We start from the raw sequence: 72,089 nt of genomic DNA on the forward strand, positions 1-72,089 counted from the left end.
GGTCAAACGATGAGCAAGACAGGAGGATGTATGCAAGAGCCAGAAACCAAGCAAAGATAGAGTGTAGGAGGGCTGAAAAGGAGTTCCAGGGCTGGTACACGCGAGTCAGTCAAAATGAGCGTTTACGCTAACAAAGTCGAAATTATGAAAACGCATTAGGGAGTATCAGACTGGAGAAGCTTGAAGATTGGGTAGTTACGCAGATTCTGACCAGGATAAAACTGGGGCGTTGAACAGCTTCTTTTCTCCTGTTCACAGAGAGGATCACCTTCTTCCTGCGTTTGAGGACAGACGGTTCGACACAGCACTGACCCCTGTGTGTTCTGAAAGTGTGAAATAAACTGTCCAGGCTAAAGGTCCATAAGAGGCCCGGACCTGACATGGTGCATCCTAGAGTGCTAAGAGAGCTGTGCAACGAGCTTGCAGAGCCCCTGAAGCGCCTGTTTTGTAAATGCCTGGATGAACAAATGGTCCCCAGTGAAAGGAAAGTGGCTTATGTGAGTCCTATCTTCAAGAAGGGCGATAGTCACTCCACGAACAACTATAGACCGGTGAGCCTGACCAGCATAATATGTAAAGTACTTGAGAGTATTATCAAAGATGCCGCGATGGAACATCTACTACGAAACAACCTTGTAAAAGATTGCCAACACGGTTTTATGCCGGGGCGCTCTTGCTTAACACAATTGCTCAAGGTATTGGATATTTGGACCCATATTCTGGAACGGGGTGGTAATATCGACAATGTTCACCTAGATTTTGCCAAGGCTTTCGACAGTGTACCCCACGAAAGGCTGAAAATCAAACTGGAAGGGTACGGAATTCGGGGAAATGTCCTAGCGTGGATAGAAGACTTTCTACATGACCGCAAGCAATGTGTGGTGATTAATGGCACGAAATCGTCATCTGTACCTGTAACAAGTGGGGTACCGCAGGGTAGTGTATTGGGCCCGCTGTTGTTTGTTTGTTTCATAAACGATATGCCTGACGTTGTACACTCCTCCATACAAATGTTTGCCGATGATGGCAAGTTATTTCGGGAAATTAAGAACCAAGCGGACTGTGAAGAGTTGCAGAAGGACCTCTGTGGGCTCCAGGAATGGTCGAAGAAATGGCTGCTGAGATTCAATGTCACGAAGTGTAAGAGGATGCACCTGGGGCGTACCAACGGTAAGGAGGCGTATCATATGTCCCAACGGGATGAAGAAAATGCAGTAATTGAGACTGTATGTGAGAAGGACCTAGGTGTGTATGTTGACAATGAGCTGAAGTTCTCGGCCCATTGCGAGAAGAAGGTAAACCAGGCAAATAAATTATTGGGTTTTATAAGAAGGCCGTTCAGATATCTAGACGGTCCGTCCCTCGTAACGATCTTCAGGAGTGAAGTGCTTCCCCATCTGGAGTACTGTCACCCCGTCTGGTCCCTGAGATATGCTAGGGACTGTCAGTTGGTTGAAAATGTTCAAAGGAGGGCCACCAGACTGGTGCCTGCACTTCGGCACCTCAGCTACCCTGAGAGATTGGAGCGCCTGAACTTGCCTAGCTTATACCACAGACGGGCAAGGGGGGGACCTAGTTGAGGTATATAAACATCTCAGGGGGCACTACTCAGTCGAGTGTCCTTACTTGGAGCTGGCGAACGCTCGCCCCACAAGGGGTCACAGCTCAAGATTGAAGAAGCCGCAAGTCCAGAAAAACCTGAAAGTAAACTTTTTCGGAGTGAGGGTTGTAAACCTGGAACACCCATCGAGAGCCAGTGACGGCACCGAGTGTGAGCTCTTTCAAGAGAAGACTTGACCAATACTGGAGCGGGTTCAGGTACATTCAGGAGCCGGTGCATGCCCAGTATTTGCCAACAGTGCGTGACAGAGACGTGACCGATCGCCCGGGCGGCTAGCGAGCCGATCTTTTGGTGAAGAATATAAATGAAAAGAGACGTGACCGATCGCCCAAGCGGCTAACAAGCCGATCAGTGGCGAAGAGGATAAAAGTAAAAAGTAAAAGTATTACCGTATGTATACTAAAATATTATGCAGTGCAATGTAACAGCATTTTGTTATTATATCAATACTAGCTCGTATTTTGGATTCAGCATTCGAGTACATGCGCTACTTTCCTTGTCATAAGAAGCGACCCATTTCTTCAAACTCTGAAATTTCTTTACTGTGACATGGATAGTGTGTAACAACTTAAAATGAAATAGCTATCTATTAAATATTACAATCTAGTTTTCTATGTAGAACTAAAGTGTACAGAAAACAATAGTTTAGGGGTAACCAAAATATTCTGATACTCCCGTCGCAACTAATGATAGATTTGTAGCTGGGCATTGCTGAAGTTTCTTTAAACAAATGTTAATGTTGCATTGTACCTTAGAGGATGGTTATATATCATACAGTACTTATTGAGAGCTGTTATAAAGTGTTGATAATAAGACTAGGGGTGTTGGTTGTACACTGGTAACCCGCGTATCTCCCACCAATATGACATGGGTTGCATCCCGGACACACGTGAGAAGGGTGTTATCCAGTGTGACACTACCAAGCTTCACAGGTTTGCCAGTTCCCGTTTTCTCTTGTACTAACACTGGATAGACCGCCAGAACGGCTAGTGAGCTGATAGGTGGAGAAAATGATAAGACAAATATTATTAGGGAGAGGAAAACACTTACATAACTTAAGAATAAAATTTCAAGGAAGGTTAAATTACATGTGACGGTGTCAGGGCTGTAGGGCGGTTGATCATGATAAAACACTATTAACCCGACGTCAGTAATTGGTGTCAACAGTACTTGTTACAGGAGTGAGGTCAACGGGACATTAGACTTAATAACACTGTTATAAGACAGATGTGGTCTTGTTTAAAAAGTCAATTCGTAAATGTTTTTCAAGGCTTTTTCAGTTCAAGACCACTAGTAAATAAAAACACCAACTTCAAAATCCATTCATAAAGAACCCGATCCTCTCTGAAATATGTACAATATAACAGATGCCACTAAGAGGGTTCAAGTCTTTACTGGGGTCAATCATGCCAATATTGTTGTTATTTTCCAATGTGTATCTGTATTTTTCTGGCTAAATAATGGATTTCAATATCAATATCACATCACAACATAGTGTTAACATGAACTCAGCACTAGTTATATGTATGTCATGGCACCACACTTTCTTAGTTTCTAATTGTTGATGTCTAGTGTATTTACTAATCCAAGAAGTGGGATTTAAAGATCTTAGCTGTTGATGCGCAGTAATACAAAATAGTACCTTCAGCATCAGCGGAGGTGTAAACATTCCTGGCCACTCGAAGACGGTCACAGTGAGCTAGGAGCGGACAGTGACCAGTCTCTCTGCTGCGGTAGTGCCAGGAACATGGTGAGTGCCTCCCAGCTGAAGTGTCTCTCTTTTTCTTCCAGGAGAGCACGATCCTCTCCTATTCCAGTAATGTTTTTCTCTCGCTCTCATATATATATATATATATATATATATATATATATATATATATATATATATATATATATATATATATATATATATATAGATATTAGATATATATGCAAGCACAAGGGAACAAACGCCCAATACTTGTATACCCAAACACCTCGGTAATTACTCACGTCTTGAAGCAGCGCTGGACTTACACTATTTGTTTCTTTGTCGTTACCTGCACGTTATATGAATTACATTACATAGCTGTGTGTAAATGATATTTTTTAGAATAACTGAACTTGTGTATTTAATAAAAACTTTGTAATATTGTGGTAGGAAGTGTTGGTAGTGAAGCCGTGTAGAAGTGGTTGGTATCATGCCTACGTCCTGATAGCGACTACTGTAATACGTCCTGACAGGTTCTTGGCGGTCTTGACATACCCTGACAGGTCTTGACAGGCCCAGGCAGGTCCTGACAGGTTTGAAAGTGTTTTTGCGAAACGACTCGCCCCGCTGTTTTTAATATGTCGTACACTTGTACTACTGGCTACAGGCACACACCTCACTGACAGCTTACACGTTGCTGCAATAGTGTAACTCACCTCTGACTACATGCTCAATTTAAGTACTGTACTAAGAGCACATTGTGTACAAAAAGTTGAATGAGTTTACAAGCATCCTCTATGTTTGTATGTATGTATGTAATCGTTCAGTTAACTCCGAAGACGCAATAGAATGGTATCTGAAATAGGGATAACTTTTTATATAACTGAAATATTGATGTGAAAATTATTACATATATGACTATATTTCATTTAACAAATCCTTCGCTATTTTAACATTTATTACGCTTTACGTAAATTATATTAGAGTAGTTGTGTTATATTATATTAGTTTATGTTAGTTATATCAGGTTAATTATGTTATGGTAAGTTAAGTAACAGTGGGTCATGCTAGGTCTTGTTAGGTTAGGTTATAGTACAGTACGTTATCTTATGTTAGTTATTATTATTATTATTATTATTATTATACCATTGTTGAATCGAAGCTTCCTCCTAACTAGACCAAGAGGCCATTACTCCCGGTGTGGGCGGTGTTGATGACTGCCGCCCTCGCTCGTCCACACCTCCCATCCGCCCACGCCACCCAAAACACCCACGCCTCCTCATTCCAAAAGGTGGGCGTGGGTTTAGAACTCTCTGAAGACCACCTGTGGGCCTCCTTCCACACCACCTCCGAGATGACCGTGTGTATAGCTGAGGTTATTGTTTATAGGTCCTCAGAGTGGCCGAGTGGTGAGCTGTAGTGCCGGGCTTTAGTGTCAGTGCAGTGAGTTCTAGAGTGAGATTGTCAGTTCTGGAGTGCAATTGTGAGCGCTAGAGTGAATTTGTGAGCCCTTGAGTGAATATTTGAACTCTAGGGTGGATATTTAGGTTCTGGAGTTAATCTGTGAGTGCTGGAGCGAATCTATCAGTTCTGGAGTCTAAAACTGAATCCCTGTGTGTGACGACGATAACAACAATGTGAGTCTTGTTCAGGAGTTACCTTCAAGATGTGTCTCTTCCTCCCACAGTATAACATAACACCCACAGTCTTCCTCCCACAGTGTGCCATCATCGCCATCAGGGCCAGCATCCACACCTTCAGTAGTCGGCAGGTAGAGACAGGTGAGGGTGTGATGTGTCACCTGGCCAGACCGTCCTCCGACCCACAGCTGTTGCTTCAGGTGGCCTCCGGAGGTGACCTAGCTGTTTGGAGTACACACGTGAGTACAGTACCACGTTCCTGATAAATGGTGTAATTGTGTACCGTGGACAGGTAACGGGTGCCAGCAGGTAGGTCACCAAGGACCTCAGGGACGTTGGTCATAGATCCAGTTCGTGTGAAAGCCTTCGATGCCCTTTTCGTGGACTGCTAACCACCAAGTGCTGCCCAGCATCAATGTTCTCCTGTCTCCTCACGCTTATTAGTCTACCTGACGCCTCTTTATTTAGGTAGTGAACAGTTCCGTTTTCCTTAAATTCGGTCACAATACTGGGAATTGAGTTTGATGTTGGCGCTCTCTTGGCGTTAAAGTGACGATAGTAGCGACGTTGAGTCTGAACCACAGATTTTGTTTCAATATATAATTCTACGACTTTCATTTTTTGTGCCGTAGTCAAAACCAAATTGTGTGTGTGTGTGTGTGTGTGTGTGTGTGTGTGTGTGTGTGTGTGTGTGTGTGTGTGTTTGTTTGTAATAATAATAATAATAATAATAATAAACGGTTTATTAATAGACTTGCAGCCGGTGGCTGAAAATATACAGACTTACATTTGGTTTAGACATAATGATATAATATGCATTGAATACATTTACAGGGCTGTACAGTACATAAATCAGGAGTTGTTTATTATTTTAACAATAGATGGGATGGTGCTGTTCTTATATCTATCGGTGCGGGCTCTTATGGGCTGAATTTTGTTGTAGTGGCGGACTGCGCGAGTTGGGTGGGTGGCTGCAGGTGGCAGGAGGTGGCGATGGCGAGGGTGGTGCAGTAGTCCACGGCCAAACCTTTCATGTGCTTGGTGGTGGAGGTCACTGAGGAATGGCATTTCCAGGGTGGAGAGAGCGTTGTTGTAGTCGGAGTATTCTGCGCCGAACATGATTCTGCAGGCCCTTTTCTGTACCTTCTCTAGCTGACGTCGTTGGGTGGAGTTGAGGGAAGACGACCAGGCTGGTGACGCATACGTTAGTTTGGGGAGAATAAAGGAGTTGTAGATGGTCCTCAGCTCTGGCGTGGGTGTCCCAAGTGACCTAAGTTCTTCGTAGCATGTAGAGACTGTACGAGGCTGCCTTGACTGTGTTATTTACATGGGCCTTCCAGTCAAGTTTGTTGTCTATAGTTACACCCAGGAGTTTGGCAGACTGCACCAGCTGGAGAGGATGGGCACCCACTGTGACTGCTGGGGCTTGTGTGTGTGTGTGTGTGTGTGTGTGTGTGTGTGTGTGTGTGTGTGTGTCTGTGTGTTCTACAATTCATAAATAAAGCACCAAATAATAGAGTACTATCATAAACATAATCCATAAAGAACCTCGTGAACAAAACACCTGACGTAGCTCACGTTCTCAACCCGTCGCCACCACCCACATTACCTGTCATTAGTGAGGCCCAGCACAGGTGTAACGAGGCCAGACACTGAAGCTATTAAACCTCATCAATATCGAGTGTTATTTAAGGAACTAAAGTGTCATTTCACAGAGGATTAGAGAGTTTCGTCAGTGGAAGGCGACGTGGGGGGGTGCTGGAGGAGATGGGTTGCGACAGACGTATGTTTAACCACAGCGGGTTGCGACACTCACACGGTATACAATGGTGGATCGTCGAGGCCTGTGAGAGGGTGATATATTGAGGATGAAGAACGGCTCCTCATACCTCGCTACCATGAGAGTGTTTCTGTGTGGCCTGTAGAGGAACACACGACCCGGGAGACGTGTGAGTCATTCTCCTGACACACGGGGGTAGCGTCACTCATCTACGTGAATTACCTTTATCATTACTCACATTCTCGTATCAGCAGCTTGTACTCAGACCTTCGTATAATACCGACAATGGCTTATAGATATGAGTTCAATACTTGTCAAAAATATTAATTTAACCCCATTATTAACCTGTCAAGCGTCTGGCGTCTTGTTCATGTGACTAAACATTTATATCATAATTCTTTAATAATAACACAAGTACATATATTGATTTCCTGCCGTGAGTAAAAGATGGCGTCCTTCTCACCTGGCTGCTGCCTTCATTACCTCTCATTAATCTCTGTTTCACACCAAGGTTCACTCTAAGAGATTTACTGAGTTAATATAAAGCAGTGAGCAATACGTTCTGCTCTTAACTCTTATAAATGAGAGAAAAGGTGGGGGGGGGGGAGATGGGAGGGGAACAAGACAGAGATAAAGAAAGAGAGAACGACGTGAGGTATTTTCAACAAGATAATTATGCTCAGTGAATACCAACAGACAGGGGTGATGTGTGGCAGTTCCTATTCCATTCACTGTCGCACTTTCCTATTAAATTTTGATCTCACCATTTTTCAATTTTCATTCGATGTTTTTTTTTTCAATTTTCTTTTCCTATACAATTTTCTATTTTCTTTCAATGATACACTTACCATTTACTTTTTATTGTATTGTTCCTTTTCTTTCATTATCTTACTTCTTATTTTCTGTTACTTTTGCATTTTCAATTTTCTTTCAGTCTGTACTTTCCATTTTGTTTTCAGTATGGTATTTTTCATTATCCTTTAATATATACCAAACAGTTTAATTTAGTATTACATCTGTTATTTTATTTTAGTATGGGTTATTCATTTTCTCTCAGAATTGAAGTCCCCATTTTCTTTTAGTGTTGCAATTCCCATTTTCTCTCTAGTGTAGTTCCCATTTTCTTTCAGTATACAGTTCTCATTTCCCTTAATTATTGCAGTTCCCACCTTCTTTCAGTATTGCGGTTCCCATTTTCTTTCAGTTTGCAGTTCCCATTTTCTTTAATTATTGCAGTTCCCATTTTATTTCTCTGTTCTACTTTACATTTTCTTTCAGGACATTGATACATCTGGTTTCATATTTCCGTCTCCTGTTGAGGTGACCACTACTGCCACTACACCAGCTACAACAATCGCCAACCAACCAACTACCATATCTACAGCAACTACTGCTTCACTACTGACCTCCACTACCACTCAGACAACACCCACCACAACCACCACCATTCAATCAACTAATACTATTCAACCCACAACTACTGAACCAACAACTACCACCACCACTGGACCAACAACTACCGCCATTGAACTAACAACCACCGCCACAACCACTGCTCAACCAATAACCGCAACCATTGAACCAACAACCACCACTACTAAACTAACAACAACCACTACTACTCAACCAGCAACCACAACCATTGAATCCACAACCATTGAACCCACAACCATTGAACCCACAACCACCACCATTCAACCCATAACCACTACAACCAATGAACCTACAACCACAACAACCACTGAACCGACAGCCACTACAATCATAACAACAACCACAACAACTGAACCTACAACCACCGAGGCTTCAGCTCTTGGGTATATGCGTAAGTTCTATCATAATTTTACTTATTTCAATATTAAATGTTAAAATTTTCAGGATTTAGGATTTTTAGGACTTGAGATTTTTAGAACTTTTTTATTTTAAGGTCTATTTTGAGATTTAAAGATTAAGACTTTGAATTAGGTATTGGCATAACTCAGAATTTTTAGAGTAAGCTTTTTTGGTTTAAGAACTTTCTGAATTAAATACCTCTGAATTCTGAGTTTTAAGGATTAAATGCCTGTGAATTAAGGCTTTTTAAAATTAGATCTTCCTCCGCTTTTTTCTTCTAGATACCTCTCTCTATCTCCTTCTCTCTCTCTCTTTTCCTTCCTTTATCTGTATCTTTTTTCCTCTCTTTTTCCCTCTATCTGCTTTAATTCTTCCTCTCTTCCTCCTTCTCTCTGTTTTATTCTTCTCTATATCTTCTTCTCTATTACTTTTCCTCTCGTTATCTGTCTCTTGTTTTCTCTTTCCCTCTATCTCTTTTTATCTCCTTTCTTCCTTCCTATTTCTTTTCTCTCCCTTCATTCCTCTATCTACCTCTTCCTCCCTTATGTCCTCCCACTATTGTTTTCTTGTCTTCTCCCCTGTGTCTTCCCTCTACCTGTCTCGTGTCTCCCTCCCCGTGACCAGAGATGAAGCTGTTCCTCACTGCTTCGACTGTATATGACGTGAACGATAACGTAATGGCGACAGAGTGTAGTAAACAAGGCGGATACCCAGCCAGCATCAAGTATATGGAGCAGGTTACCAAGATCTATGACATCTTCAGTAAGTGTGTGTGTGTGTGTGTGTGTTCCGTATGCATTTTCACAGTTTCCAAGATAAAGAGCTGAAATTTGGTAGGGAGGTGCGGGTGCCTAAGGGATGGTTGCACTATCTCCTGTCCATCCACTCGGGCTAACCCGGTTAACTCAACTTGTATTTAGTACAATATCATAATATAATGTTTAATGCTGCTATTTTCATTTATGAACTGAAACATAGTATTGCACTGTATTGCCCAGTGTTGTACTTCAGTTTAGTGTATTGTCAATTTGTGTTATTTTTATGTACTGTGTTGTTACTGTTTCTGTTGTATGTTAAGGAAGGAATAAAACAGTATGGCTGGGTTTTAATATTTGGGTAATATAAAGTAAGTTGAATGTTTGGGTATTTGTTTGATATAGTAGAATTTATTATTTAATGGCTAAAGTGTGACGTCGGAGAAAATTACAATCTTTGGCAAAATTGAGCATTGGAGTGTCAGAATATGTCAAACAAAAGAAGGTTCCACAACAGTGAAAATGCATCGACGTAAGGTAGCAAGGGATGAATCAGATCTCCTCTCATAGGTCAAAAAGGAGTCAGGGGAATGTGGGGGGAGGGGGGCGGGCTGAGGATGACCCTGGTAACGACGGTGTTCAGGTGCCACCGACGGGATAACTGTGGTCGAGAGTTTGTTTATGGTGGTCCGGTGTATGCAAGTTGTTGACGTAAGCGCTGAAGTTGACTTTTCACATGGAAATGTTGTGACCATCATCAGTGAATATTTGGGTATGTTTAAAGTGACCTCCCGAAGCCTAACCGCTCAGGATCGACACCAAGGATGACCGCGAGTAAACAGCTCCTTAAACTGTACGAAGCTGATCCAGCCAACTCTCTTTCCCATCTGGTAATGGGGGAGATGAGACCTGGAGTTATCACCGGGACTCCAATTCAAAGGTGGAATCCTTGCAATAGAAGCACATAAATTCTCCGACTCAAAGAAGGCTGATGGCCACATAAAGCAGCAATCATCTGTGACTATCAAGCTGACCTTATGCGAAAATGACGCAATGCCTCCCAGTAGAAACAATAAGAAACACTGAGTGAAGGTGCGGGTCTGCTCCATGACACCGAGCAGGTTCATACATCCCACGTCACACAGGTGTCTATGTACGACTGTGGTCATCCTACAGCCCCTAAGAGCGTCTCCTTTACGATAAATGATGATGGTAAGCTGAAGGAGGCTACCGAGGAGAGATTAAAGCAGTTGGAAGACTTCTATAAGACTGGTATAGTAAATCTGAAGAACAAGTGTTGTAAGGGTTTTGAAGTGAAGGGCGACTATACAATGAAAAATAAAAAGTGGGTTGAGATTCTGCTGTAGTCTACCTTTTATTGTATATCCAGTTTGCAGAACGTTTTCTCCGCCATTCATATTGTAAATGTTTCCATTGTGTTTTAAGGTATGGTAGTGTAATTATTTCCATTGTTTTTTAATATAATGAGTAATTAATGTCATCATATTATAACGCTACAACGAGGTGTTCATGTGGTGGTGGTACAGGTCTGGACAATGACGGGGTATGGGTGTCGCTGAAAAGCACAACGGGCACTAAGGTGTGGCAAGACGGCACTGTCTTCGAGGACACGGAGCTCGCTAAACACTTCACCATCACTGACGTGAGTAGCTGAAGTGTGGAAGATGAGGCAGGGGGAGGATGATAAGTATGGTGATAATGATTATGATGATGGTGATAATAATAGTACAGTATAATAATAATGAATGTTATAATAACGCTGAAGCTAACAATAATAATAATAATGAAGTATAATATAAAAGACAAAGGAAATATAAATATATGTATCTTGTTTCAGGATTTATTTAGTTATTTATTACTTAAACTTATTACTGAGATATATGTTTTCCTCTCATCTGTATAGTTAAGGTCTTTACTGTTATTTATTTTATTGTTTACGAAATTTATGTTGATATATATATATATATATATATATATATATATATATATGCTAATAACCACAAGGAAAGAAGAAAACACGAAGTTCCCAAGCGCTTTCGTGTAATTCACATCTTCAGGGGTGAGTACAGGTTTTCTTCTTTCTTTGTGGTTATCAGCATATACCTGGATCACGCGCACCTACAGTGATGTACTTGCATATGTATATATATATATATATATATATATATATATATATATATATATCACCCATGATGACCATCCTGTATTTAAAACGAAAAATAAAATAATACTAGATAGGTAACATTCGATAAGGTTAGGTTAATTAAGTCTATGAACAGATAACTTGGCATTAAACCTGTGGCTCTTGTTTTCTTTCCTCACCTGTACAAATTATATACTGTTTTTTGTGTATTTTTTTGCGTTAAAGTATAATACGAGTGAGTGTGATTCTGTTAGTATAATCTTATAAAGCAACGCTAACCACACCCCCTCTCTCTCTCTCTCCTCAACACACAGCCACACCAACGCTAACCACACCCTCTCTTTCACCCCCTAACACAGCCACAGTGGGGTGACAATCCTCACTACTGTTACCGCTTCTGTGCCAGCCGGGAGCTCAAGGTCCTTAACTGCAACTCTCACCCCATCGTGAAGAAAATCTTGTGTGCCAGGGACTAATACCTTACAACCTCTTGACGGTGACCTGACCTAGTTTATGATTTCCTCCTGACGGTGACCTGACCTACTGTAGTTTATGATAACCTCCTGACGGTGACCTGACCTATCTTACCACCTCCCGACGGTGACCTGACCTACTGTAGTTTATGATAACCTCCTGACGGTGACCTGACCTATCTAACCACCTCCCGACGGTGACCTGACCTATCTAACCACCTCCCGACGGTGATCTGACCTACTGTAGTTTATGATAACCTCCTGATGGTGACCTGACCTATCTAACCACCTCCTGACGGTGAACCTGACCTACTGTAGTGTATGATAACCTCCTGATGGTGACCTGACTTATCTAACCACCTCCTGATGGTGACCTGACCTATTGTAGTTTATGATAATCTGACTGTGACCTGACCTATCTAACCACCTCCCGACGGTGACCTGACCCATTTAGCTCCACTGAATTAGCCGTTCTTTATGACAAACCACACAATGATAAGCTACTGCTGAAATTCAATTGCTCCCTTAAATAAACTCCTAGTACTGAAGTGTTGAATAGCTCCAGTGGACGATAAGATGAACCCATTGATCACCTCTTGACCCTAACGACTGAAATAGTTCTTATTGATGAAGTGATGACCTGTGTTTGAGTAGTTATTAAGTAATGGAAGTGTTTTAGGAGTCATCAAATATAAACATTGTCTTTGTCTGGAGTTATTAAATAGAAGTAAAAGAAGTGTTTTATGAGTTATTTATGTAAGTAATATCTTTATCTGAAGAGTTATTAATATAATTAGTACTCTATCTGAATATTTATTAATCTGAGTAATAATTATGTACTTAGAGTCATAAAATCTAAGTAATATTTTTAAGTGAAGAGTTATTAAATGTATAGCTATGTCAAAGGAGTTATTTAATATTAGTAATTGGTTGTTTGTAAGGAATTATCAATGTAATTACAAGCGGATCATTATGAGTTATATAATTTGATGAACTAATTCCTCGGATGTCTGGAATGTTTATATAATTAATTACCTCTACCTGATGATTACCTCCACCCAGTGATTAATTACATGGGAGTAATTCGACTTTGTGACTAGTTACATGTGATAATTGCCTCCGCATTATGATTAGCCCCACGTGATAGTCCATCTGATAATTAAGTCTATATAATCCAACGTATTTGATGATTAACTCTCACATATAGTTTACCTGACAGTTAATTAGCACGACTAAAAATCGAGGTGATTATATTTAGATATAGCCTATAACTTTACTTCTCAATTATTATGTGAACTTATTTAGACGCGAATTATTTTGCTCAGCATGATAATTAGGTCCAACTAATAATTACTAGAATTATTTATGTTTATAATTAATGATGAGCTCCATTAAACAATTAGCTCCGTATAATAATTTGTTCCACGTGATAATCAGCTTCACGTAATAATTAGCTCAGCTTAATTATTAGCTCTACAGGTTGATTATAATGTTATCAATAGTCTGGTAATTATCTGTTTTATTGTCAACTTAACATTATAAAAAAATATTTCTGTTTATTTGGATACCATGGAATAAAGTTTCTCTTGATTCCTTTCCAGTTTCTTTAAGGGGGGTCCTGGGGGTCCGGAACCTCCCGTTTCATCAGAAAATTCCAATACACTTTCTTTAATACAGTGTTGTACTCAGGTGTTTTTGTATAGTATAAAGTATTTACTGTTGACCTCAGAATATCTCCTAATATTAGGTGCACATGGCTTAAAATGGCCTCAAAATGCCCATGATATTGGTCAGATTTAAAAAAATATTCTGGGGGGGGGGTTCAAAGCGTGCCCCCTAGGTGAGTGGACTCGCTTTGTTTGCCTTGTTCCCTCTTCCAAAGCTTCTTGCACCCCTCCCCCGTTTATATTCCTGGAGCTGCCCTGTTAAAGTTGACTATTAGGTAAATAAGGTAAATCTTTCCTAACGAGAGCGACTTTGTACCATTTATTATTGTGTTCCCTAATATATAACTTTCTATGGCTGATATCATAGAAAATTAAGACGTTGTATGAGTAACTATTATAATATTACATAAATATCTAGTTGTTGGATTCAAGTATAATATAATGTACATTTTTTTTTTCACAATTCATAAAAAATCATTTATAAGGCAGATTTTTATTACGTTCATTCTTACAAACAATAAAATTCCATCCTGCCCATCACGACAGAAGGCCTCCGGTTATCCTTCATAGGGACAAAACCACAACTCCCGGAGATGGTCACATTACCTACAGTACGTCACACACTCTGCCTTCTGACTCATGTTCCTGGTAACCTACACCTCCGATTCTATAACATTAACTATAAGTAGTCTACCAGCAGTCCTGACTGCAAACACTGGTGTACCTTTCCTCAAAACCCAATTCGGACTACTTTCATATCTCTCTCACCTGTGTAAGTCATGGGGAAGATCGTATTGGTTTGCCTTCTTGAACTCATCTCCACTCGTCCTCTGAGCCGCCTTACTCAGAATTCTTGTACAGTCTTCATTGATCTTAAAGCAGTTCTCGACATCCAGTAGCCCGCTGGGGTAAAGGTCCGAGGCTGTTCACCTGGATTACGAAGTTCCTCTCAGATTGTAACGCCCTTAAGAGATTCCTCTCGGCCACTTCCTTTTGAACAATGTCTTCAGTACCCGCCTTTCATCTGCCCTTCAACAGCTTTTGCATTCCTTTGCAGAAGTAACAATATCCTGAGTGCTCATCATCAACACCGTTAAAGACTGTCAGTGACCCCAGCCAGCTCAAGACTGAGCACAGATCACTCTTCTGGGTAGCATCAACCACTCAGACATCTCAGGAAACTCAAGACTCTTCTCCTAACGCCCATCCGACCACTTCACTCCATCTGTAAAAGGAACTCGGGATCAGTATTCCAATTGCTAGATTCCTCATCCACCTGTACACACATTCCTGGTGGACTAGCTCTCAGGTCACATCTTTTGTCCCTCGATGTCACCCAGGACAAGTCCCCAACCATCCATGAGGATCGTCACCGTACTTCCTGAACTCGACGTTCAACCTCTCGTCCTTAGAGATCTAACCTTGAAGTATCCCGAGGAGTCAAGCCCCAATACTTCTCTCCTTAATGTTTCACTTCACTCAACATTTAACTGAGACTGTTGTCGATGCCTCAGCATACTCTCAAACCATTTCCCTTCATGATATTCGCCCCCAGACTCCCTGACTACCTCGGTTACACAACATAAGGAGAACTTCATTCCCCACCTCCCCTCCCAAACACCTAGTGGAGGGGTTCCCAGCCTGGTTCATCAGAGACAGTTTTATTATCTTCCCGCCCCATTAATCACAGTCCCCATTTAGGACAGTCCCACCTGACATTCATCGTACTTCTTGCTAAGAGTCAGATGAACTTCCTTCTTATCAAGTCACTGACATTATTCATATAAGCACAAACTCACTTCACCTCCCTTACACCAACAGCTCAGTCCTTCCCTGTGGTGCTGCTGGGACGCCCTTCTGCATACAGTACACGATGGCCTCTTGATGCCCAGCTTCCATCATCTGACTTCCTACCTTGTCGTCTCTCCTACAGTTTGAACTAATAGCCATTTACCAAGCCATTACCTCCAACCTCTAACCAGATTCGTCACGGTCTCATTATCTCGGATCTCTCTTCCTGCCTACCCCCGGTGTCCAGAACTCAAACACCTGTTTATTCTATCTTCTCTAAATGAGGACAACTCTAAGCATGTTCACATATTTCTTTAAATTCCTACCAGTGAGGACGTTTCAACCATGGCGCCGTTGATGTTCCGGTAAAAGCGGCCTGTCCTCGGGGTGGCGACGAGGGTGGGCGGACATTTCGTCACCGGTCTATTGAATACCGTGTTATATTTATTAAATTTAGGTAATACTGTCTTTATTTTGGTGGCGATGAAGCCATGGTTAAGTTAGGTTTATACTGAACCGCTGACGAATTGTGCGGTGACGAAATTTCCTAGAACCTGTGACGAAAAGCTTCTCCCGCCTGGCCCGTAAAGACGACCTACAGCAGCACTCTGACTCCATCACTCACTAAGATATCTTCCTCTCTGGTCAGCCGTACCACCATACCTTGAGTCACATGTTCAGTTCTGTGAAAAGCTGAGAGCCTTCACGCATGATGGTGGCCAATACCTTGAACTATGACAACCTTGATATGCGGTTAACGATAAAGTGCCTTTGTCTTCTCTCAAGCGCTCTGTCACTGCTGTCAGTATTCCTCACACTTCCCGATAACTGTACTTCCTTCACCACAACCCACTTGAATATAATATCAGTTACCTTTGGTGGTTTTATGCAATATTTGACTTAACCTTAATGTAATAAACATGTTATCATACGAATACATCACACTTACGAAATATCACATTGATATGATGTAATAACAACATGAACTCATATTGACGCGATATCATACTGATAAGATAAAATACTAATACATAACACTGACTTAGTATCATACTGGTATATCACAGGGAGATAATATCACACTGGCCGTAATAATCTAAACTAACATCATCTCATACTGACGTAATACTACATTAATCGCAATACCGAAATCCCACTGAAGGAGACGATAACTGTATATTGGACTGTAATGAAGGCGACTGTAGGTTAAGGTCGATACAATATACAGTACAGTAGTCTTGCTTTCCTGTGTGTTATCCTCTCCTGCAGTGGGAATTCAGTGACACAGACATGATATCATACTCTACCGAAATGTAGGAAAACACACATATCAACCCCCTTCACAAACACACACACACACACACACACACACACACACACACACACACACACACACACACACACACACACACACGCCTTCTGGCTGCCAAGCTCTTTCAATAAACCGTTAATTATTATTATTATTATTATTATTATTATACCCACCAGCTTACAATCAGTGTTACCAACATTTGCATCATACTTACAGGTGTTGTATAGTGTCTCGTGTAGTGTTTGTATGGTGAATGTCTCATCATAACTCATTATTATAGTGTCTCGTACAGCCAGCCCTAAAAATAGTATTGGTATAATCACATACTTAGAGATACTGAAGCGAAGTAGAACACGAAAGGAGAGTTGTAGTTACGTTGGCACCACTGATGTCTACTTAGGTTACAATTGGCGATGCTGTTCCTTCGTCCTTGCTTCATCACTGTTTATTGATTTATATATTGTAATTGTTTCAGCTTGAAGGAACTCGGTTATACGTCTCTCAGGTTGTTAGTTTGAACATTACGGGGTGCATGAGTAAGGGTGAAGAGAGTGTGTATCCTACGTCTTCCTGCGGGATTTACGTCTGAGTGGATAATGTCATAAGTGAGAACAGTTTGGTATATATTTGACAATTTGTATTTTTTTTTATGTTTTAATAGGCTTAAACAGATAAGGCTTAATAGTCGAAGTAGTCTTTATAATAAGTACTATTAACAATAAAAGTAGGACATATAATAGTAGTAGTAATAATAATAGTAGAATACCCAGAATACCTTTGCTGTTTTTTTTTTTTTACTTTATTCTGTGACTTTTTCAGATCTTTTTCTGTGATTTTCTTTTCTGACTTTTTCTGTGTCTATTTTGGGTCCCCTGTAAGTTATGTCACTTAGCCGAGTGTGGGAGGTGATGGTTGGGTTCAGCACTCGGCATACCTCACCAGGGGAACCAGCTGCTCTTGAGTGTAATAAAGAGAGAAGAACAAGTAACTCAGGTCAGAGACAGCGGTAACACTTCACTCAGGAAGACCTCAGTACTCTGGTGGTAAACTGTAACATTGTACTCTGAACACAACTGTAATGTTATATTACCACTACTGACAGCTGTAAGTCTTGTTTATTATTATCATTATTGTTATTATTATCATTATTATTATTATTATTGTGTTATTTTGATCCTTATTCATTTTGCCCATATCATTATCGTTATTTTATCATTACCATCATTATCGTTAACATGACATAAAGTAAAAGGTCATAATAAAAGACTTCCTAAAGTCATACTTTATACACTGTATATACAAAGTAGGTGAGAAAAATATATAAAATAAATCACTACAGAAATTACATGAGATCACAGAAGCTGTGTTGCACTGTTGTTCACACAGTGAAGAAGTCATGGTCATGTTGCACTGTTTGTTGCATACAATGAAGAAGTCATGGTCATGTTGCACTGTTGTTCACACAGTGAAGTAATCATGGTCATGTTGCACTGTTTGTTGTACACAGTAAAGAAGTCATGGTCATGTTGCACTGTTTGTTGCAAACAGTGAAGAAGTCATGGTCATGTTGCACTGTTTGTTGCACACAGTAAAGAAGTCATAGTCATGTTGCACTGTTTGTTGCACACAGTGAAGAAGTCATGATCATGTTGCACTGTTTGTTGCACACAGTGAAGAAGTAATGATCATGTTGCACACAGTGAAGAAGTCATGGTCATGTTGCACTGTTTGTTGCATATTGAAGAAGTCATGGTCATGTTGCACTGTTGCACACAGTAAAGTCATGGTCATGTTGCATTGTTTGTTGCACACAGTAAAGTTATGGTCATGTTACAATGTTTGTTGCACACAGTGAAGAAATTGAATTCATGTTGCACTGTTTCTGTACACAGTGAAGTCAAGGTCGTATTACAGTTTGTTGCGCATAGTAATTAAGTCAAGGTTGTGTTGCAGTGTTTGTTGTACTCGGTGAAGAAGTCGAGGTCTAGTGTATGTTGACCCGTGCAGGGCTTTACAATACTGAAACTTGCAACGTAGAAAGTTGAAATGCAGGTGAACAATTGAAGGTATAAAATGAGAGAAGCATAAATGGACCAAGGCAAAACTTGAGAAAAAGGGAGAGATACTATCACGACCAGCGTGGTTACATCGTCTACATATACATACCTTAAACATTAGCGTCTCTCTCAACATATCTAAAGCTCTGCCCTAGAGTATTCTCATTTCGTCTCATCGGCAAGTAATAATGAGTTATCTCACAACATTTCTCAACAGCAAGAGAGATATCTCTTAGCCAGTGAAGAAAACTCATACATATACATAATTTACCAAGATAATTGTACTCAAAATGTTGTACAAAACATAAATAAAAGACTCAAAAAAACTTTTCAGAGTTGATACATAAAACAACAACAATAATAATAATTTGACATGACACATTAACCTCCCTAAGATGACATATATATATACGATAGACTTAAGATACCTGAAAGACTTTTAATAATTACAGGTGTGGCAAACAAATGAAGTTGTCTCCAACAAATGGATGAAACGTGGACAGGAATATTTATACATCATATATATACACACGTGTAATAGCGAGTATTACAGTAAGACAAAATATAAATGCATGTTGTAATATATAAATTTATGCCAAGTGACCGTATAAGGCGTGCTGTGTGCTGAGCTGTGATGCTGTTACACCTGTAGCAGCACTGAGAAATATATACTTATATACACACTGTAAATATCGGAGGACAAAATATATGAAATGCATAATGTATAGTATAAAGTTTATATGCCAAGTGACCATATAAAGCGTGCTGTGTGGTAGGCTGTTATAGGGACACAGCACCCGAACAACAGTATTTGACGCTGCTTGAGAAATATTGGATATACTATGAATAATTAGTTTCCATAAATTCACAGCTTGGACACACTCACGCGTGCGCGGGCGAAGTTTCCTGTGGCGATATTCATATTCATATTTTAAACCATTTTCACGGCATTTGAGCACTTATTAAGCATAAAATATGCCACACACGCACAAGAACGCGTTCCACCAGACATCCATGATCTATGTGTTTACAGCAGGTGGTATGGTACTAAGATACTCTGGTAAGGTATTAAGTAGGGGTCGAATCCAGGGTTGAGTGTTGGGGTTGAGTGTCTTCTATGGTGGTGACCTGCACCTGTACCTTGTCCTGCATGTATATCTTACCTGTACTTGGAATGATAGTCTATTTTTTTATCTGATTTTTGTGATGTTCGAATTGGCTCATTCGCACTTGCTAAATTCGAACCTGCTGGATTTAAAGGTTCTAATATGCAAACTACGAATATGTCAGCTCTAAATATGCGAGATTTGAACCCGACGAAACACACGTAGTATGCTCAGTATAAAGAACTTGTTATTATGACCATTACTGAGTGTATGAAAAGTGATAATTAAGGTGTAACAGTAAGAGGAACCTTAAACACACACACACACACACACACACACACACACACACACACACACACTCCAGGTGAACGTAAATGATATGTAAACACAGGAAGGTGTGGTAATGAAGGGTGAGGTTATGGTCATGGAGGGTGAGGTTATGGTCATGGAGGGTGAGGTTATGATGGTGGAGGGGAGGTTATGATGGTGGAGGGGAGGTTATGATGGTGGAGGGGAGGTTATGATGGTGGAGGGGAGGTTATGATGGTGGAGGGGAGGTTATGATGGTGGGGGGGAGGTTATGATGGTGGGGGGAGGAGACAACGCCAGAGATTCAGTAAACAAACCTGCGTTGATGATGTGATGTATGAGAGGAAATGAGAACACAATAATTAAGGATAAGAAAAGAACAAAAAAAATGCGAAATATTGAGATAAATGAGTAATGATGAGGTGATGACGTTTGTTCTTGATATCAATGTGTGATGAAAATTCTCATGTCTTTTATATACGTAATAAAAGTAATATACTGTATATATAAATGGAAATATTTACCCTGTATTGAATAAATAAAAACACAACACCTTTCATACATGTCAGCTACCTGTTTCTCGTCCAGAGTTCGACATATGTAAATGACAAATAAATTTTTTGAAAGTATTTTTCCCCGCCCGCGCTGGCCGCTGCCCACCAACCCTGTAAAAAGGGCAGTCCATCTGGAGTGCACCGCTTATGTAATATTCAAGCGACCTGGTTTTGGAAACCCTGTATTTGCATGATTCATGAATGCGTGCATGACATGACCTCTGGCTGTACGCTGACGGTAAAAGCCCTTTCAATGACCTCTCTCCCAACCGCGATCCATCCATTGAAGATTGGTGGGCAATATTTCTTTGACTGCTTTAAATAACATGAGTGTGCTTGTCACCTTATTCCAGACACCGTGATTATTTGCATGTTTCATGAATGCTTGCTTGATATGACCTTTGTCGCTACACGCTGGCTGTAAAAGCATTCTCAATACCCTCCATTAGGCTCCTGAATAATGCAAGGCCGAGTTTCTCCTACAGTATTGTGTTTTAAATCACATCTGTGGGTTCGGTCCTGTTGTTCTGGGCGGCTGAGTATGACTTTCACTCTCTCCTGTACTTCCGGCCTGACCTTCCCCTATTTAGCACTATACTACGCTATGCTATATTACTGACCGTAGTGAGTGTCTTGTTTTTGAAGTAACAATTTGCAGCACTGTACCACTGTATCAAAGTCACTGCTTCCTTGTATCAATGTACTACTGTGGCACTGTTCCACTGTAACACTTTACCATTGTAACATTGTTCTATTATATAAAATGTTTAATTGTTTAATGAGCTAACTATAACTTCTAACTGTGAAAAACAACAACAATTATCATCAACCATCGAGTCTGTCAACTGTAAAAAATATGTTCAAAACACAAGTGGACAACATGAACAACTTTGTGAAAATAACAACATTGTTTTGGAAACGACGATATGATGAAATGTCAGTGTGTGTGTGTGTGTGTGTGTGTGTGTGTGTGTGTGTGTGTGTGTGTGTAAATGTGGTGAGAAAAACATGATACACTATTAAAGGTCATCACAACCCTTATGTTAATTACCTTTCGACCTAATCTTTAATGTCAATAACCACTGACCTTTGACCTCATGACCTAGACAGTGATTCAACACACAGATGAGTAACTATTGTTTATTATTAAATTTGTTTGTTTATATGATGTGTCTGTCTAAATGTAATATAGCGATGAAGAACGAAGTTGTTTGGCCTCAGAGACTAACAAGGAGAGGCCAAACAATGCCTATAATACTTGCTTAATTAAAACAAATATTCTGTAAGGGCTTTTCTATAATGCCTCTCTCTCTCTCTCTCTCTCTCTCTCTCTCTCTCTCTCTCTCTCTCTCTCTCTCTCTCTCTCTCTCTCTCTCTCTCTCTCTCTCTCTCTCATGTACGGGGTAGATGGAGGGGTACAGAAAAATCAAAGAAATGGGAGGTGGAGGGGTAGGGGAAGAATACAGAGTGACGCAAACCGTAAATTGAAAACTACAGGAAAAAAGTTTCAGACAGCATGTATAAAAAATTCCATACATTAATACAAAAGGAAATGTATATCCAACGTACATACTGTATGTGTACCCAACTTGTGTAGTGTGTATACTTTAAAGGTCGGGATTTCAGTAACTGTGTGTGTGTGTGTGTGTGTGTGTGTGTGTGTGTGTGTGTGTGTGTGTGTGTGTGTGTGTGTGTGTGTGTGTGTGTGTGTGTGTGTGTGTGTGTGTGTGTGTGCTTTTCATGTTACATATTTCTTTTAGTGGGTTTACACTGACCAAATATTTGTCATGTACACTTGCAAATATACAAATATAACCTGATGTACAGCGTTCGTTCGTGTGTGTGTGTGTGTGTGTGTGTGTGTGAGAGAGAGAAAGAGAGAGAGAGAGAGAGAGAGAGAGAGGACACCTACATTAAAAAAACACCACTCGTATATATTTCAAGGTTGTCTTTAAATAATAAATTATTAAGTCTTGGGATAACACGGCATCGTCAGAAAGTCAAGCGATACCTCAAGGTGTAAGAGGGATGTTTTTTATTCCTTTCTCCCTTCCTTCCTTCCTTCCTTCCTTCCTTCCTTCCTTCCTTCCTCTCTCTCTCTCTCTCTCTCTGCTTATGTACCGAGTAGCTATCTATCCATCGATCTATCTATATATCTACTTCTCAATCTTTCTGAATACGGTCGAAAGCACAGAACCTCATAGGATTTTCTTACGACCTGATGGGATTTTCTTACGACCTCATGGGATTTTCTTACGACCTGATGGGATTTTCTTACGACCTCATGGGATTTTCTTAAACCTAATGATTGTGAATGCTATCTCAACTAAGCTACACCCATAGAAATTGACTGATTGCTAATTGCTAAATGAGTGATGACACACTTCACTCTAACCAGTAGCTACCTTACTTCTGACACTTGCTGAGGACGCCAGAGGAGGGGAGAGGGGTGTCGGGGGAGGGTGTCGGGAAGGGGGGGGGATGATCGATAGGTTGACGGAGGATAAACCACAAGTTAAATAAATGTCTGGGTTATTTTTCTATCAACAGTGAAGGGCAGGGGAAAGGTTACACGTAAATGGAGGCTTAATTCTTTTATATGAGGTTTAATTTTATATAACTTATCTTTTTTTTTTGGTGGGGGGGGGGGTTAATTCTGGGTGACTTCATGTGAATTTATTTGTTCTAAGATATAACTTTATGTAACTTTTATGTGACTATGCAGTGTTATGTGACCTTAGTGTTATGTGACTTTATGTGACCTAAGTGTTATGTGACTTTATATAATCTTCGTGTTATGTGACTTTTTATGGACGAAGTCTTATGTGATTTTTATGTGACTTTAGTATTATGTGATTTTATGTGGCCTTAGTGTTAAGTGACTTTGTGTGGACTTAGTTTTATGTGAGTTTAGTGTTATGTGACTTTATGTGACCTCTGTGTTATGTGACTATGTGACATTGGTGTTATGCGACTTTAACTTCATGTGACCATAGTTTTATGTGACTCTGGCCTGGTAGGTAGAGGACAGACGGTAATTAAAGGCTGATGTTGTATTGTTTCACGTACACCGTCCTGCCTCGTCTTGCCTCCAGGGTGTAGCATTTATAACCTTTCACGGGTGTGTGTCAGGTGAGTGAACACAGCACAGTCTGGCGAGTGAACACAGCACAGTCTGGTGGATGAACACAGCACAGTCTGGCGAGTGAACACAGCACAGTCTGGTGGATGAACACAGCACAGTCTGGTGGGTGAACACAGCACAGTCTGGTGAGTGAACACAGCACAGTCTGGCGAGTGAACACAGCACAGTCTGGTGGGTGAACACAGCACAGTCTGGTGGGTGAACACAGCACAGTCTGGTGGGTGAACACAGCACAGTCTGGCGAGTGAACACAGCACAGTCTGGTGGGTGAACAAGTGAACACAGCACAGTCTGGTGGATGAACACAGCACAGTCTGGCGAGTGAACACAGCACAGTCTGGTGGATGAACACAGCACAGTCTGGTGGGTGAACACAGCACAGTCTGGTGGATGAACACAGCACAGTCTGGCGAGTGAACACAGCACAGTCTGGTGGGTGAACACAGCACAGTCTGGTGGGTGAACACAGCACAGTCTGGTGGGTGAACACAGCACAGTCTGGCGAGTGAACACAGCACAGTCTGGCGAGTGAACACAGCACAGTCTGGAGAGAGTGAACACAGCACAGTCTGGTGGGTGAACACAGCACAGTCTGGCAGTGGACTGCACACAGTCTGGAGAGTGAACACAGCACAGTCTGGTGGGTGAACACAGCACAGTCACGGCAGTGAACACAGCACAGTCTGGATAGTGAACACAGCACAGTCCTGGCGAGAGTGAACACAGCACAGTCTGGCGAGTGAACACAGCACAGTCTGGATGATGAACACAGCACAGTCTGGCAGTGAACACAGCACAGTCTGGATAGTGAACCTGCAGCACAGTCTGGCAGTGAGCACAGCACAGTCTGGAGAGTAGACACAGCACAGTCTGGTGGGTGAACACAGCACAGTCTGGCAGTGAAAGACACAGCGCGCAGTCTGGAGAGTAGACACAGCACAGTCTGGTGGGTGAACACAGCACAGTCTGGCCCAGTGAACACAGCACAGTCTGGATGAGTAGTTACAGCACAGTCTGGCGAGTAGACACAGCACAGTCTGGCAGTGAACACAGCACAGTCTGGATAGTGAACACAGCACAGTCTGGAGAGTGAACACAGCACAGTCTGGCCGGTGAACACAGCACAGTCTGGAGAGTGAACACAGCACAGATCACAGCCAGTGGAGCACCCAGCACAGTCTGGATAGTGAACATAGCACAGTCTGGCGAGTGAACACAGCACACAGTCTGGATAGTGAACACAGCACAGTCTGGAGAGTAGACACAGCAGTCACAGCCAGTGAACACAGCACAGTCTGGCCGTGAACAAAGCACAGTCTGGATAGTGAACACAGCACAGTCTAGAGAGTGGACACGGCACAGTCTAGAGAGTGAACACAACACAGTCTGACGAGTGAACATAGCACAGTCTGGAGAATGAATACAGCACAGTCTGGAGAGTGAACACAACACAGTCTGGAGAGTGAACACAGCACAGTCTGGCGAGTGAACACAGCACAGTCTAGAGAGTGAACACAGCACAGTCTGGCGAGTGAACACAGCACAGTCTGGATAGTGAACACAGCACAGTCTCGAAAGTGGAGCCTGGCACAGTCAGGCCGGTGAACCTGGCACAATCTGGTGGGTGAACACAGCACAGTCTGGATAGTGAACATAGCACAGTCTGGCGAGTGAACACAGCACAGTCTGGTGGGTGAACACCAGCACGGTCTGGAGGATTAACAGCACAGTCTGGCGGTAAACCTGGCTTTAATTTGTGGTGGCACGGCAGTATTTCATGCAGTGTTTGGCACAGTCTGGATAGTGAACCTGCTTCGAGTTTAGCGGGTGAACACAGCACAGTCTGGATAGTGAACACAGCACAGTCTGGTGGGTGAACGCAGTACAGCAGCGGGTGAACACAGCACAGGCTGGCGAGTGAACACAGCACAGTCTGGCGAGTAGACACAGCACAGTCTAGTGGGTGAACACAGGTGATCTAGAAGTGAACACAGCACAGTCTGGCGAGTGAACCTGGCACAATCTGGCGACGACACGCACAGTCTGGCAGTGAACACAGAAGCAATTTGGCAGGTGAACACAGCACAGACTGGAGAGTGAACACAGCACAGTCTGGAGAGTGAGCATAGCACAATCTGGAGAGTAAACACAGCACAGTCTGGCGAGTGAACACAGCACACCAGTCTGGGAGTGAACTACAGCATAGTCTGGGGAGTGAACACAGCACAGTTTGGAGAGTGAACATAGCACAATCTGTCGAGTGAACACAGCACAGTCTGGCGAGTGAACACAGAACAGTTTAGCGGGTGAACACAGCACAGACTGGAGAGTGAACGAAGCGCATTCTCGAGAGTGAACACAGCATAGTCTAGAGAGTGAACACAGCACAGTTTGGAGAGTGAACAAAGCACAATCTGGAGAGTGAACACAGCACAGGCTGGCGAGTGAACACAGCATAGTCTAAAGAGTGAACACAGCACAGTGTGGAGAGTGAACACAGCACAGTCTGGAGAGTGAACATAGCACAATCTGTCGAGTGAACACAGCACAGTCTGGAGAGTGAACACAGCACAGTCTGGAGAGTGAACACAGCACAGTCTAGAGAGTGGACACAGCACAGTCTAGAGAGTGAACACAACACAGTTTGACGAGTGAACATAGCACAGTCTGTCGAGTGAACACAGCACAGTCTGGAGAGTTAACACAGCACAGTCTGGAGAATGAACACAGCACAGTCTGGAGAGTGAACACAGCACAGTCTGGCGAGTGAACACAGCACAGTCTGGCGAGTGAACACAGCACAGTCTGGCGAGTGAACACAGCACAGTCTGGAGAGTGAACACAGCACAGTCTGGAGAATAGACACAGCACAGTCTGGAGAGTAGACACAGCACAGTCTGGAGGTAGACACAGCACAGCACAGTCTGGAGAGTGAACACAGCACAGTCTAGAGAGTGGACACAGCACAGTCTAGAGAGTGAACACAACACAGTTTGACGAGTGAACATAGCACAGTCTGTCGAGTGAACACAGCACAGTCTGGAGAGTTAACACAGCACAGTCTGGAGAATGAACACAGCACAGTCTGGAGAGTGAACACAGCACAGTCTGGAGAGTGAACACAGCACAGTCTGGCGAGTGAACACAGCACAGTCTGGCGAGTGAACACAGCACAGTCTGGCGAGTGAACACAGCACAGTCTAGAGAGTGAACACAGCACAGTCCTGCGATAATGTAACTACTAGTGTGGATACTGACGATAACTTTCCAAAAGCTATTATATACAGAAGCATCGACGAGAGATGAAACTCTCTTGACTCCCTGGATATGGGTGGCCCATTGTACATTTGGGATCTTAGCCTAGAGAAAGCCTTAAGTGGGTAAAGCCCTCGATGGGTGATAATACATGTACTGTGCGAGTAGTACTGTGTCTTTACGTCACCATCTTGACCCAACAAGTTTTTTGTGTCTTTTTAGTTCACCAGAAAGTCATATTGCTCGCTTAAGACCACGAGTCCGAAGCTCAGAAGAGGCACAGTCATGTATGCATATATATACATAGTTTCTTACCAGAAAATCAGCTCCAGTACGAACAATCACCTGCGCCTGGCAATGTCAATTACACCGGGCGAACGTCCGCCCGTCTACTGCCTGCAGTAACGCTCTTTTCATGATACGAGCGACAGTGTTTCCTTCCACCTGGCACGCCACTCATAGGGCCAACACACCGTCCACGACAGGCTGGTCGTCCTTCTCTCCGCATTATCCTGAAGCTGCTGGAGGAACAGCATCACGTCTCTGTAAGAAACACGTCGAGTGGAAGTGGTCCTCCAGCCTTGTTTGAGTATGTACGTGACAGCCTTTTGAAACAGTCCTCCTACAAGTAACTCCTTCAGCCCACCTGGCCACTGGACTGTTTATTAGAGTCTAGTCAAGAACCACCAGGTGAAGGAGGGCCAGGTACTTGGTGCTCCCCGTAGCTGCTAAAACTCTCTTGACCTCTTAGTTGCCACTTGGTAATTTGACCCTTGGACGAGCACCAGGAGTAACCAAACGACCCATAAATGTTCTCTTGGCGCGTCAGCTGACCATGGAGTATCCAATTGATCATTGCAGGACTTTAGCATGATTTCGTGGTGGCCGTCTGACCCTTTCATGACCTCCTAGTGGCTATCTCACTCTAGCATGACCTCCTGGTGGCCATATGACCTAGCATAAGCACCAAAAGGAACTAACTAACCCTTGCATGACCTCGTGGTGAACCCTCTAACCCTCTAGGGCCTCAGATATTAGGCAGCTGCTGTTTGACCACACGACCTGGCGAATCCTGTTCCTGAGGGCGGTCATGTTGCCCTGGGTGTGGAAGGTCGGGTCACACGTGTCGGCCATCTGGTCCTGCATACACTCCAGGAATTTCTGAAAGGAAAGCCGTGGTTGGTGAGTCAAGAAAACGTGACGCCATGATACAAGTCTCCTGATTCTACGTAAATGTCACTTGGCGTTTTCCTAATTTCCAAATTTTACCTAACCTAACCTAACCCAACCTTTCTCTAGTCTAACCAATCTCAACCGCGTCTGATTCAACCCTCTGAATGATCCCCGTTAACAATTATCAATCTTCATCCTTGTGTATAGAATTTAACAATGTATAGTAGAGGTTGCTGGATGTGACTATGGGATGTGTGGGCGTGATTGATATATACGTGGGTGTCAATGGGCGTGATAAATATGTACATGAGCATGAATGGGCGTAATTACTATGTCCATGGGCGTTGAAGATGTATACACAAGTACATTGGTGTGATAGATATGTATTTGGACTTGATAGTTAGAGATGTGGGCGTCCGTGTACGTGATATAAATATGAACATGGCCGAGATAATGATATAAACATGTGGATGGGCGTGGCACTCACCTCCCTGAAGTGGCACTTGACGACCGGGTTCAAGGTGGTAGGGTCCTGGGGGGGTAGGTCAGCCTGGCGACAACACTGCTCTAGACGATGGTACTGGCAGGCCTCGTTCCCACTCACTGTTGGGAAGGGAAGAGGTCACTGTTAGTTTACCCAGGTCACTCTTAGTTTACCTAGGTCACTGTTAGTTTACCCAGGTCGCTCTTAGTTTACCCAGGTCACTCTTAGTTTACCTAGGTCACTGTTAGTTTACCCAGGTCACTCTTAGTTCCCAGGTCACTGCTAGTTTACCCAGGTCACTCTTAGTTTACCTAGGTCACTGTTAGTTTACCTAGGTCACTGTTAGTTTACCCAGGTCACTGTTAGTTTACCCAGGTCACTCTTAGTTTACCTAGGTCACTGTTAGTTTACCCAGGTCACTGTTAGTTTACCCAGGTCACTGTTAGTTTACCCAGGTCACTGTTAGTTTACTCAGGTCACTGTTAGTTTACCCAGGTCACTGATAGTTTACCTAGGTCACTGTTAGTTTACCCAGGTCACTGTTAGTTTACCCAGGTCACTGTTATTTTACCCAGGTCACTGTTAGTTTATCTAGGTCACTGTTAGTTTACCCAGGTCACTGTTAGTTTATCCAGGTCACTGATTGGTTACCCAGGTCACTGTTAGTTTACGGTCACCGTGGTTTACCTAGGTGCTGTTAATTTACCGGGTCTGTTAGTTTACCCAGGTCACTGTTATTTTTATCCAGGTCACTGTTAGTTTACCTGGGTCACTGTTAGTTTACCCAGGTGCTCGCGGTTTATCCAGGTCTGTTAGTTTATCAGGGTCACTTGGTTTATCCAGGTTACTGTTGGATTTACCCAGGTCTGTTAATTTACCCAGGTCGCTGTTAGTTTACCTGGGTACTGTTAGTTTACCCAGGTCACTGTTGGATTTATCAAGGTCTTTGTTAGTTTATCAGGTCATGGTTTGTAGGTTACTGTTAGTTTACCCCGGGTCACTGTTAGTTTACCCAGGTCACTGTTAGTTTATCCAGGTCACTGTTAGTTTATCCAGGTCACTTAGTTTACCTAGGTCACTGTTAGTTTACCCAGGTCACTGTTAGTTTACCCAGGTCACTGTTAGTTTACCCAGGTCACTGTTAGTTTACCCAGGTCACTGATAGTTTACCTAGGTCACTGTTAGTTTACCCAGGTCACTGTTAGTTTACCCAGGTTACTGTTAGTTTACCCAGGTCACTGTTAGTTTACCTAGGTTACTGTTAGTTTACCCAGGTCACTGTTAGTTTACCCAGGTTACTGTTAGTTTACCCAGGTCACTGTTAGCTGACTGCAGTGTTGATTTCTAGTAATTAGCTAATGAACACATCTATCTATGTGTCTATCTATAATGTAAATTAAACACACACACACACACACACACACACACACCACACACACACACAGCAGCAGCAGCTCTCATGGGGCCTCTGCAGTTTTTCCCTAAAAGGTTGGAGAAGTTTCCCCGAAAAGAAACACTCAGTGTAAAAGTTAGGGGAATTATGCCGCCCCATCTCCCCTAGGCCTTCCTCTCTCATCTTACCTCTCGCTCTCGCACTCTCTCTCATCCTTCTTTCCTCCTCCTTCTCCCATTTCCTTTCTTCCCTTCTCCCTCGCATTACCCTTATCTTTTCGTTGTCTGTCTGTATGTCTGAGTCTCTGTATTTGTTTTTCATTTTATTTACTTTATGTCAATGTTTTACTCGATAGATAGATAGATGGATAGATAGAGGGGGGAGAAACACGTACTTACTGTTAATCTTACTCTGGATAAAGTTAAACATGTCACGGTACATGCTGTCCACCCTCGCCTTGCACTCTTTCTTGGCAGCACGTGGCATCTTACGGCACTTCTTCAGCTCCTGTTTACACTTCTTCTTCGTCTCGGCGTCCTTCAGTCCACGACATACCTTTTGCCCCTTCTTTTTTTTCTTGTTCTTGTTCTTCTTGGAGGACCTCCTCTTCTTTTGTTGCTTCTTCTTTCCCTGCTTCTTTTTCCCTCTTCCTCCTCTTCCTCCTCTTCTCCCTCTTCCTTCATTCCCCTTCCTCTCCCGTTTGGTCTTGGCGTTTCCTTTCGGTTTCGCAGTCGTCAGGTTCCTAATGCGGGCGAGGGTGAGGTCCCGGAGATGTGGGGAGAGTCCCTCGATCAGCTCCACCTCGTCGTCGCCGTGATGGTGTCTGTGTGAGTGTTGTTGTTGTTTGCTGTGGTGATGGTGGTGGTGTTGGCCGCCTTCACCCACCGTGGACTCCGCTTGCTGGTGTCGGTGGTGGTGTTGTGGAAGGAGGCTTCTGCTGAAAGGGTCGTCGTCTTCGTCGTCATCAGCCAAGGCGACGCTGCGACGGTCACGCTCCTCGTCCCTTCTGTAAGATGGTCGTTGGTCATGAGAAAATAAACCAAGACAATTTATTGATGTATCATGGCAGGGTTTTTAGTGGAGAATTAGGTTAGGTTAGGTGAGGTTAGTTTAGTCAGGTTGGATTTGGTCAGGTTTGATTCGATTAGGTTAGATTAGGATAGAATAGGTTAGGTTAGGTTAGGTTAGGATAGGTTAGGTTAGGTTAGGTTAGGTTAGGTTAGGTTAGGATAGGTTAGGTTAGGTTAGGATAGGTTACAAAGACATTCAGTTCATCTGTGTTATTATTACAATAGCTTACTTAACTTATAGGGAATCACAGCTCACAGCAGTTAAGGGAGACACACAGCAGTTAAGGGAGACACAGCAGTTAAGAGAGACACACAGCAGTTAAGGGAGACACAGCAGTTAAGAGAGACAAACAGCTCACAGCAGTTAAAGGAGACACACTTAACTTGTGGTAGGTTCACATAACTCACATAACTCGAAAAATAATTAACTTTGTAACAAGTTCTGACGAAGTGTAGAAAATAATGCACTCTAATGAACTCCAGCAAAGAAATTTGGCCATTTTTAACATTTCAGATATTATACAAATTTTAAATAGGAACCCGAATAATGCTGTTGTTAATGAGTTCTTGAGCTACTACTGCTTATTCCTTACCTTATGGATATTGTCGCCACTTTTCGGTTCCCGATCTTTCTGGAGTTCCATTCGAAGCCGCTGCGCCTCGAGGACTCTGGGTGGCTAAAGGGTTGTGACGTCACGGCCGACAGTAGCGCCACAACCAGTAACAACGTGAACCTCAAGACACTCATTATTTTTACTGAAACGAGATGGAAGTTTGAAATGAGTTTTGATGCGTTGATGTTGTTTTACGAGATTGAAGTAAATAGTTATTTAAGGCAGTCGTGTTAGTAGTAGTAATAGTAATAATTGTGGTGTAGTAGGGAGAGTAGTGTAGTAGTAGTAGTAGTAATAATTGTAGTAGTAGTAGTAGTAGTAGTAGTAGTAATAATAATTGCAGTAGTAGTAGTAGTAGTAGTAGTATCGGTAATAGTAGTAGATATTTACAAGCAACACAGACATTATTATTTTTCACTAATTACTAAAATATTGTTTATTTTAACGAGTCTCGCCTGAAGAAAACAAGAAGCCTTGAAGACTGTGTTACCTGGTAAACATCAGGGAGGACAAACAGAAAACGAGGCGTGTCAATAGTCGCACTTCCGCATGTGTACATTACTTATATGAATACGTACACACATACACAAGCATACACATGGTAACACACACACACACACACACAGGCACAGTTCCTCAAACACCCACACATTACTCTCTCTCTCTCTCTCTCTCTCTCTCTCTCTCTCTCTCTCTCTCTCTCTCTCTCTCTCTCTCTCTCTCTCTCTCTCTCTCTCTCTCTCTCTCTCTCTCTCTCTCCTTGTCGAGTATAACCATTATGCAGCTATAACTAAATTATGGGAATATTACAATATTTAGTGTTATCTTCGTCTGTGAGCTCTGAGGTGACTCGAGAGGCAAATACGTGAATGTGTGGAGGGCTACAACTAGTGCGGGAGGGACGGCGCTTGTTTGCTCCGGTGTGCAGTCGGTGTATACCCTCTCGTGCGGTACTTCTCCAGGTACACACACACACACACACACACACACACACACACACACACACACACACATACATACATACACACACACACACACACACACACACACACACACACACACACACATACACACACACACTCCACACATACACATACATAAACACACACACACACACACACACACACACACACACACACACACACACACACACACACACACACACACACACACACACACACACACACACACACACACACACACACACACACACACACACACATCTTCACTACTAAATCACTTACTCCCACTTACAACCTCCATCTCGTAACACCCTCAAGAGGTCAAGAACCAGGTTTAAGTGTCTTCAAGCTGGGAGTTCTTTGTTAAACTATTTAATACCAACAGATGCAACCTTATATGAACCTTTTAGTTAAAACTATATAATCTTGTAAACCCGTGAAGGCTTCCATGGGCAAATAAACCTTTAAAATATAGTTAAACCTAAACCCGCAATCTTGTAAAACCTCCCAAGGAATTTAAAGAACAATACACCTTTAAAAACCAGTTAAAATATAAACATACAACGTTGTAAAACCCCACCAAAAGCATTAAACCGTATAGCACATAAAACCTCAACCCTAAACCTTGCAAAACCTCCTCCAGACTTCCACACTTCAAGGCTTTCATTTCTTTGTTTATATTTGCGACGGAAAATCAACATGGCATTTTTCTCTCCTATGAATTCTGGGGTGAGGGTAATAAGCCCTTGTTGGCGAGAGAGAAGACAGTGGTGGGGATGAGAACATATTTTCACGTTCGCTTGGTGGAAAAGAAAGGGAGGAGGCTGGTGAGGGGGAGGGAGGTGAGAGAGTGTGAGTTTTGGAAGGGAAGGAAAGAGTGAGAGGGAGGAGGGAAGAAGGTGAGAGTAAGGGAGAGGAGAAATGGAAGGAGAAGAGTGAGTGGGAGGGAGAGATGAAATGAGAGGTGGAAGGGAAGGAGGAGGGTGAGAGGGAGGGAAGGAAAAATTGAGAGAGGGAAAGAGACAAACAAATAGGAAGAGTGCAGAGATAGAGAGATAGATTAAGTAGTTAAATAGATAAAACTATGAACAGACAGAGAGAGATAGAGAGCAGGAGTGATGATGCAGGCGATGATACACGGTTGGTCGCCAGGCGAAGGAACGTCTGGCCATAAATCATAGGTTGTCCACTTCCAGGGAGGTTTTTGTTGTGGGTGTTGCTGCAGTCTCTCTCTCTCTCTCTCTCTCTCTCTCTCTCCCTCTCTCTCTCTCTCTTATTTTGTGTTTGTTATTAATAGCATCCACGAGTGACTTTACAGTATATGTATGTATATGCAATGTATATACTTCCATGGCGCATCATGTCAACGAAGACCCCAGGTGTGTGCAACCCTAGACTGCGTATGCATGTGATAAACACACCAGACAGACAGACTGACTCTCTCTCTCTCTCTCTCTCTCTAAACACATTCATTCAATCTTTTACTAGACATCTCTTAATGCTCACATGTTCCTCTTCCTTCTGTACATCTTCTCCCTCCTCCTCCCTCTCTCCCTTCTTTCTGCCTCCTCTTCCCCTTTCCTGCCTCCTTTTCAACTACATCCTGCCCCCCCCCAACCTCCCTATTTCATAGCCCCTATTTTGCACTCTCCATCTAACTAGCTTCTTGTTACAGGTGAGTCAGCTCGGGAGGTGGGAAGGAGGCGAGGCTGGGAAGGAGAATGGGAGGTGTGAAAAACAAATGATGCGTAATACACTCCTCTTCATTCTCTTCTTCCTCTCTCTCCTTATTCTCTTCTTATCTTTCCTCCCACTCTCCGTCCTAGTCCTCTCCCTGCCCATCTCCTCTCTCTCTTCCCTCTCATACACACTTTCTTTACTCTCATCATCACTTCTCTTACCCTCTCATTCTCCCCCTCTCTCTCTACCTCTCCTTCTGTCTCTCTCTCTCTTCCTCCATTTCCTCTCTCTTTTTTCTTCTCAGTCTCTCCTCACTCTCTTCTTCTATTCTCACCTTTATCCCTCTCTCTTTCTCTACGCTCTCCTACCTTCTTCCTCATCCTCCCTCCTATCTTCCTCTTCTCCCTAATCTTTCTTCTCCTCTTCCACTTCTTCCGTTGATTCACACTGTCACCCCACCTCCTCCTCCTCCTCCTCACTCTTCAGGGTCAAGTGACACTCAAGGAATAACTCAGACGCTTGAGTACAACATTGTCTGGGCTGCTAAGACGTCTGTTTGATTGTTTCTTGTTTCTCTGGTTTTCTTGAACATGTTTTGTGTGTGTGTGTGTGTGTGTGTGTGTGTGTGTGTGTGTGTGTGTGTGTGTGTGTGTGTGTGTGTGTGTGTGTGTTGTTGTTGTTATTGTTGGTGCTTTGATGCATGTATTCCGCATGATGATTTTTTTTTGAGACATTTTTCTTCGTCTTGTTCTTCTTCTCCTTCTACTCATCTTCGTTTTCTTCTATAATCCTCCTCCTCCTCCTCCTCCTCACTTCTTCTTCTTCTTCTTCCGGTATTTATTAGAAAACTACCTCAGTATTATGGGGATTTTTTTTGTTCTCCAATGGTTTCTAGTAGATAACGCCCTTTAATTAAACAAGTACTGAGGTTAAGTAGGGAGGTGGAGACATCTGTTATCATGTACGTGTCAGTTCTGGCACCGTATAAAAAACCTACGGAGTTATTTATATTTCAAAAAGGAATTTCCTCTCTGTCTGAGTCTTTTTCTTTCTCTGTTTAATCAATTAACCTCAAGGGTCACACTCTCCCTGTCTCCCTGTCTCTCTCTCTCTCTCTCTCTCTCTCTCTCTCTCTCTCTCTCTCTCTCTTTCTCTCTTTCATTTTTTCATTTGGCCTCAGGAAACTTTTTCCCAACTGATATATTTACTTATTACTGACGTCACTTAACACGAAACAAAATGATTGGCTGAAATAATTACTGACCATCAGATGGGGTTTTCCAATTAGCTACCTGGTATCCTCTGTGTAAACAAACATTTCTCGTTGACGTCAGACCATTGTTGACTTCGAGCAACCAATCAAATCACTATTTTTCTAATACTTTATAATAATTTTGCATAAACAAAATAACAACGTAAACAATAGAGATCACATCTAATTAGCCAAAGGTGTTCATGAAGACTAAATAACACTGTATCAGTCTTAAGAGCGGAAGAACTTTTCAGAATGTTCATCTGAGAGGGAGAGTAACACTTGACCCGGTCGTATAGTCGTGGACTTCGTGGTAAAACGACTTCAGCTTACGACAGTGTGTGTGTGTGTGTGTGTATGTGTGTGTGTGTGTGTGTGTGTGTGTGTGTGTGTGTGAGGTCCTTGTTACGACATCCTTCCTGGTACATAACTACTGCTACTGCTACTACTTTTTTTTTAAACGTGGCCTCCAGCCTCCCCCAATAGCCACACCTTCGCCGCCATTTTATTACCTTAATATTAAATATCCTAATACATAAGTAGCTATCCTATCTGTGTTGAATTAGTTGAGCCGCAGATCTATGCTGCATTCAGTGACTGTTGCCTCATAGTCAATATCTGCAGCAGTTGTCGGCATTGGGGCCGAAGCTCTCGTTCCCCTGAGGCAGAGCAAAGCCGACCGAAGGAGAGAGAAGGACAGTCGACATCTCATCCAGGCTGTGACATAACTTCTGGGCTGCTGCTTCTGTTCGGAGATCACCTCCGCTAGTCTGACGTAGAAGCATTTTGCACTTGGTCCCATCCACAGAGGTTGTGAACACTAGAGGAGTGAAGCTGCCTTGATCAAAGTTTTGAATTCTCTCCCCATATGCCCTTATCTTGTCGTTCTCGTTCCTCCTGTGTGCAGCATCGAGAGCTAGGTTACGGTGACATGCGGCCATGGGATCAAAAATCCTGATGTCGAAGAAAGCTCGCTGTCCCCGCGTCCAGATATAATACTAATACAACTCTCATCTCAACCAATATCATCACCATAACAATCACAACCACAACCACAACCAGTGCTAACTATCAACCACTATCATCACTACAGTATATCACCACTACAACTAACAGGTAGTAGGTAGTAGGCAGCTACCAAACAGGGAGGTACTACCGCCTGGGAAGATATTGGAAGCATAATGTGTTGTCTAATGGTAGACCCTGCTGCCATATGGCATCACAAAAATTGTGAACAAGTCCCAGGTTGCTGATCTGACTTTCTGCCTCATCAGCACACAGTTGCAGGGTCTCAATTGTTTCTTCTACTATTGACAACACAACATACATATATTGTTTCTTACTATTGATCGTTTTTTTGTGTTATTTATTTATGGATCTTTATTATTATTTTATTTTTAATGTTATATTTTTATTGATTTTATTATTATTATTATTATTATTATTATTATTATTATTATTATTATTATTATTATTATTATTATTATTATTATTATATTTTCGTATCCCAGGCCTCGATGTGGGTGTGACCTGTGCCAGGATGGACTAATCCCTGTTAAATATTAAAAAACAAAAAAAACAAAAAAATTCCAGAACTACCATCACCTACATCAACACTCACCATTAATAACCACCAATACATCAATCACAACAATTACAATCACCAATACATCAATCACAACAATTACTACAGTTAGCACCACGTCAACCACTACATCAACCACCAGAACCACAACCACCCATTTCAACCATCACAGCAACTACCACCACTACATCAACTACCACAATTACCACCCACTTCAACCACCACATCTACTACCACCACTACATCAACTACCACAATTACTACCCACCTCCACTACTACCACCCCACCAATGTCAGTAAAACACACGTAAGAGAGATAGTCGAGACCACCCCTCCCCTGCCCTGCCCCCTCACCCCGACAACCCTCCCGCCCTGCCCCCTGCTCACCCCGACAATCACCACCCCTCCCCCAAAAACAGTGGAGGAAGGAATCACTTTTCCGCCCTACAACAAGAGGTCTCCACTGTAACTTCCGCCCAAACTTCGGACGGAGCGGAAACTTGAGCATCTAGGGACCTATCTCTCTCTCTCTATCTCTCTCTCTCTCTATCTCTCTCTCAAAGACTTAAACAGGAGGAGAGAGAGAAAGAAACGAAAATAAACCCATAAGCTTAGAGAACAGAGAGAACAAAAGAGAACAGCGTCAGAATGAACCAGAATAACATAACCACCTGGGATGTGTTCAGCAGTACAAGTGTAGGCGGGCGTCTTGGCATTTGGGAAGCCCCGCCCCTCTCTGTGACGTCACGCCAACGTCACCACCACCTCCGCCACTAGTCACGGATGTTGATACTAAACAAACCCCCCATACATGACGTCACGGTATATTATTATCGTCAAAGAATATCATAACGTGGCAGAGTTTACAACATGGCATCACTTATGGCATAAAATAATAATTCACGACGTTATATCATCCCTTGCTTCGTAACAGCTAATTTACGACTTTATATTACGTAACCTGGCAGTATGGACTGTCGTGAACGTTACCCTGTCCTCACTCACCTCACGGAACTCGGTGACGTCAGGCTTACTTATTTAATAGAATATGTATTAGTAAAGAACACTTGATACATATAAGTGTGTGTGTGTGTCTGCATGTACGTGTGGTTATCTATGCTGGAGGGGAAGGGTATTAGGGAAATATAATACCTTTCCCTTCCAGCACTCACACAACAACAACAACCACTCCAGCACTCACACAACCACTCCAGCACTCCACTCCTGGAAGACAACAATAAAACTAGCCAACCGGTCACATAGAGGAGACAACATTAATTTTCTTATAAAATAATTTCCAGCCCACGATTCCATGAAGATAGGCTATTTATGTAATTGACCTTATATGTGGTGGGGGAGAGGGCAGGGGGGGGGGCAGTGGGGGGGTTTGGTCGGAGGGGGCGAAGGAGAGGATCAAGAGGGGGCGCCCACACACACACACACGCAGATCTGACGTCATTTTTTCCTCTCTCTCAAAACCACAAAATTTCTCAACCAAACATAAACTTTCAGGGAATTTAATGAAGCCTCCAGAGAGACTTAGTGCAGCATTTCCTGTAATATAATGATGGAAGGAGTTATCAGTCCTCCTGTGTGACGTATACATGTGTGTGTGTACATGTATTAAGGAAGAGAAGAGTTGGACGGATATTAATGTTACTTTACTGCTACTGCTGCTTTACCTTTGCTGTTAAAATACTATTAAAAATACTATTACTTTCTTGCTACTGTTACTTTACTATTACTTTCTTGCTACTGTTACTGCTACTTTACTATTACTTTCATACTTCTGTTACTGCTAAGCGACTACTTTCTTGCTACGGTTACTGCTACTTTACTTCTACTGCTACTTTATTATTACTTTCATGCCACTGTTACTGCTACTTAGCTACTACTTTCTTGCTACTGTTATTGCTACTTTCTTGCTACTATTACTCTACTGCCACTGCTACTTTACTACTAGTTTACTGTTTCTGCTACTTTACTGTTACTTTAGTAATCTTCTAATGCTACTGCTACGTTGTACTACTGGTACAACTATTTTATTGCTGCTGCTGCTTTTGTTACTGTTACTCTACTTTGGTGTTGTTTTTTGTTACTTTACTGCCACTGTTACTTTACTACTACTGCTGCTCCTTTAATTCTACTCCTACTTCTGTTTTAGTGCGACTGCTACTTTACTAATTCTATAATGCTACTATTTTACAGCTACCATTACTCCTGCTACTCCCGTTACTGCTGGGGGGGAGGGTGGGTATCCTTTGTAAACACCGAGAACATGTTATCCTGACTGATAACATGATAACAGCGACCCTGGTTCAACTCACCCTTTCCCGCCGTCTTGTGTGTGTGTGGTGGCGCAATAATCTTGAACTGGGTCGGTCAGGCTTTGACAGAGGTGAGGCAGAAGGCTATGGCGGGGTGGGGCGTGATTATGACGGGGTGGGGCGTGATTATGACGGGGTGGGGCAGGGGTTGGGAGAGATACTAACGGAGTGGGTGTTTAGGGTGAGGGGGAGTAAAGGTGAGGGAGGAGTAGGGGTGAGGGAGAAGCAGGGGTGAGGGAGGAGCAGGGGTGAGGGAGGAGCAGGGGTGAAGGGGTCAAAGTATTGAATTAATGGGGGGGGGGAGCTGGTCGTTACGTTATGTTGGAATTGTTAGGTTGGGTTAATTTTAGGTTAAGTTGGGTTAATGATAGGTTAATTAAGTTGGGTTAATGTTAGATTAATTAAGCTAGGTTAATGTTAAATCAGGTTATTTTGGGTTAATGTTAGGCTAGATTATATTGGGTTAATATTAGGTTTGGTTACGTTGGGTTAATACTAGGTTAAAATAAGTTAGGTGAATGATACCGAGGTTAGGTTGAATTGATTAAGTTATGTTAGTGTTAAATTGAGTTACTGTTTTGTTAGTTTATGTTGGGTTAATGCTAGTTTAGGGTAGGTTAAGTTGGGTTATTTTCAGTTAGGTTAAGTTGTGTTAATGTTTATACCAAGTTTGGTAAAAGTTAGATTAGGTTGTATTACGTTAGGTTAAATTATGTTAAGTTAGGTTAGGTTAGGTTGCGTTACGTTAGAGTGAATCAGATACGGTTGCGTCCAACGGATTAGATTAATTTATTATATTCCTGCAAACTCCATCCACCATTAATATGTGTACCAAGTAACCCGTGTGCGACAAAAAATGGTATTCGTGTATGTGTGTGGGGGGGGCGTGACGCAACACCTAGATGGGAAGGAGAAGGGGGGGGAGGTGTAGTGGGAGGTAAAGTACTGAGTGGGTGGAGGGGGGAAAATAATAGCGGGAAGGCACTTTTCTCTACGTGTGTGGGGGAGAGAGGGGTGACGTAATACCGAGAGAGAGAGAGAGAGAGAGAGCTAGACAACTTTCCTCCCCCTCGACCAGACTGGATGTTGGTCTCTCCCGTGACTCACACACACACACACACACACGTTTCACAGGTATGTTCTGAGACAATAGTAATACACGTCACCACCCCCAGCTACCTGTTGACGGTGACTGAAGGGGCAAAGTTTACCTGTCATGTCCGGGCGTGTGTGTGTGTGTGTGTGTGTAGACGACAATAACAAAGGAACACCAAACAGACAAAAATCAAACACACAAATAACCAACAACAGGACACGACCACAACTTGGGAACTCTTGAGCAGATGTTGTTAAAACATCCGTCGTCCGGAACCGTGGCCATCCAGCACCACACGGGGCTGATAAGATCCATCGTGCTTTAGTACTGATGAGGTAATTTAACGTCCACATGCTGACGATAAATTCGATATAAAGTAGATGTAAAGTAAAAGAATAGTCTTCTATGTGATTATGTAAATTATTAATGTATATACACATATATACATAAACTTGTATAGTACAAGGTGTATCTTACCAATAATGTCTTCAATAAATAAATAAATGAATATATATATATATATATATATATATATATATATATATATATATATATTATATATATATATATATATATATATATATATATATATATATATATATATATATATATATATATATATATATATGTGTGTGTGTGTGTGTGTGTGTGTGTATTTATTTATTTATTTATTTATTTATTGAAGACATTAATGATAAGATAAATGTTACACATCATACCAATACTCCACATTTACTTTTTCATTTATACAAATCTTCTTACACTTAATAGTGGCTTAACTTACTTATTTCTCTTATTTCTGTACATTAAAAAAAAGGTTTTACTCTCTAGTATTAGCACTCCACAAGGCCAGGATTATGACGAGCCAGCACAAGATAAGGGCAGCTTGGTCTCCTCCACCACTCTTGTAGCCCACTAACACTTACCTTTAACCCACGAGGTTTTAAAACTTGAAAAGTATCGTTAAAAGCCGCCTTGAGTGAGCCGCAGACAACAGATAACTCGCCACTAGTTCATGTTCTTAGTTCCTTCACTACTGATAAGAGTTCGTTTTAAATACTTCTCGGATTCTCTAGCGAGGGTCTGTGATATTTGAGACCGGCTCGGCTGACTACACTCCACTCTTACAAGGTTGGTGCACTACTGAGTTGCATGCGGCTGATGTTCCTATCTTATTAGCTCAGGGGAGCGAGTTGCCAGCGCTAGCCACTAACCAGACCAGCGTGTAGCATGACCGTCATGTATTATATATTTTCATACTTTATTTTTATACTATTGACCGATCTCTAATTCCTCTTACGTTCTATTTTTATTAGTAGTGATAAAGAAGACAACGCGTGTCTCTGTACCAAATTGTATGTGTTTATTCTCTGGATTCGTTCATGAGACAAAAGGTCGTATAATTTTGTGTTCTACAGCTGCCCGAGTTTCTCTAAAGTGGAAAATCACTCACTTGAAATTGAGCGAGTCTTTAGCGTGCCTCAGCCAATGTTTCTCAAAGGCTCGAGTATTATGTTTTCCGCTGAAACTGTTGGTGACGTGCAGCGAGGCAGGAAGGAGGAGGAGGACAAAATGGGGTCAAAATTGCCATGAGACTCCACTCAGAAATGTTATATTATACATACTGTATTTATAAAGGAAGTAATCTAGCGTTTGATTCTCTGAGGCACGTACGTGTGTGTGTGTGTGTGTGTGTGTGTGTGTGTGTGTGTGTAGGGGTGTGTGTGTGTGTGTTGACAGGTGGGGCAGGTCGTCAAATACATGTCAGCTAATAGTGAACACGGCAGCTGAGGAGTGAGTCAAAGGACAGTCAATTGATGGTTTAACTCATCTGTGTCTGGCCTGTCACACACACACACACACACACACACACACACACACACACACACTAGGGCTGTTGTATATCTACTAAACTTAAATAATAATAATAATGATACACAATACACACACAATTAATACACACACACACACACACACACACACGATAATAATAATATATATCCTATGGTGCACACACAATATGGAAGCTCACTATAATACATAATATAGCGCCCCTTGTGCACATATAATATAGCTCATTGGTGCACACACACAGTATTCCTGTGCAATACATAATATAGATCATTGGTGCACACATAATATAGCTCCACAGCACATATAGCTCATTGGTGCACACACAGTATATTCCCCGGTGCACACATAATATAACTCCCTGGTGCACACATAATATAGCTCCATGGTGCACATATAATATAGCTCATTGGTGCACACACAGTATAGCTCCCCGGTGCACACATAATATAGCTCACTGGTGCACACATAATATAGCTCACTGGTGCACACATAATATAGCTCACTGGTGCACATATAATATAGCTCATTGGTGCACACACAATATAGATCAGTTCCATGGTGCACACATAATATAACTCCCTGGTGCACACATAATATAGTTCCATGGTGCACACATAATATAACTCCCTGGTGCACACATAATATAGTTCCATGGTGCACACATAATATAACTCCCTGGTGCACACATAATATAGTTCCATGGTGCACACATAATATAACTCCCTGGTGCACACATAATATAGTTCCATGGTGCACATATAATATAGCTCCCTGGTGCACATATAATATAGCTCCCTGGTGCACATATAATATAGCTCAGTGGTGCACACATAATATAGCTCTCTGGTGCACACGTAATATAGCTCCGAGCTTGGCGATCTTCACGAGTTCCGGTTCTTGAAATTGCTTGGAAATACCAGGAAGATGGGAAATAAAAATGCACACGTGAAGAATTGCTATTTCCCTGAGGCGATGGAAGCTGAGGAGAATTAGGATGGAGGATTAGGGGTAAGGGATGAAATGGAGGATTTAAGGTAAGGATTTGGGTTAAGGGTTGAAGGGAAGGATTAAGAGTAAGGATTAAGGGGAAAGGATTATGGGGAAGGATTAGGGATATGGATTAAGCGGTAAGGATTTAAGGGAAGGATTAAGGAGTAAGGATTTAAGGGACAGATTAGTGAGGTTGAAGGGATATGGGGGAAACAATTACGGATTTGGGAGGAAGTATTAGGGGATAAAATCAAAGAAGGATGGGGGAAGGGATTATGTGGAAGGATTGAGGAAAAGGATTGGGGAGAAGGATATGGTGAATTGCACACACACACACACACACACACACACACACACACACACACACACACACACACCGGATCTCAAAACACTGACTGACCACAAGTTTGATCTTCAGTCTGTAATTCTTCTCTCCCTTCTCTCTCCCTTACTTTCTCCCTCTCCCTCACCTTCCCCCTCTCTCCCTCCCCTTCTTCCTCTCCCTCTCCCTTACCTTCCCCTGCCCTCCTTCCTTCCCTCCCACTCTCCCACACCGCCTCTTCCGCCCTTAATTTACCACCACATCAACTATCATCCAATCATCTTCCTGATTGCCATCTCTCACACACACACCAACCATTGTCTCACCCTCACCCCAGAAACCCTCAAGTCAATCTCCATCAAACTCTTTCACCTGAATATAAAAGATGTTTTTTTTTCTTCTGGCAATATTTTGAGGCACAGAGAAGGTGAGTGAGTTCTTGCTACCTCGCCTGATATTGCAAAACCGATATCCGTCAGTTGCAAGATAGCCGTGGTCCTGCTTTAAGGATATTATCAATTATTCTATAAATTCATTGATATTGCATTACTATTATAAATTTTTTGTGATATATTTATTGATATTACATTTATAGTATCAATCATTGGTGTCGTTACAGAACAGTTAATGACATGACACCAAATTCTCTCATAGTACCTACCTTGATATTATCGGTAAATAGCTAAGATATTCTACACTTACCAGTATCGCAGGAACACTCTGACCGATGTTATATAAGTTTCACCATTGATTTACGATGTTATTCTTGCCTTGTTTTGTGTCCAGCTGAAGGAACTGAGACGCAGGTGGGTCTGTTAATGTTTTGTTTGCGTGTGTGTGTGTGTGTGTGTGTGTGTGTGTGTGTGTGTGTGGTAGGTTCTGTGAATGCGTAAGTGAGTGTGTGTGTGTGTGCGTGTGTATTTTATCTCTCTCTCTCTCTCTCTCTCTCTCTCTCTCTCTCTCTCTCTCTCTCTCTCTCTCTCTCCGCTTAACACACATTGTATTTGTCAGTGGTTTTGTTACCGTGTCTTTGTTCTCGTAGTTCAGGTGAATAGTAGCGTCAAGGTGGATAGAAATTCCCACTTTCTTACCTGTCTCTTCCTACGCCTGGCTTAAATTAGCGTGAAATTGGTGTTATATTGATGTTAAATTTGTGTTATGTTAATGTTAAATTAGTGTTATATTGATGTTAAATTGGTGTTATATTGATGTTAAATTTGTGTTATGTTAATGTTAAATTGGTGTTATGTTAATGTTAAATTGGTGTTATGTTAATGTTAAATTGGTGTCATATTGATGATACATTGGTGTAAGACTGCTGTTGAAATACTCTTATGTTGTTGTTTTGGTGATAAACGGGAGTTATTAACATGTTTCATTGTAGTCAGGTTGATGTTAAATTGTTGAAATATCAAAAGAAGTTTGAGAAAGCAAGAGGAAGGTGGAAGGAGAGAGAGAGAGAGAGAGAGAGAGAGAGAGAGTTACATGTCCTCTCTCTCTCTCTCTCTCTCTTTCTTTTTCTCTTTTTCTCTTTCTCTCTCTCTCTCCCTCTCTCTCTCTCCCTCTCTCTCTCTCTTACATTTCCTAATTTCTCCTTCTTTACCTATCATCTTTTCTTCCTTTGATAAATTTCCAAGCATATTTCACTAACTTTGTTTTACATGATCATTATTATCCAGTTCATTTCAGTGGTTCAAAGTTCTCACCGTACTCCTTTTGAAGCCTATGTGTGTGTGTGTAAATAATAATAATAATAATAAATAATAATTAACGGTTTATTGAAAGAGCTTGGCCAGAAGGCTGAAAATATACAGTTACAAATTTGGGGAATGGGTTTCGAATTACAAATAATATACAAGTAACATAAGTGATACAAATAAGATATATCATAACTAGATGGGGAAAAGCTCAAACTACAGTGCATTTCAACATAGTGACAGTGCAAGAAGTAGTATTTACTGGGAGTGAATACACTGGTTTATTACAAGTTATTGATAATTTTTACAATGGTTGGGACTGGGCTGTTCTTATAGCGATCAGTTCGTGCACGTATGGGCTGGATGCGGTTGTGGTGCCGAACAGCAATTCTCGGGCTAGGGATCTCAGGTGGTAGTAGGAGCCGGTGTCGAGGATGGTGCAGAAGCTTCTTACCAAAGTTGCAGATGAGGTCGTGGTGATGGTCAGTGAGAGTCGAAAGGGTCAGTGTGTTGAGCGCTTCTTGATATGTGGAGTAGGAAGGGGAGAGATTAATCTTGCATGCCCTCTTTTGCACTTTTCTAGGTAAAGTAGGTGTGTGTGTGCAAAGAAGACGTCGATAGTTTATATATGGGGTCTAGAATTCACAGTCATGTCAACATTGAATGAACCCACACACACACACACACACACACACACACACCTCACACACACACACACACACACACACACACACACACACACACACACACACACACACACACACACACACACACACACACACACACACACACACACACACACACACACACCCTGATAACCTTGTACCCCTGGAAAATGAATAATTAAAACCACGTGATAATGAGGTGTGTGAACCCCCGGTAAACTTCACAAGGGTTTTACCAGGTTGAGATACGATGGTGTAATACTGAGGCGTCTAGCATCTCTTCCTCTGTATGTCTGTCTGTCTGTCTGTCTGTATGTATGTATGTATGTCTGTGAATGTATGTATGTATGTATGTATGTATGTATGTTTTATGTATGTATGTTTTTGAATACATCTATTTATCTGTCTATATATATATCTATTTATGATTAATCTTCGTGGAACAAATTTATTGAAAACTATTATATATCCAAGTTAATGAGACACCAAGACCGTGATAACCCTGTGATATAAACCGTGATAATTCCCTGTTAAACCTATGTTAGAAACTGTGACAAACCTGTGTTAATAATAAGAAGAATGTGTTAAAACTCTGTTAGGTTTGTGACACTCAGAAAATACCTTCCTTAGATGATCAATACGTCGATGGCTGTAGTGCCCGGTAGAGAGAGAGAGAGAGAGAGAGAGAGAGAGAGAGAGAGAGAGAGAGAGAGGGTGAAAGTTTGTAGGGTCTACTTCACACACACACACGCATACACGTCGTTCAGCTGATGCACACACACACACACACACACACACACACACACACACACACACACACACAGAAGGACAGTCATGCAGGGAAGAGTGTGCTTCTCCGCCTGCCTGTGTTGCGCCGGGAAAACACAGAGATAACGCCAGCGTGACGGACAGGATGCTGGCATATCACACCCAACACACACACCAATCAGCTGATAAGCGTAAACAAGAAGAAAACACACAAGAAATAGGAAAAATTATTCACATACACTTATACATATATACTGTACACAGGCCTGTATACAAACACATACATCATATACACACCAGCTCTCTTACAGACACATGCACATACACACTCATATCCTGTTTTTGTACACATGGATGCGATCCCGTAGATAAAGATAACATGTTTTGAGTCATGAGAATGTTCTAGGTGTGTGAATATTACGGTAACAGTAGAGAAAGGGAGAGAGAGAGAGAGAGAGAGAGAGAGAGAGAGAGAGAGAGAGAGAGAGAGAGAGAGAGAGAGAGTGTCACCGAATGTCACAATCCATATAGCAACAATAACAACAACAGTCATATACTTCACTGAATCCAACTCTACTTCCCTGAGTCATTTCAACCCCGGCCTTCTCTACCACTAACCCTGCCACCCCCACCACTACCTCTGTCAATACGAATATCACCACTACCACCATTACCATCGCCCATGTCACCACTAACACCACTATCACCCCTGGCGCCATCAATACCACCACCACCACCACTGTCACCACTACCAATATCAGTAACACCGCCGCCACCGCCATCACCACCACCATCATAGCCACCATTCAAAGAATCTTATTTCGACAACATCGCCAGCGCGATCAATCACCAACACCTGACTTCTCTTCCACTCCACGTTACGTCAGACCAAAGCTTATATGCTCTCTGCCCGTGGTGGTGCTCTTTTAACGACACAAGCGTAATTCCCGCCTCTGGAAGAATACCACCACCTAGTTCGACCATTTGGCGGATGAGTTGGTGTGGCGGCCGCCTTGCATGACTACCTACCTGTCCATGGGTGTAATATAATAATAATCTCGGTGGAAAAGGTATGAGTGCAGGTCCTCATTCAAGACGCGAGGCGAGATGGTCGACGGTGAGGGAGATTCTTTGTTAGATTTCAGAAGAAAGTTTTTCTCTATTTCTCGCTCCGTCTTCCTTTCAAGAGGAAAAAAAATTCTTTCAGGACTTACTTCAGATAGGAGTGTAGTGGGGAGAGGAGGATGGGGATGTGGAGAGGTGAGAGGGGGGTGGGGACGTGGTGAGGCAACGGTGGGTGAGAGGGTGGAACGGACGTGGATAGGGATTGAGGAAGTAGGAAAGAGGTAGAGGATGAGTTGAGGCAAGGAGAGAGAGAGAGAGGGAAGGAGTGAAGGCCACCCGAGTCCACGTCGCGGAGATGAGTCGCTTTTCAGCTAAGACTTGCGTTAAGTAGTCACCAAGAGAGAGTTAAAGAGCGTCTCACAGGAGAAACAGTCTCTGGAGATACCACTGATTTTGTGTTATGTCTTGTTCAGCTCCGTACATGTTTGTGAGGGTCCAGGGGCAGAGTGTAAAGACTTTCTAAGTCTTCACAACTGATTTCTTATCTCGTGCGGGTCTCCCACACGACGAAGGAGAGACTTTAGAGAGCTTCATAAGTCTCTACAGCACTATATGTTCCTGTATAAGGGAGAAACTTCACGGTGCTTCACTGCTAGGCTTTCATCTCGTAAGAATATCTCACACTGTAGAACTGTGCTAATATTCTTTCATTGTTTTAATATCTCCCACTTGACGTAGAGATTTCCCGGAGCTAATGTGTAAGATTAACGCGCAGATAAAGCTTGAATCATGACAACGCTTCATCTCTTGAGGATAACTCATACACAACGATGGGACTTTATTAAGCTTCGTAACTCTAATAGTTCAGTCCCTCAAGATCTCTTATATCACTCAGAGACTTTACAGACCCCAGCACATAATCTCTCAGTTATTGAGGGCACTGGTACACGAGGAGACTTCAGGGAATTGTTCTACTCGTCTCTTATCTCTTGGGAGTAATCCTACACGACGATGAAACTTCACGGATTCTTATAACCAGCCTCTCGTCTCTTGAGGGCCATCCTTCACAAACAAAGAGCCTCTCCGTGGAGACCCTCAAAAACAGGAGCTCACCTGATCCACTACCAATATCAGCTGACGATACGTAAACACTCGAACGTCATCTAGATAAAGTTGAAAAGAACATCTCTTTATCAAGTGTTTTACGTGTCTATATCAGTGCAGATAAAGTACGATAATAACCGCATGCCAAGACTTGTTGAGATAAGTCTTATCTATTTCCTGTTCTATTTTTATCTTTGTGTCAGCAACTATTTCGGGGTTGTGTGTGACACTCAGCAGCCGGGGTCGTGAACTACACGTAAGCTATTGATCGGGACGAAAGGAGTTCATTCATATGATCTGGAGTTCTGTAGCTTTATGCGTCATTCATTTTGGGAAAAAAAAGAGTAATTGATTCTTTTATACAATCTACAGTTAAAGAGAGTATAACCAATAACAACAGAGATCAGGAATATAAAGTAAAGAAACTGTGTTGGTCCATTCATGAAGTCTCTTGTAAAGGTCAGTGAATGATTCATCCATAAAACTTGCAGCGGTGGTGAAGCAGTTGTCGTCCATTCATTGTGTTCGTAGAAAAAGGTAAACACAGGTAAGACAGAGCTCCATTCATAGCAGATTCCGAGTAAATGTTAACACATTCATTCATTCATAACATTAGTAGTAAAGGTGAACATAAACCTCGTAGTAAAGGTCAACATAAACCTCGTAGTAAAGGTCAACATAAACCTCGTAGTAAAGGTCAACATAAACCTCGTAGTAAAGGTCAACATAAACTTTGTAGTTAAGGTCAAAATAAGCATAAACAACAACAAAGCCTCAGCGGTCTGTGTTGTGACAAGGGTGAAGAAGAGATGAAGTAGCGACTGTCAAAAAACTTCCTGAGAATCTCTGTGAAGTGAAGGCGGGAATATTACACAAATATTTCCTATAAGAACATAATGTATTAAATATTTTCTTAATTAAGATGTTTAGGTATTATATTCTTACACAGAGTTATATCATTCCTCGGTTTACGAGTGGAACCTTGCGTATATCGAGGAACGTCTGTATCACACATTACGTTTAAAGAAATGTGAGTAATGAGAGAGTGGTGGTGATGATGAAAGTGGGAATAATAATTTTAAGAGTGATTATAACAACAGCAGAAACAGTAATAAAATAATAATAATAATATTGATTATTATAATGATAGTAATTATAATAATGATAATAATACTAATATTGTGATGTGATTAATAATAATAATAATAAATAAAAAGAGACAATAAATAATACGAAGAAACAAAAACAACATAAAGAACAAAAAAAAAACAAGAGCAAGAATTCTTGGGCTACGACAACTATCCCAAACATTCTTGGGTTACAACTATCCCAAACATTCTTGGGTTACGACAACTATCCCTAACATTCTTGGGTTACGACAACTATCCCAAACATTCTTGGGTTACGACAACTATCCCTAACATTCTTGGGTTACGACAACTATCCCTAACATTCTTGGGTTACGACAACTATCCCAAACATTCTTGGGTTACGACAACTATCCCTAACATTCTTGGGCTACGATAACTATCCCAAACATTCTTGAGTTATGACAACTATCCCAAACATTCTTGGGAACACTGCTCAGGTCAGTGAGTCATGTGGAACCCAGTGGTGGTGGTGAGGGACGTTCACCTTCCTCTCTACCACTCACTCGCTCAAGTGTTTGTCCGTGTTCTCTCTCTCTCTCTCTCTCTCTCTCTCTCTCTCTCTCTCTCTCTCTCTCTCTCTCTCTCAACCTACCTCCCTTCGTTTACCCCCCCATCTCTTCCTCTCCTCTCCACCTTGCCTCCTCTTCCTTATCACTCTCCCTCCCTCCCTTGCCCTCCCTCTTTTTACTCACCCTCCCTCCCTGAATCGATTTCTCGGTACAGTACCTCCAAACATCGTTGGGTCCAGCCGTATAACATATGTATTATGCAGTATACTTCCCCCCTCCTGATATATCGAAGGAGTATAACGGTATACCTTGCTTCCTCGACGTTATTCTGGCCCCTCCTCCTTATATAGTGACTGAATATATTGGTATACTTTCCTGGGTTATATTTCATTCCACTCTGATATAACAAATAATAGACCGATATACCTGGTTGGGTTATACTACACCCCTCTCCGATATACCTGGTTGGGTTATACTACACCCCTCTCCGATATACCTGGTTGGGTTATACTACACCCCTCTCCGATATACCTGGTTGGGTTATACTACACCCCTCTCCGATATACCTGGTTGGGTTATACTACACCCCTCTCCGATATACTCTGGTTGGGTTATACTACACCCCTCTCTCGATATACCTTGGTTGCTTATACTTACACCTCTCCGATATACCTTGGTTGGGTTATACTTACAATTTCTCTCCGATATACCTGGTTAAGGAGTACTTACAATTCTCTCTCTCCGATATACCTGGTTGGGTTATACTACACCCCTCTCCGATATACCTGGTTGGGTTATACTACACCCCTCTCCGATATACCTGGTTGGGTTATACTACACCCCTCTCCGATATACCTGGTTGGGTTATACTACACCCCTCTCCGATATACCTGGTTGGGTTATACTACACCCCTCTCCGTTATACCTGACTGGCTGGACAATCACGCGACTACTCAGAGTTCCAGACATACATACACACACTCATATGAGACCCCCACTTCCGGTTGAGATGGTGAGGGGGGTGGGTGGTGGAGGAGGGGTGAAGGGTGGGTGAGGAGGGTGGGTGGAGGAGAGATGTGGGAGGAGGGTGAAGAGGGGGGTGGGTGGGTGGGGAGGAGGGGGTGAAGAGGGGGTGGGTGGGTGGAGGAGGGAGGTGGGAGGGTAAGGGAATGGGAGGGAAAGAATGTGTTTTATTCCTTCACTTGCCCTTGTTTGACGGTCATCATTTTTTCTTTCTGTTTGTGTCTCCTTGTTTTGCCTCTCTCTCTCTCTCTCTCTCTCTCTCTCTCTCTCTCTCTCTCTCTCTCTCTCTCTCTCTCTCTCTCTCTCCTCTCTCTCTTCTCTCTTTTCTTACCACTCCATCATACTTCCTTACATGTACTCAGACTCACACCCACACACTCCCTCACACACCCTACACACCCTCACACACGCTCACACTCCTCACACCTCCCCCCACTCCCTCCCTCCACCTCCCCTCCACCCTCCACTCCCTCCACACCCCTCACACCCACACACCCTCCACTCCCTCACACCCCTCCCACACACCCTTACACACCCTCACCTCCCTCACACCCCCACACACACACCCTCCTCCTCACACACCCCCCACACTCCCTCCACACACCCTCCACACTCCCTCCCCACACCCCCCACCTCCCCCCCCACTCCCCTCCCCACACCCCTCCACCTCCCTCACTCCCTCCCACACCCTCCACTCCCCTCACACACCCTCCCACACCCCTCACACACCCCTCCCCCTCCCTCACACTCCCTCACACACTCTCACACAAAGTGCTTTTGGTATTAACAATAAGGAAAAATCTTCAGGAAATAACATCCGGCTTCTGAATTAACGATGTAGTCATAGTTTGTAAGTGTGTGATGTATTTATAAGTGTGTGATGTATTATTTATAAGTGTGTGATGTAGTATTTATAAGTGTAAGTGTGTGATGTAGTATTTATAAGTGTAAGTGTGTGACGTACATAGACTGTAACAAAGACTTTATCACAAATAACGTGTTACAAAGGTGGTGTTACAAAGAGTGGTATGAGGGGGTACAGTAACAGATGGCATGAGGAGCTGATATGACGGGAAATGCCTTAGATATGTGGGCCGGGAAGGGGGGTGAGAGGAGGGAGTGAAAAGGAAGGTAGATAAACAGTGGAGGGGGAGAAGATGGGGAGGAAGAAGGAGGAGACGGAGGAGGAAGAAGGGGAGGTGGAGAGGGAGGAGGGAAGAAGGAGGAGGTGGAGAGAGAGAGAGAGAGAGAGGAAGAGAGAGGAGAAGGAGAAGAGAGAGAGATCGAGGCGGAAGGAAAGGAGGAGAGAGAGTGGAGAGAAGGAAGAAATGGAAGAGTTGCTGGCACAGAAAAGAGAGAAGTGGAGAGTATTGGGGAAGACTATGATAGGGAAAGAGAGAGAGAGATGGAGGAATAAGGCAGAAAGAGAGAGGAAAGAGGGAAAGGGAGAAGAAGAAGAGAAGAGAGATATGAGTTTTTTGGTAGAGAAAGAGTGGGTGAAAGAAGAGTAAAAGAGGAAGGAGGTTAATAATTCGGAATTTGAAGAAGTGTAGACGGAGACAGAATTGCCGCCTTGCTCCTGTCTAAGCTAACCGTGTGGGTAATTTAGACATTGGGTTGGTTATTGTAGGTAATTTAGAGCTGTCTGTCTGGTCGGCTGTCCTCTATATCGGCACTGGTTCTAGACAGTCAACTCTATCCTATAATACGGGTGTTTAAGGCCACATTTCGTACTACGCCGATCTGACTAAACGGGTTCTTGCCCAAGGATGTTATCTATTGCCTGGCCGTGAAGATTAGGGGTGGTGATGGACTCTTGAGATTTGATAACTTTTGTGGTACCATTGATAGTTGTTGTCAGTCTCTGGTGGATGATTTTGTAGGAGTTCTTACTCAAATCTTTCTAACTAAAGTGTAGTAGTAGCTGCTAGTTGATGGGTCTCACTACCGGTCTCTATGTATTTCAGGTATGGTTCTATTATATGAGGGTCTTTCACCTCTGATGAATCTATAAAGGCTTCGTTCTGGACCACCTGTAGTGTTTATATTTGAATGGTGGTGCTCAGAGTGTGAACATGGACTGCTGTGGAGGTAATATTGCTATGATGAATGATTTAACCTGGTGCTGTTTTATTTCCTCAGGCAGGGCGATGAAACGGTACAGGTGTGTCATTGGCTGTGTAATAGAGGAAGGATAGAGGGACGGAGGAGGGTGAGAGGTCAATGGAGAAGGAAGGGATGGGAGGGAAGCTACAGGGAAGGTAGGTGGGGTGAGAGGGAAGGGGGGGTGAGAGTAGAATACAGAGAGGGTAGGGGAGGGGTTAAAGAGAGGGAGGAGGATGAAAAGGGAGGAGGGTGAAGGAGAGGGGAGGAGGAGATTGAAAGTATTGTTGTTTGTGTGTGTGTGTGTGTCCACATACTTAAACACACACACACACACACACACACACACACACACACACACACACACACACACACACACACTTACACACACTATTTACGCACCTCAGGAGATTAAACTCTAAATTCCTTTCCAAATTCTAACCTCATTTACAGCTTCTTAAAAAATGTCTTTTGGGTTGATTTAAAACTTGATGATGGAACACTTAAGCTGGCGATTAAAACCACGTGGTAATAAAAAAGGTTTCTGATGAGAAAGTCTTCACCTTGGCCTAGTTTCTGAGGAATTTGGTCATTAATGTATCATAGTTGGCTACCTGATGACGAAAGTGCCAAAGCTGCGGAGAGGACTTGCTACTGCAGTGCCAAAGGTTAGGTTAGGTTAGGTTAGGTAGAAGACTCGTATTATCAGTGCCAAAACTTACTTAGCTGTCCCTTGGGGGTAGTAAAAGCTATGTAGATGAGTCTTAGCTCACATGTCTCCTGTCACACCTCTTTAGTGATAGCTATCTGTCTTACCACTAATTGCTAGCTAACTACTTAACCACTAATTGATAGCCGACTCATTAGCCTTCCACATATGATAACCCATATAACCTCTAATTGCTAGTTGGCCACGTGTTCTCTAATTGCCAGCTAACTACCGCACCTCAAATTACCCACCAGCAAACTAACTAATCTCCTCCTATTTCCTTCTAACCTGAACAACTACCTTAATGGCCTGAGGGTTCAATAATAATCTTTAATGGCCTAGATGAGATTGTGATTAAAGGTGACGCCCTCAGGCAGGTAAGGAATTGCTAATTAACTTGCTCACCCCCTCTCCCCCCCACCCACCCAACAGGTGTTGTGGGAGGAAAAGTGAGGAGGTGGAGGAGGAGGGGTTGAGGGGTGATGTAGGTGTGTCGAGATGTTTTATGACTTGTTTTGATGTTGACGTTTAGTGGGGACATACATACATACATACATACATACATACATACATACATAGTTTCGTAGAGGATGATGGAAGGATGGTGTTCTCCGCTGTTAGTTATTAAGTCAGACAGACACACTCCCATCTGGTGTTGTGTAGAGAGAGAGAGAGACCAGCTGTGTTATAAACTGCTAATATGAAGTAATGTCATGCAGTATCTTGGTCATGAGGAAGCTGTGTAATATAATAGTCATGTGAAGTAATGTCATGCAGTATCTTGGTCATGAGGAAGCTGTGTAATATAATAGTCATGTGAAGTAATGTCATGCAGTATCTTGGTCATGAGGAAGCTGTGTAATATAATAGTCATGTGAAGTAATGTCATGCAGTATCTTGGTCATGAGGAAGCTGTGTAATATAATAGTCATGTGAAGTAATGTCATACAGTATCTTGGTCATGAGGAAGCTGTGTAATATAATAGTCATGTGAAGTAATGTCATGCAGTATCTTGGTCATGAGGAAGCTGTGTAATATAATAGTCATATGAAGTAATGTCATGCAGTATCTTGGTCACGAGGAAGCTGTGTAATATAATAGTCATGTGAAATATCATACAGTATCTTAGTAATAGGGAAAGCTATATATTATAATAATCATGTGAAGTAATGTCACATGCAATATCTTATCATGAGAAGCACAATGTAATATAATAGTCGTATGATATTAGCCCACAGTATCTTGGTCATGAGGAAGCTGTGTAATATAATAGTCATGTGAAGTAATGTCATGCAGTATCTTGGTCATGAGGAAGCTGTGTAATATAATAGTCATGTGAAGTAATGTCATGCAGTATCTTAGTCATGAGGAAGCTGTGTAATATAATAGTCATGTGAAGTAATGTCATGCAGTATCTTGGTCATGAGGAAGCTGTGTAATATAATAGTCATGTGAAGTAATGTCATGCAGTATCTTGGTCATGAGGAAGCTGTGTAATATAATAGTCATGTGAAGTAATGTCATGCAGTATCTTGGTCATGAGGAAGCTGTGTAATATAATAGTCATGTGAAGTAATGTCATGCAGTATCTTGGTCATGAGGAAGCTGTGTAATATAATAGTCATGTGAAGTAATGTCATGCAGTATCTTGGTCATGAGGAAGCTGTGTAATATAATAGTCATGTAAAATGTCATACAGTATCTTGTCATGAAGTAATATAATAGTCATGTGAGTAATGTCAGTATCTTGGTCATGAGGAAGCTGTGTAATATAATAGGAATGTCTTGCAGTATCTTGGTAATGAGGCTGTAATATAATAGTCATGTGAAGTAATGTCATGCAGTATCTTGGTCATGAGGAAGCTGTGTAATATAATAGTCATGTGAAGTAATGTCATGCAGTATCTTGGTCACGAGGAAGCTGTGTAATATAATAGTCATGTGAAGTAATGTCATGCAGTATCTTGGTCATGAGGAAGCTGTGTAATATAATAGTCATGTGAAGTAATGTCATGTAGTATCTTGGCCATAATAAGGTTTTTTATGACCTACTGACACTGAGGAGTAGTGAGCCAGTACGGATGTTGATATCTGTCTGGTTCTGAGAAATGTGTATGTGTGTGACTTACTGCTGGCGTGTCTCTCTCTCTCTCTCTTTAATTCCAATTCACGAAAATAGAATAATCTAATATATTTTTATTTCGATTTTTTTACCCGTATTTATTTAACTCGTTAGTGGTATTAATCCGACACGAGACTGTCAGTATCACGACCACTGGGAGATGGCTTACTCCGTCTGTGACACATTATATCTCTCTTTCACTTTCTCTTTCGTTTTTGTCCTTTCCCTTTATATTATCTCTATTTTCTTCTCTCTCACACACACACTTATAAGCATGAGTAAATATAACCTTCTCGGGAACCATCTCGTAAGTCTGTCCACTGAGATTATTACCCTGAAACGCATTTCTTGACATATCAGTGGTGTAATATATCGTGTGATGGTGATGATGATGGTGGTGGTGGTGGTGGTGGTGTGGTGGTGGTGGTGGTGGTGGTGGTGGTGGTGGTGGTGGTGGTTGGTGGTGGTGGTGGTGGTGGGGGGGATGATGTTGGTGATGATGTCAGTGATGATGATCATGATGAAAATGACGATGATGATGATAATTATGATAGTGATGACAGGCATAACGATGATAATGATGATGATGTTGATGACGACGATGATAATGAGGACTATGATATTAGAATCAAAGATGATTAACAAAATTTATGTAGATAGTACTACTAATAAAAATCATAATATGTATTAATGGTGCTAATGATAGTATTAACAAAAACAGTTATAAAATAATAATAATAATAATAAAAAAGGAACATTTTAATGAGAGATAGAAAGAGACAGGAGACATGACAAATGAGAGAAAGAGAGAGAGAGGGGGAGAGAGAGACAGACAGTGAGTGGTGATTGGCCAGACACCTACCAATGAGAGAGTCACTTAAGCACACACACGAAACGACCTTCTTCTCAGAACACCGTCTCATGAATGCCACTTAACGTCACCACTTAACTCTTGAGTCAACATTGTTTTAACTGTCATTATGAGAGCAAGAGGCAATATGCTGATTTTTGGCAGGCTTTTTATATTGGGGGGCGGGAAGGTAATGTTTTCTTCTTCTTCTTCTTCTTCTTCTTCTTATTCTTCTTATTCTTATTATTATTGTTATTGTTGTTGTTGTTGTTGTTGTTGTTGCTTTTGTTTTTTCGTGTTCATCATCCCTATTAAAATCATTATCTCCATCATTATCATCATCATCATCATCATCTGTCATTATCCCCCTCCCACACATACACACACACACACACACACCCTAAAAGGGCACAAGTCAACAGCTTCACTAACAACCCTTGACCTTGGACTGAATAGAGGTCAGTCCTGGCGGAGGTCCTAAAGTAATTATACCATGAACTTGAACTTTACGTAACACTTACAAAATGAACTTAAAACTTAAATAAATATAACATAAATAAATTCATTTTTTGAACTTGAAACGTCGCAATGGTCATACAATTAGAAAATAAACTTAAGAATATATATGAATGTAAAGGAAATAAGTTCTCTTTTTTTTAACTTGAAACGTCAGAAAAGATCATAGGGTAAAAGAGGTTCATTAGGTTATTAATGTCCAGAAAATGAACTTAATTGTGTTGAAAATAAACTTATGAACAGTTCAATCTTAGGTTCATTTTTTTTTACTTGAAGTGTAAAAGAAGTTCATGTTTTAGGGAAGTTTGCATTGATAGTACGACCATAAAAATAAACTTAAAATTCGTATACATGTGGTTAATTATATCTGAAAGTTTATTTTTCTGTACTCTAAGGCTCAGTAAGATCATAAGATATTAATAGTCTAACACTGGAAAAAAACAACTTTCTAATGAATCATAGTGCAGAGAGAGTTCATACCCTGATATAACTTTGAACTTAAAAACAAAAACATCCTATTTACCCGCCAGTATGTAACCCTGAACTTGAACTTCTAGACATGTTATATAGCAGCTTTTTTTGGAGGGGGAGGGGGGGGGCAGATTTGAATTTTTAAAAACAGATGAACTTGGAAAAATTTTATTGAACCAAATTATATGACCTGGTATCTTTCATTCTCTACCCTCCACTTCCTCTCTCACCCTCTCCCTTCCATTCCTCACACTCTTCTCTTATCTACTTCCTTTACCCCTTCTTTCTCTTCTCTCAATTCCTTCCACTATTATTAATAATCTTTTCCCCTCCACTTCTCCCCTCTTCGTCCATCTCCTTTCTTACCCTCCATCCCTTCCTCCCTCCCTCTTCTCCTCCTCTTCTCCTACCTTCTTCTCTACCTTCCACACTTATCCTCCACTTACCGTACCCACCTCCCTTCTCCCCTCTCCTCCAACATTCACCCTTATTCTCCTCTCCCCATTCCTCCTTTATCCCCTCCTCCAACATTCACCCCTTATCCTCCCACTCCTCCCCCTTCCTTCCTCACCCCTCCTATACCTCTTCCTCTCTACCCACTCCCACTCAGCAGTACTGTCGTGACCACCACATAACAAGTGGGCGGGTGGGCGGGGGTTAGTCAACCTCTCGCGTCATCTCTGTGTACGTGAGAGAGAGTCAGTGTATCAGATCCAAACTGTAGCCCAGTTCTTCCTCCTACACACACACACACACACACACACACACACACACACACACACACACACACACACACACACACACACACACACACACACACACACACTTCTAACCCTTTGAGTCCTGGAGGTTTAAAAATATTGTCCTCGCAAGGGTCAAAACATCATCTTCAGAGGGTTAATCATCGTCATCACAAAGGTTAAAGCATCATCCTCAAGGGGTAAACCACAATTTTCAATGTTTAAAACTTCGTCCTCAAAGGGTTAACATATCAGCCTCAAAGGGTTAAGTGAGTTTTTAAGTAGGATTTTATAAATTACGTAAGTGTGATTTCATATAATTTGAACTGTTAAGTAATTGTATAAATTTAAAAGTTAGGTAAATGTTTTTTTTTAAGGGGATTACCCCACCCGGGCACAGGTCACTGACCCACATCGGGGCCTGGGGGGCGAAGTTGTAATAATAATAATATTAATATTAATAATAATAATAATAAAAATAATAATAATACCAGTAATAATAATAATAATTCAGATAAGTAAAATTTATAATAAAAAAAAAAAAAATAATAATAATAATAATAAAGAACCATAAAGAAATACATAAATGAAAAAACAAATATTAAGAGTGAGAAACAATATACAGTATGTATGTTGTGTTGTCAATAGTAAGAGAAACAATTGAGACCCTGCAATTGTGTGTAAATGAGGCAGAAAGTCAGATCAGCAACCTGGGACTTGGTCACAATTTTTGTGATGCCATATGGCAGCAGGGTCTACCATTAGACAACACATTATGCTTCCAATATCTTCCCAGGCGGTAGTACCTCCCTGTTTGGTAAAAATTTAAATTTAATGTGTCTTTAATTCAGTATTGAGTTTAAGTTAAGATGGTAGGTTAAGACATTATATATTATATACAACTTCTTTGTTTAAGTGTTAAATTTATGAAAGTTGAAGTTTAAGTAAGTGAATTAGAATAATGTATAATAGGTAGAGTAAACTGAAAATATAAGTAAATTTAACGTTTTGGTGGGTGTATTGCATACGGTTTACGTAAATGACTTTCAGTAACATGTAAACTTATGTAGATGTCTTTAGCAGGTAGTAGGCAGCTACCAAACAGGGAGGTACTACCGCCTGGGAAGATATTGGAAGCATAATGTGTTGTCTAATGGTAGACCCTGCTGCCATATGGCATCACAAAAATTGTGACCAAGTCCCAGGTTGCTGATCTGACTTTCTGCCTCATTTACACACAATTGCAGGGTCTCAATTGTTTCTCTCACTATTGACAACACAACATACATATAGTGTTTCTCACTATTGATCTGATTTATATTTTTCCAGTATACTCTGTAAGGCAGCCACGATACCTATATATTTATACCCACTTAAAAAGCTGTCGAGAATACTTTAAATTCATTAAAGGAGTCTTACAGAATATGTAACTGATCTCGTAGGTAGTGAAGATACAGCGCAATGTTGACTAGGCCTTTTTTCGGTACACAAGGAGGCAGAGTAGCCGGCACTGCACTCGACCACTTTCACTTCCCCAAATGTAAAGTTAGGCACAGCCATTTACAGCTGTTCCTATAACTACAGTACTAATAAACCCCATTATTCCTAAAATTTATCACCTACAGTCACAAGCCTTAATTTCTAACCCACCTTGGCCAGAGGGAGGGTTGAATCCAGCGGTCTTTCTGATCGACGGCTCACCGTGGCAGCACACAAACAAACACACAACCCAATATATCATGAGACGTTCGACTACCCATCACCACCGGATGTATTTAAACAGCACCGTCGCTTTTTCACAGTTAATTACTTTTATTAATACAAAATCTTAGACAGCCAATATAAATTAGACAAGAACTAAATAACATTTGAAAATAATGAATATATTATAGAAGCTGTGGGAGAGTCGAACCAGCTTTAGTTGGTGACACCCCGGCTATCACTTCCTCCCCTGTCCCATAACTGTCTCACACTCTTCTTCCCGTCAACACTGTCCCCGTTCTTCCTCTCCTTACTAGGTCATTCTCCAATCCTTTAATTATTGATATGCACACGTGTGTGTGTGTGTGTGTGTGTGTGTGTGTGTGTGTGTGTGTGTGTTATAAAAAACATAGAAACGAAGTTCGTGAAGTTACAATCAGACTTAGTGCGTCAGAGGTACAGTCACAAGCCCTAACTTGTAGCCCACCCTGGCCAGAGGGAGAGTTGAATCCAGCGGTCTTTCTGAACGACGGTTCACCGTCGAAAGAATAAGATGTGTAACCTAACCAACAGGGAGCTTCGCCCCCCGTTAGTTAGGTTACAACACGCCGTATATAACATATTTATGGTTAAGTCACCTGTTATTTAGTGCTGGGTGTATATTTGACATCATTTATGTATATACGAGACTATAGGCGATATAGAGTGAAGGAAGAGCAAGGATAAGACACTTTAAATACAGACAGTTAAACTTAATTCTGCCGAAAATAAAAATATTAAACTATTACAGCGAACTGTGGCAACTCTTGTGTGAAACTCTGCAGGTAATGTTATTAATTACATCCCTGAAGCAGCTAAAATAAAGTTATACATTGTTATTACAACAACACCATTCATTATTTTCACAAGTCGGGTATTTGTTTCACTCACCATGTCAAGCGTCAGCACGCAATGCTCCTCTTGAATGCTCTACTCTCACGTAATGCTCCTCTTGAATGCTCTACTCTCACGTAATGCTCCTCTTGAATGCTCTACTCTCACGTAATGCTCCTCTTGAATGCTCTACTCTCATGGTTATGGTCACGTTCCAAAGTTTGCTTCACTTACTGAAGCTGTTCGTCTCTGCCACAGTATCAATAAAATAGTTATTTCCAATATGGGCTGTTGTTCATATTATTTATTCATTGAATTGTTGTGTGAAAAAGCAACAGTTATGTGTAAACCCTCCCAGTGTTGACTGGTGTTCGAACGTCTCATAATATGTTGGGTTGTGTGGTCGTTCGTGTGTTGTCACGGTGAGCCGTCGCCAGTCGTTCAGAAAGACCGCTGGCTTCAACTCTCCCCAGGGCCGGATTCAGGAGTGGGCAAAGTGGGCAGCTGCCCAGGGGCCTGCACATATTACAATATTTTATTTATTTGTTTATTCATTTGGATTATTTTTATTTTCATTCTTTAAAATTCATGTTTATCTATTCCATCACGTAAAACTATGTTCAGCAAGAAGCGTGATAGAAATTAGGCTAGCTACTCCTTGAAATTCATGAATACCTGGTTTTCCTATGAACCGTATATTTTTAATGAATGCTATTGTTTGTGTTGCTAATAATATATTTAGAATTCCACAAACATATATTGTAGAATGTCCTCAATATAACTGCATATGGCTTCAAAATTGTCCAAAGAAGTGTTCAAATTTCAAAATTTTCCCGGGGGGCTTACAGCGCCCCCCGGAACTCCCAGATGTTTAGGCTCGCTTCACTCACCACCCCACCCTCTTGGATAGTTATAATGAGGGGGGCCTCCACAAAGAGGCTGCCCATGGGCCTCCACAGGTCTAAATCCGGCACTGACTCTCCCTTCGGCCAGGGTGGGCTATAAATGAAGCCTTGTGACTGTACATCACATCATTAAAATTCTAGTCACTACCAGTAGATAACGGACCCACATTACATACCTGAAGTACCAGACCACAATACTTAATATGTTTAGAGTTACCTGAAATACCTTCTTTATCACCTCTCTAATGAGTTGTTAAGGTTTACTGATAACATTCCACACACACACACACACACACACACACACACACACACACACACACACACACACACACACACACACACACACACACACACACTGTCTCTTTTATCTCTGGGTCACTGACGGGTATTAAAAAATACCCAGAGATAACATAAATACCTTAGCTGATATAAAACGCCATGGGAGTCTCTTTATCTCCTCTGTGTGTGTGTGTGTGTGTGTGTGTGTGTGTGTGTGTGTGTGAAGCTGAAGTATTATGGATGTTATTTCTATCAATATTGGTCATATTGATGACAATGATCATGATATTATTGATAATATTGATAGTGACAAAGAAACTATAAATAGGAATATTGATAAAGATGATGACAACTATTATTATTATTATTATTATTATTATTATTATTTCTAGAAACAACAATTACGGGCACGTGTGATATGAGTGACACATAACACATAGATAAGACACAGGAGAGACACATAGGTAAGACATGCATAGAACACAACCATAGACACTGAAGGTTAATATTATATAGGTTAAGACATGCGGTGAATGTGGGTTACAACGCGCCAGACATGCGTGGGACATGCGGTGAACGAGACAACGGCGTGAGTCATGCGCTATATCGGGTATCAACCGCATGACGTCACGGTGTTGTGTCCCTGGCGCAACCATTAAATGTCTTCATATATTTTCATAACTGGCTGACTGGTGCTCACGTCTTCCCACGACTCAGCAACAAACAGTCACTTTTAAATAGATGTTGTTAAGTAAGGTTTATGATGATGTTTACTTAAGTGTATAAATTTACGGAGTTTAAGTATGTATTTACTTTATCGGATATAATTAATTCTCTTGAAGAGGTTTGTTTTTCCTAGTATGATCAGGTGTATAAATCAAATGCCTCCTTTGTAAGTACTTAAGTGAGTTTATTGATACATGATCTATTGTAAGTCTTCTATTAATTATTAAACCTTTACCTGTATCTGTGTCTACAACTGTACCTCTATTGTTTCCTACCGTTGTAACTCTACCTATATATGAACCTATATCTGTATATGTACCTCTAATTATACCTGTATCTGTATATAAACTGTACCTGTCCTGCTGTATGTGTTATAGTAGTGTGTGTGTGTGTGTGTGTGTGTGTGTGTGTGTGTGTGTGTGTGTGTGTGTGTGTGTGTGTGTGTGTGATGCCTTCATGAGTGCCGCCGCGGGAGACGATTACGGGTGTTCACAAGAGATAATCTCCCTGTAGCCTCCCTTGTATTACTTCCTCCTGACGACACACACACATCATCTATTATATCACCCACTCCCCCCTCACAGACACATCATCTTCTCATACTGTTGTTCCTCGCATCAGGTTTTCATGCAGTAGGTTGGGTTGAGTGGCTCCATAAGGTCACGGGTCAATGGTGGTGGTGTGGGCAGGTTATACACGTGACTCTGGGGTCTTCCTGCCTCATAATAAAAGAATCCGGTCCGTTTAGTAGTTCATAGGAAGGCTGTCCAGTCACTTGATGTATATTTCTGGTGTAGCAACAAGGTCAGTTAGGTTAGTTTACCACAGGATTCATTTAATTTTTTTGTAGAGGAATAGATGGTGAAAGAATATTACTGCTGGAAGACTAAAATATACCCATTTTTTACTAAATGGAGAGACAAGTTTAGAGTCTCTTATTCCTTAAATTTCTGTTTCTTCATCTTCAAAACACGAGCCATAACCCAACCTCTCCCTCTAACTATACAGTCACACAGTTCTCCTTACCTCGATCATCTCCAAGGTCATGGGCTGTGTCGTCAACAAACAGCCAACTACTCACCCCTCACAACACCTGCACCTCCTCCCTTGTTTCTTTCCGGCAGTAATACCACAGACCAGTTTCCTCCCCTGACTCACACCCTTGACTTTCTTCTTGACAACTACAGTGAATCTTGTTGTACTTGATGGATCTAAACTCTTCAGACTTTCGACAGATTTTGGTATGAGTCTCTCCTTGCTAAATTTTCCTCTCCCTTATTCTTTAATTTCCCAGATTTCCTTCCTTCTCTCCAGCCTTGTAGAAACTCTCTCTCCCAAAATTGAATCACACCTCAGACTTGCACCCCATGTCGTCCCCTGCCACTGAGTCTTTTCCCTATATTTAGCCTTCGTCAGTGCAAGACATTCTGCTGCACTATACCTTCAGTCTTTTGCAGTGAATAGTTTTGACCACTACATTTGTCTCTCTCTCCCTACACTTTTCATTTGTTTAAGAAGCAACATCCATACAGTATTGGACGGTTCATATTATAACAGCATCCTAATCAATAATGGAGTACCTCAAGGTTCAGTTCTTGCTCCTACCCTCATCTCTATCCACCACTCCACCCAGCATCACACATGACTAAGTTGTTGACACACTTACACCAAAGTTTATCCCCTCACTCCATTCCCTACACCCAGGTAAGTCCCAATCGATCACCTGAATGTCACCAAAGCCCATAACACACATATTGGGTTCGATGACTGATACACCAGTAATAATATAACATTCAGTAGCACCAAAACATAAACATTAACTATTTCTCACCCACTAGATTATGGCCAGCCTCTACCTTCATTCAGTAACACCCACTACCACACCACTCACCAGTCCCCAGTGTTAATATCCTTGGGGGGCTTACTGTAACTGGTAACCTTTCTTGAACCATAACTTTTCCGACACACTGTAAACAAAACAAAATAAAATAAATAAAATCCCACCAAAAAACTAGACTGCCTCCTACTGTGTGGGTCAGCTTTTTACCCTTAACGTGGAGTTGTGTCGGCCCTTACGTGGAGTAATACTGTACTGTGTGGAGGTGATAACGTGAGGCAAATACATTTACCTGTTAGAATTGTGGTTGAGGGAGAGAGAGAGAGGACGTAAAGCTTGATTTCAAGTGGGAAAATCCGGTGTATATATGTGTGTGTGTGTGTGTGTGTGTGTGTGTGTGTGTGTGTGTGTGTGTGTGTGTGTGTGTGTGTGTGTTTAACCATACATTCACACATCTCAAAGAGCTAAGTGTATATATTTCAGTGCAGACGATAGTTGCCTTCACATAACTGTACCAAGTGTGAGCCAATGACACCATCACCACCGACACCACCACCATCACCTCCACACAGTAACCCTTGTCACCACCAACGCTACCACACCAACATTGTCGCCACCAACACTACCACACCATCATCATCATCATCATCGTTTAGGAGGGAGATAGGAAGAAACTGGTTCACAAATAGGGTGGTGGACGAGTGGAACAAGCTTAGCAACTTTGTAGTAAGTGCTGGAACGCTGGAAAGTTTCAAAAGGAGGCTAGATAGATTCATGGATGATAGAGAGTGGTAGTAACTCTCGACAGGAGCTGCCATGCACAGGCCAACCGGCCTATTGCAGACTCCTTATTTTCTTATGTTCTTATGTTCTTATCACCACCCTGACAGTCATCTCTATCGTAACATCATCTTATCTGAGGTAGAGTCTCAGCGCAACAGTGATATCCTTTTGCTCACCATTTTTGTCTCGTAAAAAAAATCTCCATTTAAGGGAATTTATTCACTTACGAACATTAAAGAAACATTTGTCCGGAGTCTCTAAGGTTCATACAGTGCAATAGGTTCTCCCCTATATTCCCTTCCCCCTCACCCCTCCCCTAGATCCTGGCTGGTGATGTCAGAACTCAACTGACTTACATTACACTACAAAGATAACATCCAGAATGGCGTTTAAGTTGCACTGAGACTCTATCGTTGCCTCATTCTTTCTTCTGCCACCAATCAGTGAGAAAATTATCATATTGTAAGATCCTTTGAGAATCTATCAATGAATCACAACCTCAATCAGCCAATCAGAGGCGCTGGAAAGTCTCCTGTTAAGGTGAAAAATCAACGTAAGATCTTTTATTGAGAATCTTATCCTTGTGTTACGGTACGTCACACCTTGTGGTTGGTAGTACCTCCGTCACCTGGCTGGTGTGACGCCCCACGCTAACGATTATCGGGCCAATTAGAGATCAGGTGAGGTGTGACGTCATCTAGGGTGTGGTGTGGGGAGTGGTTGTGTGTGAGTGTGGAGGGAAGTGTGTCTGAGTGTAGGGAGGTTTGTATATGAGAAGGGAAGGATGTGTAGGTGGAGGGAATCGGATGTGTGTGTGTGTGTTTGTGTGTAAGAGGAGGGAGACGGGAGTTCGGGTGGAGGGAAGTGGGTATTGATGGAGGGAATGGAGGGAGGGAAGTGTGTGTGGGGGAGGGTGGTGACTAGAGGAAGAAGGGTGTGTAGGTGGAGGGAGAGTGGAACAGGAGGAGAGGTGTTTGGGTGGAAGGAGGGAAGAAGGAAAAGTATGTGGGTGGAGGGAAGGAGGGAATAGGATTTTTTTTTGTGGGGGGTAATAGTTGGCTGGCTGACCATCTTTGGGCGGAGGGAGGAAGGTATAGGAGGAAAGGTGTGTGGGAGGGGGAGAGGAGGAGGGAGTGACAGGAGGAGGGAGGGGAGGTGGTGTGTGGGTGGTGTGGTGGGAGGGTGGGGTGTGGTGTGTGGGTGGCAGGTGTGGTGGGTGGTGGTGTGGTGTGGGGTGTGTGTGGGTGGCAGGGGGTGGGTGGCAGGGTGTGGTGGGGTGGTGGAGGGAGGGTGTGTGGGGTGGCAGGTGTGGTGGAGGGGGAGGGTGTGTGGGTGGCAGGTGTGGTGGAGGGAGGGGTGTGTGGGTGGCAGGTGTGGTGGAGGGAGGGAGGGGTGTGTGGGTGGCAGGTGTATCGAATCTTAATATCAACAGTTATCATAACACAGTGCGTACGAAAGTCTCTCTGTGGTCTAAAAATAAACACTATGCAACACTATATTGTATAACACTAGTGTGTCTCTTATTATCTTTAACACACTTATCACCACACAACACAAACACAAACATCCATATCAGCTGTGAAACTGTTAAGTAATCCTTTTGTTATTTTACCGCTAAACAAAAACAAAAACAAAGCCTACCCGAGCGGCCACATCACGTTCGCTGATTGGCTGAACCGTACGACTCACCCCCGGCTGAGTGGTGACGTAATTGATGATGTCATCCCCTTCGTCATGAGAGCCGAGTCAACAATCAATTCAACCATATTCGGCACCATGAACTGGGTATCAAGGCTTTGTTGTCCAAATAAAGTCTTTCTTTATTTTTATTTTGGTCTTTGTCCGGACGTGAACAAACCTGAATGCTACCTGAACTGGTTTGATGGGGTGGTGGGGGGGGGGAAGGGGAGGAGCTGAGGAAGTCGAGATTTAATTGTACAATAGAACTGTTGTTTGTATAAGGTATTAGGACAATGTGAGACTCGGGATTTCCTCGGTTGGGTATCGCGGGTCTTTGAGGACTGAGAATGATCTTTGGGGTTTGTGGATAAAACTTGAACGATTAAAGGTTAGGGGATGGGTTTGAAGAGCCTCTGGGATTAAGAGTTAGGATTGAGGGAGGAAAAGTGGGAGGGATTGACGAGCAAGAGTGAGAGGGAAGGAAACAGTTAGAGGACTTCAATTAACCCACGTAGGTCCCCCCTGATGTGTGTGTGTGTGTGTGTGTGTGTGTGTGTGTGTGTGTGTGTGTGTGTGTGTGTGTGGTAGTCGAGGAAGTAGAAATTCACTTAATGATTCATCAGACAAATTCCTTACCGTAAAAGAATGTGTCGGAAGTCATGCATAAGATTATTAACTCCTTATGGATGTTGCAAGAGAGAGAGAGGTCTCTCTCTCTCTCACACACAAGAGAGAGAGGAGAGAGAGATTGTCACCATCAAATACGTAATCTTATAAACCTCTTAACTTCCAAAATCTCACGTCATTCTGACTTTGAGGAGGAGAAAGTGGTGACCAGTGGGTGGGGAGGAGGAAGGTGTGTGTGGGAGGGAGGAAATTGGGTGTGTTGGGGAGGAGGAGAAGTGTGTGTGTGTGTTGGGGAGGTGGGAGGAAGGTGGTGTGTTGGGGAGGAGGGAGGAAGGTGGGTGTGTGTTGGGAGAAGTGAGGAAGGTGGGTGTGTTGGGGAGGAAGGAGGAAGGTGGGTGTGTTGGGGAGGTGGGAGGAAGGTGGGTGTGTTGGGAGGAGGGAGGAATGTGAGTGTTGGGGAGGTGGGAGGAAGGTGGGTGTGTTGGGGAGGAGGGAGGAAGGTGGGTGTGGGTTGGGAGGTGGGAGGAAGGTGGGTGTGTTGTGGGAGGTGGGTGTTGGGGAGGAGGGAGGAAGTGTGTTGGGGGAGGGGGAGGAAGGTGGGTGTGTTGGGGAGGAGGGAGGAAGGTGGGTGTGTGTTGGGGAGAAGGAGGAAGGGAGGAGGAAGGTGTGTGTGTTGGGGAGGAGGAGGAAGGTGGGTGTGTTGGGGAGGAGGGAGGAAGGTGGGTGTGTTGGGAGGAGGGAGGAAGGTGTGTGTGTGTTGGGAGAAGGAGGAAGGTGGGTGTGTGTTGGGGAGGGAGGAAGGTGGTGTGTTGGGGAGGAGGGAGAAGGTGGGTGTGTTGGGGAGGAGGGAGGAAGGTGGGTGTGTTGGGAGGAGGAAGGAATGTGGGTGTGTTGGGGGAGGAGGAAGGAATGTGGGTGTGTTGGGGAGGAGGGAAGGAATGTGGGTGGGGAGGAGGAAGGAATGTGGGTGTGTTGGAGAGGAGGAAGGAATGTGGGTGTGTTGGGGAGGAGGGAGGAATGTGGGTGTGTTGGGGAGGAGGGTAGTGGGTGGAAGGATTGAGGAGGGGGAAGGTGGGAGGGTTGGGGAGGAGGGAGGAAGATCGGTGTGCTGAGTAGGTGGGAGGGATGAGGTATTGTTTCCTAGTTTACTCTCACTCTCTCTCAAACACCAACACGCACACACATGCATACAGACAGACACCCACAGTCACCGTCTTATACACTGATCTCAACAAAAAAATGTGTGTAATAATAATAATAATAATAATAATTAACGGTTTATTGAAAGAGCTTGGCAGCCAGAAGGCTGAAAATATACAGTTACATATTTGGGGAATGGGTTTCGAATTACAAATAATATACAAGTAACATGAGTGACACAAATAAGACATATAATAACTAGATGGGGAAAAGCTCAAACTACAGTTCATTTCAACATAGTGACAGTGCAAGGAGCAGTGTTTACTGGGAGTGAATACACTAATTTATTACAAGTTATTGATAATTTTTACAATGGTTGGGACTGGGCTGTTCTTATAGCGATCAGTTCGTGCACGTATGGGCTGGATGCGGTTGTGGTGTCGAACAGCAATTCTCGGACTAGGGATCTCAGGTGGTGTGTGTGTGTGTGTGTAAATATGAACACCTGTTTCTCTAAGGGAGACACAAAATACAAAAATACACAGAATATAATTAGGTACGGTAACATTTGTCAAGATGGTGTCACCTTTCTGGTGTGTTTCCTCACTCTCCTGGCCGGCCGTGTTATGCTCTCCTCACCAATGTGTTTACTATTATTCTCACGAGGACTGGTTGTAATAACGCGGTTCACTTTATGCTTTTTATCGACTATTGCTGGGTTATGGTGTGGCAATGACGTCAGAACACTCGGCGCCATATTGTTTACTTTTTGGGGAAATATCACGTCTGCCACCGCCACGTTTGTTTGCCATTGCGTAAACAGCGCGTCACATCCTGTACAGTCATGTTTGTTTACAAGATGGAAGTGATGTTACATCTTCACCACGAGGGTCATTGATGGATTCTCGTGGATTTTATTTTTCTAACTTGTTGTGTTTACTCTGACAAGTGTATGTGTTGTCCAAACTCACTAACTGATACAGATTAACGAGCGGTTAGATCGGGGTCCGTGTGTTAACGTTTATATGTACAGTTTGAGTGTGAGTGCATGGTAGGTAAGTCTGTGTGTGTGTGTGTGTGTGTGTGTGTGTTCATGTTTTCCAAGCTAATTTTTCTTCCTGATGGTGTTTGTCTTCACGTCGTCCACCAGTTCTTTAAACAGCAAACACACAGTGAATTCAATCCACCCGGCGAGCGTATCAACACCACCACCACTACTCCCACCACTACCACCAGCACCATCACCACTACCATCACCACCACCACCACCACCATCACCACAACCACCACCATCATCACTACCACCACCATCATTACCACCACTACTACTACTACAACCATCACTACCACCACCATCACCACCACTACTACTACCACCACTCACCACCATACACCACCACTACTACCACCACCACTACCATCACCACCACCACCACCACCACCACCACCACCACCACCACCACCATCACCACCACCACCACCACCACACCACCTACCATCACCACCACCACCACCACCACCACCACACTACTACCATCTACTACCACTACCACCACCACCACACCTATCACCATCATCACCACCACTCACCGTCACCATCACCATCCACCACCACTCACCACCACCACCACCACCACCACCACCATCACCACCACCCTCATCACCACCACTGCACCACCATGATCACCACCACCACCACCACCACCACCATCACCGCCACAATAAATTGCATCATAGAAGGTTCAGTGTCTTGTATCTGGTAACACCCCCTTGCTGGCCCTCGATAGACTCCACCCTTCACACACTCCATGTCTCTCTCTCTCTCTCTCTCTCTCTCCACACACCTGAGACGCTTCAAAGCACCTTGTGTCTACTTGTTCATTCCTACACACACAACACACACACACTCCTTTGTCTTCTCTTCCTCTCCCTTCCTCCTCCCTCCTTCCCTCCTCCTCTCCCTCCCTTTCTCTCCCTTCCCTCCTCTCCTCTCCTTCTCCCTCCTTACCCTTTCTTCTCTTCCTTTCCCCCACTTTCCACTCCCTCCCTCATCCATCCATCTCCTACCTCACCCCCCTCCTCCTGCCCTT

General features: G+C 42.5%; 1 protein-coding gene across 1 annotated transcript; it reads right to left on the reverse strand.

The window, feature by feature from the left end:
- Positions 1–13,929: 13,929 nt before the first annotated feature.
- On the reverse strand, positions 13,930–41,920 carry LOC121879614. The gene is made up of 6 exons (XM_042386282.1): positions 41,715–41,920; positions 31,866–32,028; positions 30,601–31,208; positions 28,813–28,928; positions 28,138–28,313; positions 13,930–14,848 (listed from the first exon to the last, which is right to left on the reverse strand). The coding sequence occupies exons 2-5, from the start codon at positions 32,018–32,020 to the stop codon at positions 28,164–28,166; spliced, it is 1,029 nt and encodes a 342-aa protein (XP_042242216.1). The 5' UTR covers positions 32,021–32,028; positions 41,715–41,920; the 3' UTR covers positions 13,930–14,848; positions 28,138–28,163.
- Positions 41,921–72,089: the final 30,169 nt, after the last annotated feature.

This window comes from Homarus americanus, unplaced genomic scaffold (assembly GCF_018991925.1).
Source record: "Homarus americanus isolate GMGI-L3 unplaced genomic scaffold, GMGI_Hamer_2.0 scaffold10624, whole genome shotgun sequence".
NCBI lineage: Eukaryota > Metazoa > Arthropoda > Malacostraca > Decapoda > Nephropidae > Homarus > Homarus americanus.

What these genes read in the sequence shown, in the direction of transcription:
- LOC121879614 (XM_042386282.1), bottom strand. Translation starts at nt 32,020, where the DNA reads ATGAGTGTCTTGAGGTTCACGTTGTTACTGGTTGTGGCGCTACTGTCG. An exon ending in GTGGCGACAATATCCATAAG is followed by an intron (nt 31,209 to 31,865) that starts GTAAGGAATAAG and finishes ACCATCTTACAG; the next exon opens with AAGGGACGAGGAGCGTGACC. An exon ending in TATCCAGAGTAAGATTAACA is followed by an intron (nt 28,929 to 30,600) that starts GTAAGTACGTGT and finishes CCTTCCCAACAG; the next exon opens with TGAGTGGGAACGAGGCCTGC.